Source organism: Hydra vulgaris, chromosome 08, assembly GCF_038396675.1.
Source record: "Hydra vulgaris chromosome 08, alternate assembly HydraT2T_AEP".
Lineage (NCBI taxonomy): Eukaryota > Metazoa > Cnidaria > Hydrozoa > Anthoathecata > Hydridae > Hydra > Hydra vulgaris.
The window spans coordinates 22,765,001-22,824,274 of NC_088927.1; the positions used below are offsets into that span (position 1 = coordinate 22,765,001).

Sequence of the window (59,274 nt, forward strand, 5' to 3'; positions counted from 1 at the left end):
GAAGCAAAATCATTATGGAATATCGGATTTACTTGGGGCAATGATCAGCATACACGCTGTCTAACTACTATTTTCACTACTGATACTATAGCCCGTCCAATTTTTACAAATACTAAACAATTCAACGGATATCATGGATGTGACTTTTGCTATGCTAAAGGTGAGCATCACGATGGAGCACATGTATATAGACATATCAATTTTCAGCATCGTTCAAAAGATTTACATATGATAGATTGTATAAATGCTGTTGCAGTAGGTTATCCTATTAATGGGGTAAAAGGTACTTCAATTCTTATAGATATTCCATGCTTTGATATAATCAATAATACTATTCCTGACTACATGCACAGTGTCTTTTTAGGAGTCACTAAACATTTTGTGTCATTGTGGATTGATAATCGTGGTGCTGATTATTCTCTTTCAGTTCAAAATATATGTGATATCAGTAACAGTTGAAAAAATATCAATCTACCAAATAATTGTGGTCGTGACACTCGTTCTTTAACTGAAAAGAAGAAATGGAAAGCTTCCGAATGGCAGAACTTTCTGTTTTTTGGTTGGCCTTTAGAAAAAAATAGAATACCTGCACCATATTTTTCTCATTGGATAAAACTTGTCACAGCTATAATGCTTCTTGTATCTGATTCAATTCATCAAGGAATGGTGGATGATGCCAACACTTTGTTGAATGAATTTTCATCAGATGTGGAATTGTTATATGGAAAAAATCATTGTCTCTTCAATATACACCTACTTCGTCACTTAGCTTTAAGTGTAAAAAATTGGGGGCCTTTATGGGCAACTTCATGTTTCACTTTTGAAAATTACCTTGGAGCAATGAAAAAAATGCACAATGGTACAGTGTTTGCTGCAGAACAAATTGCTAAATCAGTCCTTTTGTTAAACAATATATCCTTTATTCTTAAAGATACAACTCGACTGAAGGTTTTCAAGTATTATTTAATGATATATTTAGACAATCTCTGCCAACTTCAGAAAGTCTTGTGCATCTTGATATAAAACCAGCAGTTATTGATTTTCTTACAATGGAAGCATTAAAAACAGCTGGTGTTTCTAATTTTGAAGAAATTTTTTCTTGTTATCGCATGCATGTTTATGGACAACTTATTTCAACACATTCTTTTTGAAGTGGGAAAAAACGGAGCAATTGTTATGTTAAACTGTCATTTGGTTTTGTGTTTCTTATAAAAGCAATATTAAAGATAAGTTTATCCTATTTCATTGTTGGATACAAGTTGCAATCAAAGAAACATTTTCTTTCTTGTAATACTGATTGGTATTATTACAAAGGTGACTTTGATAAACATATTTTTGCTTATGATGCAACAAAGATTATATCTAAAGTAGTTAAAGTTGACGACACTTACATTGTTGTTCCTAATAGATTCACTCATGTCTACTCTTAGCCTGTCGAAAAGTTTTACAGTTGGGGTTAGGATCAGCACTGCATTATATATATATTATATATATATATATATTATATATATATATATATATATATATATATATATATATATATATATATATATATATATATATATATATATATATACATGCAAATTAATGGTGAAAAATGATTGTACAATGGTAGAATCTGCAAGTAACATTTAAAGATTAAAAAACATTACTAAAAAATATTAATTAAAATATAAGATTAAAGAAAAATGTCAGAATTGCTTTCATCTTGTTTTGGATTTTAAAACAATTTTTATTTTATTTATAAAAAACTATAAAAATATGTTAATAATAATTTTTCTATTAAAATATTCATTATTGTCAACAGTATTGTCATTTTCAACAAATATATCAATATATTCAACTGCTATCAATAAGGATCCTTTAAAGTATAAAAGAGTCATAAAAACAAAATCAAAATGTTGAAGTTAGGTGATTTGGGTGGTTGTTAGCTGCAAGAAATAGTTCAAAAAGTTCAAAACTAAATTAATGTAAATATTAATAAACATGATGCATTAAGAGTGAACTAAAGATTTAAAATTGTTTAAAAAAATCATTAAAATAAAGAAACTTTTATTTTCAAAATTAATAATAATAAAAATAAAATATCATTAATTACTAATAGTAAAAATATTTCTTATTACTAATCATGTGCTTTATTGCAGCACTTTATTTCTATTTTGTTTCTTTTTTGGCTTGTATAAACAGAAACTTCATTTCAATTTTCCCATTAGTCTGTGGGAAAATTTATATTATCAGTATTTTAATATTTTTGTTATTACAACAGAAAGTCAATGTGTCTGACTTCCTTGTTTTTGACTGGTATAAATTGAATGACTTCCTTACTTTGGCTTGTATAAATTAAACATAAGAAATTTAAAAAAGAGCAACTACAGAGGACAATAATAATTAGAGGATTATTATAAAAAGAAGATTATTTTATTTTATTTTTTAAATTTGTGAATATCATTTATTGCTTTTTAGTTTTTTTGACTTTTTGAAATAGCAAAGAAAAGACTTAAATTAAAATGAATTTTGAATATTCTATTTACAATTTTGTTGTTCATAATTCTATTGAATTCTATTTTAATTTTAATTTTTCTTTTTTGATAAAATGGAAAAGTTTGATAGAGTAAAGGTATAAAATCTCTTTAAAAATAAATATTTATTATTAGTTAACTAATTTCATATAGGTTGGTCGAACTGACTGGATTAAAGGTCCTGTTACATATGGAGAAAATGTTGTTGTAGAGTGGCCATCAAGTCATTTCAATGCACTGTTGCAGAACCAGACGTTAAAGTCTGGTTCTCCTACTTGGAAAAATTATGAGGCAAAGGTCTTGAAATCGGGGGGTAAGTAGAATTTAGGATATATATACATTTATATGCAGGTGGAAAAATATTTACAATATTTTATATTTTAAATAATTAAGATGATTTGGAGGAGCTAAACAATCAAGCAAATGCCCTTGTAAAAGTTGTGCCACCATTACCAAATCAGGTAACTTTAAGTGTGTAGTTAAGATGAACATTTTTAAGAACTTTTTATAAATGTTAAATGCTATTTAAAAATATTTCATTCTCGTTTATCAGCTTAATTTAGAAATATGATGGTAAAAGTTGTGTAAAAGCTAAACGATTGCGTGTTGAAGAAGACATTGAAGTTATTAAAAACATTGTACGTTTATTGTATATTATAAATACTTCTAATTTTAACTATGGGTTTGCGGTAAATTCTTTTTAATTTAATAGTAAACTTTGTTCAATTCAGTATTCCTTTATGTTCTTATTTTAGAATGCAGATAAAGTTGCTTTCGAAATTAAACTTGATGAACTGAAAGAAGAGAATAAAGTTTTAAGAGAACAACTGCAAGAAAGAGCGACAGGTGTCTTTAAATTTATACATATCTACATTTTTATATGTATGTATGCATGTATGTATGTATGTATGTATGTATGTATGTATGTATGTATGTATGTATGTATGTATGTATGTATGTATGTATGTATGTATGTATGTATGTACACACAGGGTTCCACACTTTTGTGGTTTGGAGGGGTCTCCATGATGTCATTTTATTTTTAATGAAGTTAATATAGCTGTATTGTATTTAAGGTGATCTTAAAGGAAAGGAATGCAATGAAAATAGTAAGTAAAGCTTTGAAATGCATTTAAAAATAATTTATGCATCGTTAAAAAATTTTAAATGATTATATAATTAGGATTTGCTCAACTTCTCACTACAATGGAGACATCAATGAAAAAGCATTCTGAATATGAAAAAAGTGAATGTTATTTTGTTTTCTATTTGGCTTTATTGTTTCTGAAATGCATTGCATTTTATAATATTAACTTTATTATTTTAACTTGTTTGCTTTAATGACTTTTTTAGGGATTATTTGTGTGTTAAGTTCATTAGAGAAATCAACCCAGGACTTATCCAATGCAGTTTTGCAGTTAAACAAGCCCCGTGATCTATCTTCTTTAACACATCATATACCAAAATTGACAAAAAGTCTTACTTCTAACTCAAATCAATATTCAGATTTATTAAATGATTCTGTTGAATTAGAAAATACATGTGACTTCAATGTAACTCAAAGTTTTCATTCATCTTTTCAGAAGTGGAAGGCACCCAGCACTTCATATGGGTCTAGTGGAGCAACCTCCCACACTCTCAACTTAAGTTGATCAGACATATCTTCTGATATGTCTGATCAACTTAATCATTCATTTAGCATAACAAATAGTAATGCGTTTAATGACAGTCTTGTTTCTAAATCAAATCTTACTGAAACTCCTGTTTGTATATCCATTCCAATCTGGAAAGAACCTAACTACCCAGACGGATCTAGTAGAGTAAGAATTTTCATGTTGCAAAATTTATCTATTTTTTTTATTTATATATTTAATTATATGAATTATATTCATAAAACTTCTACTTTGTAATTTAGAAACAATTAGTGCCAGGTCACAAAATATACATTGACCATGTAAAATTCAGCAAATGTAACAAATCGCATGGTACAAATAGATTTGTAAACGATCTTTTGGTGTCATTGGTGGGAAGCACAGACTATCTGAGAAGTGTCAGTTTTTCTGGCAAGCAAAGTAATGCTCACTCTGACAAAGTAGCAAAACCCAAAATTTGTCAAGACCTCGTTGATGGTGTTGTTGGTAAATAGTTATAGCATTTGAATTTCTTTATTAAACGAAAGAAATAATTAATTGAACTCTTTTGTATTTTTAGCTTGTGCCTGTCAGATACTGGGAGTGTCGTCAAAGGATGTGCGAACAGCAATCAAAATAAAATTAAATATTGCGTCGAAAGTTAAGAAGCGTTAAAATATGAAAGATGTTATAAGAATGTACATAGTGTATTTCTGTCTTTTTTGATTATTTAATATATAGTCATTTGTTTTAAAAGTTTATAAATGCTCTTTTTCTTATTTTTTCTCCCAATAGCAAATATTCCTCATATGTAATATACAGATGGTTTATAGAATATCATAAAAAGTCTATGAAATTGCTATAGCTAGCAATTTTATTATCTATAATATATGTAGTATATTATATATGTAATATATAATATATGTAATATATAATATATGTAATATATAATATATGTACTATATATAATATAGTCTATAATCGATGGAATATATTCCATCGATTCTATAGACCATCTAAATGATAATAGAAAATATTTTCTATTCACTCTAGAAAAATACGATCTATTGAAACTTCTATAGACTTTCTGTAGTTAAATTTCTATAGACCATGTTTCAAAAGCCTATAGAAAATAGTATTGATCTTTTTTATAGAAACTTCTATAGACTTTCAATTGCATATTCTATAGACTTTTAGCAGTTGAAATTCTATAGGCAATATGTTCCAAAAGCCTATAGAAAAAAGGTTTGATTTTTTGTATAGAAACTTCTATAGACTTTCAATTGCATATTCTATAGACTTTTAGTAGTTGAATTTCTATAGAAAATATGTTCCAAAAGCCTATAGAAAAAAGGATTGATTTTTTGTATAGAAAATCTATACAAATTTTGTCCTGGGATGTTATATTTTTGAAAAATTATTATAAACAACTATTTAAACTAATATATATTATACATATTTTTAATTTGTGTTATTTATTGGCTGCAACATTTATTACCGACGGATTAACATCTGGTACCACTTTTAAAGTCATAAGTATCTTTTCACTGTAAGTATATGATCCATATGTTTTGATGAGGTTGTCTACCTGTTTTCTTTTTTCTTTTTTTCTTTTATTTATGAGTGATATCAATGGCAATTGTGATATCAGTAGCAATGGTAAAGTTATATCTTTTCGAAATATTTGTAAATAACCAATAAAATATTTATGATTTTATGTTATACCCTATTTTATGATGTGTTTTTTCAATGATAATCTTACAAATGATGTCTTTTAAAATCATTATAAATGACATTTTGAAGATGTTTTTTTTTTCTTGCTATCTTTTGTATTTTGCAGTCTTTAATGGCATTGGCATCTGTTAGCAATGATAAGGTTGTATCTTTTCAAAATGATTATAAATGACTTCGTAAAAGATGCTTTTTTAAATTATTGTTCATTTTATTTTGTAACCTTTAGTGGCAACAGCATTTTGTAGCATTTAAAGGTACATGTATCTTTTCAATACGAGTTTATGTTCAATAAATTTTTAAGGTGTTATTTGCTTATTATTCTTTTAATTTTATATCTTTAGTGGCATCGACACTTAGAAGCTATAGTAATGCTATATCTTTGAAAAGTTATTATAAACACCTGTTTAAATTAATATATATTATACCTTTTTAATATTAATTTTACCTTTATTTTGTGGCATCAAAATCAAGTAACAATGGTAAGGTTATATCTTTTTAAAATACTTATAAATGATCAATTAAATGAAAATATATTATAAAACACACATGATATAAATTGGTTATCTTTTTTCGTTTTGTAATTTTGAGTGGTGTCAACATCTTGTACCCAATTTTAAGGATATATATATATATATATTTTTTAAATGCTTATAAATTGTATATGAAAACTTTAGACACTGTTGCAATTATTTTTTAATTTATTTTATTAATCTTATTACATTTCTATATGTTCATAACCAATACATATAATAATAATTTAACTGAACATACAATGATAATTTAACTGATCATAGTCAATTAAATTATTTATATAGTGATTACTATCTTAAAACGTTTTTGTTTTTGTTTTTTAATGTGCTCGTAAAAATAGTATCAGTATAATAAATATAACGCCAAATATAACGCTTTTGCCGTTAGGTCATCTTCTCTTCAATATAACGCCAATATAACGCCAGAGTTGAGCAAATATAGCGGATAAAACTAACGCCAAAATAACACCAATATAATGGCAATATAACGCTAATATAACGGATAACTGGCGTTATATTTGCTCAACTCTGGCATTATATTTTTTTTGTTATTTTGGCGTTAGTTTTTTTAGAGTTTTTTCAATATCTTTAACTATAGTTAAAGATATTGAAAACAAATTAGGGGCAAGTTTTTATTTGTAGACGGAAAATTATAAATGTATGAAAAATTTCTGATGATTTGTATAGCGTGGTATTTGATCCTTAATCAATATGCAAAAGATAATTGTCAACAAAATTTATTGAAAATAGCAGAACTGTGCAAAAATATTAGTGCAAAAAGCCGAAATTGAAAGTACAAAATACCGTATAAGTAGAATAAAAACTCTTACTTTGATGACATCAGATAAAATATCTCACACTAAGAGGTTTAATATACTAAACTATATTAATATACTTAACTATATATTAATAAAAAATTTTAACTTGATGACTGCAGATACAATATTTCACACATTAAGTGCTTTAACAGACATAACTAATATTTTACTTAAAAAAAGTTGAGATCATCAATTTATTATGCTTGGTGATTTTTTAACTGATCATTTAGAGAAAGCCTTTGGTAAATTAAAGCAGGGTACTGGTGGTACATTTATTTTCTGTTCCACAAGGTGCTGCAAAATGTATATTCACGCTTATGTATATACTAAATTACTACTATAATTTGATACAGACTTTTCAGACTGCTCAGAACATCATTTTTATGATAGATGTATTTAACAACTAACTGAAAAGAAGAGTTAGATTTTTACATACTAGATGACTTGGACAATTAAACAAGACAGTAAAATTGAGTGTGCTTGTATTGTTGAACACATGGTTCACAAAAGCAAAATTGACAATGATTTTATATGCTTTAAGATTAACTTTTATTCATTTTAAAATGTATGGTAGTTATTTAAAAGATCTAATTAGGGGAGGTTTAAAACTTCCTGGTGGCACATAGTGTAAGTGGATGTTTTCGTTCACATTTTATTAAAAATCATTTGTAGCAGAACCTGTTATACTCACAACCATATGACATTGAGCTATAAACAATTGAAATTTGATTAATTTTTAATGAAACAATAGATACTGGTGTTATTTATATCATTTAATCACACATTTATATTAAGAAAATATCAAAGGACGCTTTTTATCCCTGGTACAATTTGAATATTTATATACAATGATTTGAATGATGCAAAAAAGCTGAACTCGGACATCAACCATTAAAGCTAAATTCACAACAAATAGTTCTTAAATTATTTGTTTGCAGTGCTAGTTAAGAAATAATTTAAATGTAATAAAAATATTCCTTTAGTGATTTTTTAGTGTGGAAAATAGGCTAAATTATGTATAGTAATATATATTTATTTTAATAAACTATTTTCCGGCAGCGTTAAAAAAAAGGCCTTTAATTAATTGGCTGCTTGCCCAAACTAACCCTCAGCTGATGTATGTACACTCTCTACGTGTCTATCCCTATCGAAATTAGTCGGTTTATGTGCATCTCACTTTTCTCATCCTATTTTAGTTAATCTTTGTATGTAGACTCTGCTGCATCTATTCTGAAATCAGTCAAAATATGCATACTTTTCCCGCGGCTATATTAGTTGATGCATGTACACTTTAAGATTTTAAACTTAAATTTAATAAATGAAAGCTAATATTAAAAAAAAGTTAATAAAAATAAATAAATAATAATTAATAAACACTGATGATGGGTTATACTAACAAAAATTAGTACTGTTTAAAATAAAACATAAAATTTTACACAAAAATAATGCTCCAAAGATTGAAACTTGGAATATCGCATTTACTATCGTTTGACGTATCCACTGAGGCATGTTAACATTTACCTGGATATAAGCTTATATTTTAAAATTTCTAGCCGGCAATTAACCTCACAATTATTTGCCGGCACTGCCAGCACATACCTTGTGCGGTTTATTTACCTCTCGCATAACATTGCGTAAACAATAACCAATGTCTTTTTTTTAATTTCATTTAACTTATTAACTTTTTTCCGTATAAAAACTTTCTTGAGTTTTAATTTCCCTTTGTTGAGCTTTTGTATTTCTCAGTTTCTCAAGGTAGAAAAACGTATCTATTGTAAATAGAAAAAAAATAAGCTAGGGTTTGAAGAATAATTATTTTACAACGCCCCTTCTAACAGTGCAAAAAGAATACATTAAAAATAAGAGTCTTGTAGTAGGAACGTCTAGGGAACGTCGAGGAAATTAAGAAAAAAACGTTCCTAACGTCAAATTTCTTAACACACCTTTTTAATGGAAATAACTTTTTTTCAAAAATTTATTTTTCAACTGCCAGTTATATACCCTACGGGAATTTTTTTTTCAAAGTTACGTTCTAAAATGTCTTTTGAACGTTTTTTAAACGTTCTTTACGTAAGAATGTTTAAAAGACATTTAAAATACATTTACAACGTAACTTTTAAAAACAAATGCCCGCTGAGTATATTCTATTACATATATTATTGTTCCCCCGCCAATATATTTTTATCCATTTTAAATATATAAATTTATAACTCAAATATATTTTCTTTATGTTATAAGCTTTTTTAAAAAGTTATATAAAAAATATATTACCTATTTAAAAAACCATTGAAATTGATTATCAATTGTGGATGATAAAGCAATGCGAATTCAGGTATCGCATCTATAAAAAACATTTTTCCTACTTAATGATAATTTTATTTATTTAAACATTTATATTAAAAAAAATTTATTTTCTCTACTTTTAGTTTTAATTCCTTTAAATTCCATTTTGACCTTTTTAAACTTTTCAATTTATTTCTTTTAAAAATTAATAAATGTATGAGGTTTAAAAATAGACGTAATTATGTGAAATAAAATAGTTTCAATTAAAAAATAAATAACACGTTTTAACCAAAGCCCTAAAACATGGTTAAAAAAAACATGGTTAAAAAAAAGTATTATAGTTATATTGTTGCAAGTGGGTTAAAGGTCCCGCCCTTTCTCGCCCTAAAACTTGCATTAGGGCCCGAAGTCTTATTAAAACTTTATAATTAGGTATATAAAAAAAACTCATCAAACTTGGAAAAAAGTCCCTAATTTTTCTGTTAATTTTATTGTTTTTTTTTAATTTATTTTATCGCGATTGCATAGAATAACTTCGTTTACAATCAGTGCCGTTTTTACTCACGATTATCACGGGTAAATGCTTGGAGGCCACCGCAAGCGTTGAGGTCATAATAAAATCACCGACTTTTTTTTTAAAAGTTATTTAAGCATTCAAGACCTTTATATTTTGTGAAAGTTATCTTGAGACAAAAATGTTATGTAATTATCATTTAATTACAAAAAACACCTATTTAAATTTGAGTGTCTTATTTAGATTGATTGTTTTTAACAAAAAGAGCACGATTTAGAGGAGAGTGGTCTAAAACAGGCCCCTGAGGTGAGACGAGCCCCAAATCTCTTGCTTAGACAATAAATATAAATTTAACTGTAGAATATTGTGCAGCAGACCAAAAATATTTAAGAAAACGATCCGAAAAGTAGTTTTTTTTATTGTTATTTTTTGGCAAAAAGATTATTTTTGAAAGAACTACTTTTGAAATTTTATTAGGCTAAATATTTTTTATGGTAATCGTAAATAAACACTTAAGTTTATTGTGTTTTTTGATATTTTTGAAAGCTTTAATATTTTATCTCAACACAAAGTTTAAGAATAGTTTAACAACTTATGTTTTTCACTAAAATATTTGCTAACACACTCCAAAACAGTTAAACTGGGTCCCGGGCTGTTGGAAAGATTTAACAGCAAAATATTTTCGCAAAGTATTGAAAAAAAAAAACATTAAACTGACAATATTATTTTAAAGGTTTTTATTGTTATTTTTATGCAAAAAAATGTGTTTATACCCAGCCAGCACAAACACGTGTTTTTAGAATCTAAAATGTTAACACCAATAGACGTCTAAATTCAGAAAACTATAAGACATCTAATTGTAATTATCTTGATATGACGAAAAATAGCTGTCTCAAGACGTCTAAAAGATGACTACTAATAGATGTCTTATATTTATCTGAATATAGACATCAAAAAGTGTTAACATTTTAGATACGAAAAAAAATGTCTAAAAGACGTATTTGTGCCAGCTGGGTAGCGACTTTCTTTTCTATTTTTATCGTAATATAAAGCAACTACTGTGTATTTCTATTTTTTAAATTTATAAACTTATAGTCGTGACATTTTTTTACATGTATATTTGAATAATGATTATAACTTATACATTTTTATAAAAATATGCAAAACGTTAATTATAGCTTTTGCAATATTTTTTTCAATCGTTATTAAGTACAATATATACATAATATTTAAATATATAATATTGAAATATATAACAAATGTTATTTCATAATCTGCGTATTTTAAATTATATTTTTAGAGAGTTATTTAATATATAATTACAAAAAAAATTTTGTGTCGAATGTAGATCTTTTGATGTTTTATTTATAAAATTGATTGAATTGAACTGAATTTATAAATTTTTTTCCGATCAATTTTTTTTGTTTTAAATAAAGGGAATTTTTTTAGAAAAATAGAAAGACAGTGTTGGAGTGAGAGGTCTATGTCATCAGTTATTTTTTTAATTTAACATTATATTTTGCCGTTTAATAAATATAACAGTTTCCATAAATTTACAATTAAGTTAATGGCCGGAGCAAGAAGAAGGCATTGATTTGCCTTATCGCCGAGCACTGTGTTACAATTTATAATTTTTACTAAGTTGTTTCAAGGATATATAGTATAAAAGAAAAATTGAATGAATGTTTACAAAAAATATATAAAAAATAAAGAAAGATATCGTTTAATACATAATATGATAAATAGATTGGGTAAAAGTTAGAGCGAATATATAAAACTTTATGTAAGTTTGCTGGTGTTGATTGGTTTCGTGGATTGTTGACTCGAACCCCACAATTATCTGTAAAAACATCAGATCCAATTTCTGCAGCTAAGAGCACAGGGCTTTAATTAACTAAGTGTCGGAAAGTTTTTTATTTATTGCAAGCATCGCAGGAAAAGCGTTATTTTTTTTCAGATCGATTTTGTAATGTCGATGAAACAGGTATCACTACTGTACCAAATAAGCCATAAAAATTAGTTGCTATTTGTTGAAAGGAGCAGGTTGAATTTGTGACTTCTGTTGAGCATGAACAGTTAGTTAAAATGGAAATCTGCATGAGTGAGTCAGGCAATTTTGTGCCACCCTTTTTATTTTTCCGAAAGTTCTCATGAAGTCTGAACTAATGGATACTGCGCCACTCAGTTCATTTGGCTATTTGTCACCCATTGGATTGAATGCAAAGTGATATAATCCTGGACAAATTGTAACAATTTATCAAACAGTCGAATTGTTTAAAAATAGCTACTTTCGGGTAGCATCTGCTATCGCTGCTGTTAATGGCTTTATTAGGACTGGATTTTCCAGCTCAATCGAAATGTTTTTGCAAACAACTATTTTGCTTCAGCACTTTCGACTAATATTCCTTTTCTCAATAAAAAAAAACAACACTAGAAGATATTCCTGGACAAACATTAATCTTGCCGCAGCAGATTATAGACATTGCTCAAAATGAGGATCTGCTTATTGAGATTCAGGCCTCAGAAATTGTAACGCAAGTTATTTATCAAGTTCTGACACAAAATTTTAACTTTTCAGAGCTAGTTGTGCCACCAACAATGTCAAATAAAAACCAATATTTTCCCTTGACATAAGTTTTCCTATTCCAAAAATTATTACTCCGCGAAAAAAAGTCATCAGCATATGGGTTTAATCTTGTTTTGACAAGCAATTCATACAAGTATGATTTAGAAAAAAAAGCAAAAGACAAAGATAATAAAAAGGTTATTAAAAGGAAAACGAGGTTATTTCTGTAAACCATTAAATTGAAGAATTCTTTAATCATGTATATACATAGAATGGTGAGCCTGACAGCCTTTTTATAAAATTATTTATAAAATCTTTTATAAAATTATTTATAAAAAAATAGAGTCTAATACTTCTAAATATTATTATTATTATTTTTTTAATTTTAAGATGATGGGAGATCTCCTGATATTCGTGTCCCTTCTCCTTGAACTTCTCAATCATCTACTCATGACGGATTGCATGATGCTTCAAAGTTGCCAGAGATTTGAAAAAGAAATTGTGGTATGTTTCCCAGCTTTATCTGAAAAAATTCAGAATTGGAGAGAGTTAGCGACAAGAATAAAACTACTGGTCCTACCATCTATTTTTATGAGCCTTCTATTGAAAGGTAATGACTTGATTAAGTACTTTGTTCAAAATCTACTAAAGTTGAAACTAGAATAACTAGATTCATCTAGCTCATGGTATTGCCTTAGTGATGGAAGTAATTGACGAGGTTATGTGGAGCTCTTCTATTGAAATCTATTGAACTCAAATTGTTAAATAAAATAAAATACGTGACTGGCTGACGTTTTCCAAACTAAAAGATAGTATATATTTCTGGCCATTTTTTTTTTTTTTGAAATACCAAGAGCACTTTGGCAGTCGAAGATGGTTTTCGGAATTAGAAACACGCTGACTTTGCTCTCTCTAATCGTGAACAGTCAACAGAACATAACCGAAGGATTGCAAAGCATTGCTTGTCAGTCTAAGTGACACTATGACCAGAGTCGATTGTATCTGCTAGCTAGTAATTTGACCACAATCAAATTTCTTGCTAGCAGGTTCTTCATTACATTATGCTTCTGACTCATTAAAAAAAATGCCTTTGAAAAAATAATTCTTTGAATTTACAGGAGTCAGCCGATCGATAGCAAAAAATAAGCTGATTGGTTCAAAACACAATGGAAATTATTTTGATGTGCTTTAATTTAAAATATGACCCATTTCTGGCAGAACATCCTAAGATCTGTGAAAACAAAGAAAAAGGTAGCATTTTTTAAGGTTTCTAAAAAACCACATTTATAAAAAATCGCGGTTTTGGTTTTAATTAAAAAAAAACCACGGTTAAGGTGGTTTTCGGTTTTTCTGGTTAAATAATAAAACTTATATATGTTTATCTTGCATTATATATTAAAAAAATTATTTAAACAAAGTGTTCTAACACTATGTTAATATAATCTATGTTATAACAATCGAAATAAAACTTACAATTACTTATTTTTATTGTAAATTTTTTTTTAGAAAACTAACGATTTTAACGATTTATCAGATAATCGACCTGATTTTTATGCAGAAACTAGTGCAGCTCTAAAAAAAGTCTTCAATATGAAATATTGAAGGCTTAATATGAAATATTGAAAATACTTCTGTTGAGGTGGACTTTATAGAGAAATTGATCAGTAGATTTAGACAAGTGTGTGATGTTCTCTTTATTGAGAGGTGCTTTAATTCATCCTTAAGAGTAACAGGTGAACTTTCCGATATTTTACATGGTGCTTCAGCTGGTTGGTTCTTCATCATTAGAAGTAAATTCAAAAAGCCTAAACACAAGTTTTCAGCAAAATTTAAAATATTTTTTAAAGGAGCAACTGAAAGATCTTTTAGGCACCTTAACAACTGCATGACTGCTTTTTTAAATTTGAAAGCAATAAAGATGCGATTTTTGTATTCCTAGCAAATAATTTTGCAAGCATGAATTCAAGACAGACGTCTTGAATTCATGCTTGCAAAATTATTTGCTATCTATTTTTAAAAAATTCAATCTATTTTTTTGTTTTTAACAAAGGCGCAGTCATTGAAAAAACTTAATTCTAACAATGACGAATATCGAGATGCATATCAACCTCTTTACCGAATTCCTTAGTAACTTTCTTCTGAAAAATTTGATTACAACCTGATGACATTTTTATAAAATTTACTACTTTTTGTACAATTTCATGGCAGTCAACATTAATCTCATTGTTTACTAATTCAAAACTAAAATTATGATTTTAAATTTCATGTTTACCCTCTTCTGAATCACCTTTTTCCTTGAAAAAATAGTATGTTTGTGTCTTTATTTTTTTTTTGTATAACGTGTCGAATACACCAAGATGAGATGCTTGATTAAGGCAAAACTGATCAAAAATGTCCGTTAATTGCATGAGCTTCTTGTTGCTACTAGATCTCTTTCCATACAGACACCAAATGAATTCAAATGATCCTTAATATTTTGTGTTAAGGTGGTAGTCTACCTTTAAACCTAAATCCTAGAATTTTGTATAAAAAAACCCAATTTTCGGCTGCAATATAAAAAACCTTACAAAACTAAGGAATTTAAATTTAAATTTTCAAATTTGGCTTTGGAACACTGTTTTTTGGTCCGCGGGACCATTTACGCTGCAATAAATAACTCAAGAACGATTAAAGATACAGTTCTGGATTTTTTTGTACATCATCTAATAAGGAAGTTGAATTATTTATTTTTGAAAAACAAACTGTTTCAAATCATTATTGGCTTTAGAAACGTTTTTTTAAAACTTCAAAGTTTAAAAACCACTTTAAAAACAAGAAAATAATAAAAATACATAAAGCAATAAATAAGTAAATTGTAAATTAGTAAAACGCTATATATAATAATGTAGAAAAAATTGTATAATAACGTAAAAAAAATTGTATAATAACGTAGAAAAAAATAATTTAAAAAAGACCAGTCTCATATACTATTCCTTCCATTTCTTCATTGGCATCTGCAAATCCTTTACCCTGAGCTCTTTTTTTTCTTCCGTTTAAGCTTTACTTTCGGAGTAGACTTAAGATTCATATTAGCGACTCTTACAAAATCTTTGTTTGTGCAAAACTCTTGCGTAAATTTTCCATTATACATATTTAGCATAGCAAATACATTCAAAACTCCATTTATTCCCTCATTAAAATTTATGATTGCAGATGAGACACCAATTTCTAATGTGTCTCTAGCAACAAAAATATCCTTCGGACATCTTTTTCAAATAAATCCATTTAACGATTCATTGTTGTTTTGTGTTTGCCCATGCAAACACTTACTTAGTAAATCATCATCACTTAAACTAAGAAAATTTGGTTTTATTATGTCTCTTACAACAATGGGTAGTCCTGGTTTTCCTTTATACAGAGATGCACCATTTATTTTATCAGACTGGTATTTACACCAACTTTCAGGGGTTCTCGGACACATTTGGGGGCGACTATCTAATGTAAGTGCATCTGAGCGATAGTGAAGTACTGCACCAATTGCTTTTTTTAACTGGTAAACTGTTCCACCATTACATTGATGTACTGCAATTCCAAAATAATTTTGAAGTTTATTAATTTCTTTTTCGGGAAGACGATTTTTTCCACCAAGTGGTTTCCCATCAGAAAATTTTAGTTTATAAGTGGCTTTAAATTTACGAAGTCTGCTACCAACTCTTTTTTGTATTTGTCCAACACATTCTAACTTTTGGACAATAAGATTTTTGTATGGATTACATTTAGCAACTTCTAGATAAGATTTTGTGTCACCAACACAATAAGCATAACGTAAATTTCTGTCTGACTCTGACGATGTAAAACATTCAACAATTCCAGCTGCCTCCATTGCGCCTGATGAGCCCTTATGGTTAATGCTACATTCATGTGTACTAAGAAACTCATCATATTCATCAGTGCCTTTTTTTGTTTCGCATTTATCACATTGATGGCATACTTTAGATTTAATGCGGTAGTCAATGCATTTTCCAGTATCGCTTGAAATTATAGTTACAACACCATTTAAAGAAGAGAATCATCACGTGAAACTGTAATATCTGTCTTGTTTTAACCAAGACCTTGCTTAATCTCAACAGCTGCTTTATTCATAAAGTTTAGAGCAACTTGCTTATAAGCCACTAATATATTCCTTTGAATATCATGAAATGTTTTTTTATGCATTGGTGGAGGTAAATTTATAAAACCACAAAAGGTTGTTAAAGCAGCATGCCCTTTTCCTATTTCCCTCATAGCAATAATGGATCTCATATTTACATCCGATTGATATTGCCCACGAGATTCATCATCAATTTCTTGGCTAGTGTAAACCCTTTTACTCCATGAGCAGACTGAGGCTGTACATGTAAACTCTAATAAAACAGACAGTCCTTTCTTTCTTGAAAAATCTGTGGAAAGTTCAATACTCCTCGATTGACATTCAGGGCACATAGCAATTTCATCTATGATACTTTTTAAAACAAAGCAATCCAACATGATGTAACAGTGTGGAAAATTCGATTTGTTATTAGGTAATGAAGTTCGTTTTGTTGATACTGTTGTTGCTTTATGATTTAATAATGTAAGTTTCTTTGATGAAGTTGAAGCATTTAAATTACTTGTTGAAGGTATGTTATTAACAAGACTATTTTCCGAGTCAATGTTGGGTTCAGGAGCTTTAAAAAAACTTTGGCCATGAAAACGTCGTTTTTTGAAAATTCTTGATCCTCCTGCCTTTCGTCTTTTTTCAGCATCAAGTTTTTTATTTTCCATACTTATTATTTTTTTCTAAATTTGAACAATAATCATAATCATCTAACTGAATACACAAGTAGGACTTCTAGCACGAATCAAATAATTTATAGTAAATTAAGAACTATAATAATACAGAAATACAAAATATATCTGCCAGCAGCAAAAGCATGCTTCTATTAAATCTTTTCGAATATATTTCGAGTTATACTTTACGTTATACTTTAAAACTACATGTGTATATCCTGGATTACTTTTAGATGCTTACCAATGATTAAAACAAGTTCAGGTAGGCTTCGTTTTTTAAATTTTTTTAAAGATCCGATTTTAATTTTTTTTTTTTTTGAAATCGCAAAATTTATGCGATTTTTATAAAAAAAAATTATACCACCTATATCTAATGATAAAATCATATAAGTTGTAAATATTTTTTTAAAAAACAAATATCACCATCATTTTCTACGTATATGATATTGGGTAAAACAGTACAATTTGAAATTTTGAAAATTTTCATATTTTAAGGTAGACTACCACCTTAGATTTTTCAGCTGGACAGTCACTTTCATGCAGATTAACGCCTTCTGTGCCTCAAAGATGTTTATTCATCATGCATTAAATGAATTTATATTTAAATTTTTTCAATAAATTAAATTGTTTCATTGCTTCTTTTTATCAGATTTTGAATTTGAATTTTTTGAAAATGAAAGGACGTGTTAGGCTTTTCAGCAAAATAAAATCTAATTTATAACATAAAAATTTCATTTTTAACAAGTTTGATTTTTTTATACCTTTCTATAATAAATAAACATTCAAAAGACATTATGCAAAAAAGACATTATACAAAAAAACCCGCCAAAACCGTTTTTGAAAACCGATGGTTTTTATTTATATCGGTTTTGACCAAAAACGCATTTTTTGGTTATCGGTTAAACCCGATTGGAGACCCTAAGTATTTTTACAAACCAATATTTGTAAGAATTTTATTAAGACTATTGCTAATGAAGTCGTAAAGACCATTGGTTAGTTTAAATATCTCTTTAAGAACCATCCAGTCATAAAAATAGTTTATAAAATGGGAACAATTTTTATAAATATTCTTATTTTATTTTAGTATAGGAACTCAAGGAATCAAAATACTTTTCGATCGTTTTTTGCTCAACTTTTAATATCACCTATACGGACCAAATTGTTTCATGATTCGATACGTTCTCCCATCTAGCACTCCAGTTGAGCGTTTCTTGTCATTCATTCCAATGACACGCGATATTGCTACCTTAATGCTAAATATTGTGATTAGTAGCTTGTGGAGCATGGGGCAGATATTCATGCTAGTAGCAATCATTCTTGAAACAGCGCCAGCAACATGTCCGGCATCTACAATAGTTTGTAAGTGAGTATAAAGCAGTTGAATTCTTTGGTAGATTACTCCTCATGTTTGCCTACTTGTTAAATCTTGTTGGTGTGCATGCTACAGGTTCCAACGCTGTATTAGATTTTTTTTCGGTTTTCTTTAGGCTCTCTACAAATTCATTTCTGCATTCACTCATTGTTGGTCAGTTTCAATTTCCACATTACGCTCCAACAAAAACCATATATCAATAAAGCTTAAAATCAAAAATACCAAAAAATCTCTCGCAAGCTAGATGGTGAGCTATACCTTTGATTTTAAAATTTTAAAATAATAAATCAGTTTTATTTGAAAACCTATTTTAGATATTTTTTTATTTTTTTCCCAAAAGCATTAGAATTGTTGGAACAATATGCAGCCGTAGCTAAAAGGCTTACCAAGAAGGTGGAACTTATGGAGATTGCGGTTATAATCAATATCTGGAATTTTATTACAAGGAGATTTAATAAAGTGGCAGAATACTTTAAGCCGTTAATATTAAACTTATAGTTGTTGAAGTGCTTTATGGATCCTTTTTCACCTTTTTTTCAAAATATGAGGTCCAATAATGATCATTATGGGCAAGAAGCAAAAGCCTACGTCAATGCGGAAAAGTATTTTATGGATATCAGGCACCTTTGGGATTGCAATGGGGGCCAAGATGAAATTACTAAAACTAAAAACACCACCTTCATTGGAAAATTTAAAATGGTGTCATCAGCATCATGATCTGCTCATAACAAGTTGGAAAAAAGGAAACTAGCCTATTTCTTTTTAAAAGCTACATGAACTAGATCCCAACTCCAATTTTAGCCGAGTACCCAGACTTGTTAACCTATATCCTAATGACATGGATTTATTTATTAGAAAAAATTGAATCTTTTCCAGAAGCTTGTTTCAACAGAAATTTTGTTTGGCAATTTTTTAGAAATGTTGGAAGCCGGCTGAAGCTAAAGGTTATTGTTTACAATAAATGTAAAATTCACAACAAATACTATAATATAATCTCGTTTACAAGAAATATAAGTTATAAACTCATTTACAATAAATTGCATAAAATGGGTACAGGTGTCATAGCATATAATGATAAAACAGTGAGTCGTCACTTTTACAAGAACAAGAGAATTTTACAGAAAATGGTATCATCATCAAGAATCGAATTTCACAAACAATTATACATAATATATCAGTAGTTTAGATTCAAGATGAAATACCGCACAACAAGAAAAAAATTTATTATTTTGTATAAAACATTAAATTGATGTCCTTTAGGGCATTCAAATGTTTCAGTAATAGTTCAGCCTGGGTAAATTATTTATTGGCTATAAATTAATTTTGATCCATTTTGATTCATCCAACTGGATATTCATAAGAACATTATATTGCGCATTCCAACTGTGTATACATAGCAACTATAAAAAGGTTCGAATGAATCTATTTATATGGAGAAAGTTCAAACACTAATGCATTCGATTTATACATTAGGCCCAGCCTCCAGTATTGGAGGTTACATACATAGTGTCCATCAGAGTTTCTAAAAAATTGTTAAAGTAGACAGCATTTATTTAAAAATAGGTTTTTTTTGGACAGAATAACTTACCGGAATGAGTAATGGAGTCTAGATCAGTTATGTTTTCAAATCTAACCTTAAACTGATTGATTTACACAGTGACGGATCCAGAGGGGGATTCCTTCCCCCCTCCCCTTCAAGCATCTGAAAGACCTAAAACATGTTAGACATAGAAGACTTTTTTTTTTTTTTAGGAGATACAAATGTGATGCAAAATACAAAAATATTTCAACATCTACAAAATGCTTTTATCAATAAGTATCTCAAGAAATTTAGTTGCTTTATTTATTTCAATTAAGCTGTTTTCAATTGTAATGATGCATTTTGAATTGATTTATTGGAATAATCTATTTAATTTATTGATTAATTTATTGGAATAATTAAACAGTTTTTAGTGATGGATGTTGGAAATTACATTTTTTTTTTTTTTTGCTGAATAAAAATAAAAGGTAAGTTATTTTTCTGTGTTTGATTACTTGTGATACTCACACACAGTTATAAGTTTTTCAAGTTTAATGTTTGTTTCTAACTCAAATGTTGTTTCAAAAAGTACTGTATTTGATAGATTTATCAAAGTTAACTATAAATTAGCATTATCGGCAATTATGACAACAATATTTTTTATACTTTTGGGAAAATTATTATTATACAATAAAAAAAAAATAGGACCCTGAATAAAATTTTGGATTACAAACGCATTTTGTTTTAAGTATTTTAAAACACATATTATTTTAAGTTATTTACATCAGTATACTTTAAAAACTCTTTTTTGTTAATTGTAAAAACTTTTTAAATGAACTATGAACTTTTTAAATGAACAATGAACTTTTTAATAAAAAGTTCATAGTTTACAAGGTGTACCATAGCATAGTTGTCCAAGAATATCGTTTATGAGGCAAAAATCATATTTTTTTTATTTTCAAATTTAAAACTTTAAAATTTATGGTGATGATTTATTGTATTTACATTTATATAAACACAACAAATAATATAAAGTGATATTTGTTGTATATATAGAATTTTCAATATACAAAATATATTACTTAATATAATTTATATATTTAAGACTCCATAATGTTTTGTTGAGATTTTTTTGATATTTTGATTATGTTTGAGACCATTTTTGAGTATTTCAGTTAAATATTTGCACCCTGGCTTACTATAATTATTACTGCAATGTCCTTCATCATAACTTTGATGAACACACAAATCACACTAGAGCACAGACAAATGACATAATAGAAAAAATATAAGTGACATAAATTTTATACTTAATCTTAATGGATTATAATAGTCACAAGCATGTATGATTTATTTTTTCCAATCTGATAAACAATGCTGATGTTCAGAACACCAAGAACACATCGAATAATAATACTTATTTTTAAATTACGTATTTTGGAAGACCTTCAAACTTATGATAATCTTAAGGAAATTTATGACGTAGTGGTAAATGGAAATTTATGACGTAGTGATAAATGCAAAAAGATGTAAAAAACCACAGCAAGAACAATACCAAGAACACAAAGAATAAAGTTCAACACATATTTAACATCAATTTTTTAAAGGTAGTTTCATAAATTAAGGAATTTAGCATGTATCAGGGGCGGATCCAGGTTGTAATTGAAAGCCGGCCTGGCCCAAAAACCTAAAACCCGACCAGGATAAAAACAGTTTTTTTTTATTAAATAAAAAAACAAACTAATGTAATTCTTATACCAAGTTTAAAAGTAATAAAAATATTAGTTATTTGAAATTCTTTTTTACAAAAATAAACAAAGTTTTAAACAACATAAACCAGTAACAGCATTTATTGTTCAAATGCATTAGCTACATGAAAGTGTCGTGTGACTGACACGCTGCGCGAGCATTATGACACTAACAAATGCTCTGATTGCATTTTGAGCATTTTAAACAAGCACCACAGGTTTTAACTCAAAATGTGATGTCACATATATCAACGTTATCAACGTTAGCGCACATGCATTATACATGTATAGCATGAGTGTATCAACGGCATAATGATACAGCTGCCGGATGTACAATACATGTACAATGTTCACGTTTTTGGTAACAGCTTCTGCAAATGTTAGTGTAAAAGCTTCTCCACAATTTATATCGAGTTGTTGAGGTGCATTAAATGTAATGTGAAGTGGCAAACAAATCCAATGGTACTTGCATAAATATAGTATTTTTTATGTCATATTTGATTTAAAAAAAAGGTAGGACATAAATTAGGTTGCGCTTTTTAGCCTTGTTTAAGTCCATTAGCTGATTGAGGTAAGCATGGATTACAGCATCATTTATTGAGACAATCTCTTTTTTTGCATTGTTGTCATTGTCTCTCTCGGCATCAACCGCGTTGACATCCAGCCTCAAACTTATGGTTGTTATTTCCTAGCCGTTGTTTGACAACACACGAAGTTGCTCCGTTAAAAATTTATAGCTTATTATGGCTTATTAATTAGTATTATTATTGCGTTATGGTTTAGTGTGAACGGTATGCTCCATTTGGTCTCTCTTGTACTCTAAACAATTTTTGAACGGTATGCTCCATTTAGTCTCTCTTGTACTCTAAACAATTTTTGAACGGTATGCTCCATTTGGTCTCTCTTGTACTCAAAACAATTTTTTTTTTACTGATTTCAGTACTTCCTGGGTAATACAATTAAAATGGTTTTGCAAGTTTTACATAAAACCCACCCACCAACCTACATATTGGTATTAGTAATTATTTTGCTTCCTAGATAATGCAAAAAAAACGTACAATTTTATAATAAAGACATCATTGTATTAAAGACACATTCAAAGGTCATTAAAAAATTTTATAAACATGCTGAAAGCTCACCTAACTGCAACTTAAGGCTACTATGTATGGAACAAAAGATAAATTTTATTGATTTAAATCTCAACATAGTAATTGATGAACAAGTCAGGAAAAGAAGAAAAATATTAAAACCAATAGTTCTGTCAACTATTACGCGTGGCAATTAAAACATACCTCTCCGAGGTCACCGAGATGTGTGAAATTTGTGAATTTTTTTTGGCTTTATTCCATGTGATCCAGGCTTGTCTGGAGAAGCTATGGCAAACCAAAATTTGAACACTGTTAAACAGTTAGAAATAAAATTTTGTGCTGGTCAAGGTTATGAAGGTGCTGGTAATATGGCGGGAAATATTCTGGTGCTGCAATAAGAATAAAAACTATTTGTCCAAATAGTTTTTTATACAATACGCACATTTGATGACAAATGTGCGTATTGTATCTCAACTTTAGTCTAAAGTGTTTTGATATTTAAAAAAAAATAAAAGAAATATTTCCAGAAGGTTGTCATTCTCGCCTCATAGATGTATGCCGTACAAGATGGATTGCCAGAATTGATGGTCTAGATGTGTTTTATGGAGGTACGTCCTCCTATTCTCAAATGCTTGGAGATTAAGATAAATAATCAAAAAAAATCTTGAAATCATTTCTTTGTAACTAGTTCTTTTCATGCTATTGTTACTTTAGTAGATGTGTCTTGCTCTTTAGAGATACCATTTGTCATTTCAGATTCAGTTACATTTCTCTAATAGAAAAACTGCTGTTTATAATGGATTATTCGCAATGCCCACTAACGTTTAAAATGTTTTTGAACAGAGAAAAAAAATTATCATTTAAAAAAAATTTTTTTCAAATGAGTACGTGGACGATCTTCCTGAACCACGCAATACTATGGCTGAATTAAATATGTGGGAACACTACTGCCGTAATTTTAAAAATTCTCTTCCAAAGACTCTAATGAAACTTCTTCCTCTCATTGATAAACTTACCTTTTCTAATATATTTACTTAATTCAAATTTTTGCAACTATTCCAGTAACAACATGCACTCACGAAAAGATCAACTTTGGTTAATCGTCGTTTAATAACTTGTTACAGAATAGATTTAATGGTCTCGCTCTTATGCTCGTTCATCAAGATATTAGTGTTGTTATAAATAAAGTGATTGATTATTTTTTCCAGGAAAAATTCTCGTAAGGATGCAGCTTGTAGATATTTTGAATTCAGATCCAGTTTAATTTTGATCATATGTTGCGTCATTGGTAAGGTAGGAATAAATTTCCAAGTTACATGTTCATCCGCGGTGATCTGCAATAAACTCCTTCAGACTTCTTTGGGTACATATGACAAACAATATTAAAAAAGTGAGCATAAATCCAGAGGCAGCGCAAAAAAATCCCCCCCAAAAATAATTTTTTTGTTCATTTATTCAGTCAATGTGACCTTTTAGGTATGTCAGTCAGCAAATAAATACCTTTTCGACCAGTCAGTTGGCAAATAAAAAGCGAACCTTTTTTTTTTTTTTAGTCAGCGAAATTTTAATGGCACCCTTCACCAACCTCCATACCCCCTCTCCCCACAAACATTAACACACACGTGACACATACTCGCGCTAGCCTTTTTTTTAATATTGGTTACAGGTGTATGGGCTTACGATGCCCCTCCCCTTTTTTCAGCACCCCTCAAAAAATATTTTGGATCCGCCTCTGTGTAAATATATATATATATATATATATATATATATATATATATGTATATATATATATATATATATATATATATATATATATATATATATATATATATATATATATATAAAATAAATAATAGCACACCAAGGAAACATGGATTAACTTGTGATATTGTTTTCTTAAATATTTCTGCATTTAAAACATATTTCTAAACTGAGGTTTTGAAAAAGTAATCAGTCGAAGTGTTTAAAAATTGTTATAAAACACGTGTTACATCAAGAGATGTGACAAGGTTTTAACTCGCATTTGCCAAAATAAAGAAAGTTATATAAGTTGTTCCATACAAAGTTTTAGGCCTTGTGACTAACAATGCTGTGAGCATGTATGAAAAATGCATGAGTTTGTCTAAAATGCTGTTACCCCTACCTTCATTGCTACAGCTGCATTACAGATGGTCTGAATTTGTTGTTGAAATAATTTCTTAAATTGAAAATTTTTAAGTGCTTTGATGTCTCAGCAACCCAGTAAACATTTTTAGTTGAATTCCGTTGGACCTACATAGGTATTTTGAGCGGTCTACTGTAGTTTTGCTCATTGGTTACTTAGTGGAACATTAGTGGCAGTTGCCAAAAGTAGCTAGCCGATAGCTAACCATTAATAAATTGTCATTAAGATATCGGTTGGGCATTTATAATGGCTGCCACTAATGGTCCACTAAGTAACCGATGATTGAAACTCTAACAAACCGCTAAAAATGCCTAAACAGATCCACTGCGAGTTCATTATACTCCATAGTTCAAAGTCTGTAACTTTTAAATAATAGAAACAAAATAAAACTAATACATATCATGATTTAAGCATTCTTTTAAATTTTCTTTGCAACACATAGAAGGAATTTGTTTGAAAAACTTGTTTTTCATTTTTATGTTATGCAAACTATAAGATATATCAACAATTTTAGTACATTTTTACAGTTTTTTATATTATATTTAAAAAGAAAAGTTCTACCTCTAGTTACTTGAGTGATAGTAATACTGCGTATAGTTCCAATTAAAGCCATATACCAATTATCACATGCATAAACAATCACGTTTGAAAAATTGCGTGCATCGCTATTAAACGTGGTGTAAAACACACTGCTGTTCAAATTAATTTTATAAACGTAACTTTCTCCAAATAACAACTGTGATATTACAACTTTGGTCCATGTATTTAACGGTATTGTAATTAATTCCGTTGTAACAGTGGACCCATTGATTGCTGACATAACAAACAAAATTCCTTTAGTATCAAGAAAAATAGCTGGATTTCTTTCAGCGTACCCGATATCATCGCCAGTAGTAAAATGAAGTATGTTTTGCCAATCTAAGTCTGTATATGAAGTTGGTTTCATTTCAAATGAAATAATATATTCTTTTGGATAGCTTAGCAATGTTGTTAATACATGATTTTTAATAACCGCTATTTCTTCAACCAAAGAAAATAATGCTAAATAAAGCAAAAATAAAAATTAGAAATTAGAAGTAAAAATATTATTAATTTTATTTATTTAGGGAAAAAAATAGTGTTAAGCTTTTGACTTAAACTATTCTCTACGATGTTCAATCATTTTAAATTCTCTTTAAATGTTACTTAATATATAAGTTTTACGCTAAAATTACAAAAATTGTTCTTCAAGTTCCTGAATGACTGTAATAAACTTTTAGTCAGTTCTTACTTTAGTCTCAGTCTTTACCTCAGTTTTTAGTCATTCTTAAGCAACCTTAAGCAAAATTTAGTTGTACTTAAAGATTTGTTTTGTTTTTAATTGGAAATATTTTTCAAGCAGATATTGCTATTCAAGCAGATATAGCTATTCATAAAGGAATAAAATGAATGTGTTTTTGATGTAAAGTTACAATAAATGAAACAACAGCATTTAATGTTACAAAAAATGTTGCAAATAAATCAATATCTAAACAGAAGCTAAAATTGTCTTTAAAATAAAAGACGATTGTGCATTTTTTTTACTGCACCCGAATGCAACTTTACCATTAGAAGTTAATTATTTGTATCTCCAATAAATATGATTAATCAATGTCCTTGTTTCTAGGTTTGATTTAAACAAAAGGGTAATTACAACTTTTTTTGAGAATGGGGGCATATTCAAACAACTGCAACATATTTTCAGCAATGTTGAAAACTTGTTGCAGTTGTTTGAATATGCCCCCACTGATGGCTTAAACAACGTTTGGCAATTTGAAAATTAATTTGCAAAAATATTATGGCAGAGCTATCATGCAAATTACTTACAATATATATGCTATGATAAAACCAAAAGCTGCAGTTTTACACAACCAAAAGCTGCAGTTTTACACTTAAGTAAGCAAGATGTATATTTCAGAGCAACAAAACAACATGTAAGTACACTTAAGTACACAACCATGTAAGTACACTTAAGTACACAACATGTAAGTACACTTAAGTACACAAACATGTAAGTACACTTAAGTACACAACCAAAAGCTGCAGTTTTACACTTAAGTAAGCAAGATGTATATTTCAGAGCAACAAAACAACATGTAAAACAGCCTATAAAGATAATGCCAGTACAGAGACAGCAGTCGCTGATTTAATTAATACAATAATTTAATTTAATTTAAAGATCTTGGTTGTGGTGAACTTTTAAAAGAAATGCCAGCATGTTGAAACTCAAAACGTTAACGAATCTTTTAATAATCTAATTTAAACTAAGTACTCGAAACGAATTTATGTCGGGAATAGTATTTTGAAAATGATAATAACTTTTGCTGATTATTTTGATGATGATGCTATGGGAATAGTTATGGGTTATAAAAATAAATCTTAAAAATAGGCTCAAACACAAATCATCCTTATTTTTGACCAATATCACTACTATTTAATATCAATAAACTGCTGGAAAAATTTATGTATAAGAAATTAGAAAGTTTTTTAACCCGGCACAATTATCTATATATGCTTCAGTTTGAATTTCGCAAAAAACATTGTACTAACCAAGCACTCACAGACATAACCGAAACTATACGCGAAGCTTTAGACAATAACACATATATTTATGGGGTTTTTATTGACTTACAGAACGCATTTGACACTGTGGATCATGGAATTCTGTTATAAAAGTTACATCATATTGGTATCAGAGGAGTTGCTCACTTATGGTTTAAGTTATACCTCTTGAATCGTTCTTAATTTGTTACAATTTCTGATATCTCTTTTAATACCAAATCAATATCTGTAGGTGTTCCCCAAGGTTCCATTTTTGGCCCTCTCCTTTTTCTCCTTTGATGACACTAATGTCATAATAAATGAAAAATCACTTAAAAATTACCTTAATTACGACTTGGCCTGTTTGGTTCAATGGTTAAGATCAAACAAAATATCTTTAAATGCTAAAAAAACTGAAATAATTCTTTTTAAACCGCACTCATAAAAAATTAAATTTCAGAATCAGCGGCCAAAAGTTAAATCTTGTTAATCAAATAAAGTATTTAGGAATAATGTTAGATGAAAATCTTTCCTTCACACACTAACTGAAGCAGACTGCCCTTAAACTCATCCGTGCAAATGGAGTGTTGGCAAAGATTTTTTTAGCTACGAGACTCTCATAAATATATAGTATGCTATATTTAACTCGCATATACTTTATGGTTGTCAGATATGGGGGCAAAATCAGTCAAAGTATACAAAGATCATAGAAAGCCTTCAAAACAAATCACTTAAAATATTTGATTTCCAATCTAATAGATTTAACTCTAAAATTCTTTATAATCTCTCAAAAATTATGAATCTAAAAGATCTAATATTCCCACTGAATTGCGCACTTGTATAAGACAGTTTGCATAGTAACTTACCAATAAGCTTCAATAGTTATTATAAGTTTGTTAATAAAAATCATTGCCATAATCTTAGATCAGCATCATGTAACAATCTTGTAATACCTTTAAAGCAAGCACTTAAGTATGGTATTAATTCCATTAAATATAAATCTATTAAATCATGGAATCATCTTCCCTCTCAAATCTAGTCAACGTATCTAAAAAAAAGAAGTTGAGCTCTCTTCATCAACAAAGGAATTTATCAAAGATAAAAACAATAAGTGAAGCTTCTGCTGTGATATTTATCTCAATAACTGTTTTTCATGTCGTTTTGACTTTATCCTTTGTACCTGTAAAATTGAAATTGTTTTTGCTTCTTTTCTTTAATAACATGCTATTGCTGATGTTTTTGTTACAGTATTATTATCGTTCTATATAAAAGTCTGTTATTTATTACTTTTAGCTTCTTTTTTTTAGTGCTTTTTTTTTAAAATTATTTTTAGTGTTTTTTTTGTTTGTTTTTGTTTTTTATTATAATATTATCATTATTATTATTCAGGGCCGGTTTAACCTCTAGGCGAACTAGGCGGCCGCCTAGGGCGGCACTAAAATTAGCTACATAAAAAATAAGCATAATAAAAACATTGCTAAAATCTTTTTCAAATCTCTTTGAATTAAATTTCGGAGATTTGAAAAGGCACTTTTTTAAATCGCGTCAAATAAAACAAAAGAATCAACTTTAATACTTTTGTTTCATTTGACGCAATTTCCTTTTTCTTTTTATACTTTTTATGCAGAATGAAATTTTGTAGCAATTAATACAATGCAAAGTTTTCATTACTCATTTATAGAAAATTTTAGCTCGTTTAACTTTATTGAGAAAATTGTTTTTGCTGGCGTGTTAATTCAGAAATGGTAAGAAACTAATTTTAATTAAATATTCTATGATAGCAATTACGAAGTAGTATAGTAACAAATTAACTGATTTATATTACTGATTTATATTGTGTTTTTATAACTAATAGAGTGTTATTAATTATATTTATGGAGCTTTTTAATATGTATCTTTAAAACTTTTATAAAGAAGTTAAAATAATATTTTAATTTAAAGATATTAAAGATGCACGAGGTGATCATTTTTATCATTTTTAGCAGTTTCCTTTGTTATTTCAATCCACGATGGCAGAAAGAAAAACATTGTCTGGTGCGCAATATCGTAAACGACGGGCTGCAAATGAAGGGTTTATAACAAAACAGGCTGTTTCTTTGTTAAAGTATCTATGTTCACCGCAGAGAAATGAAAATGGTGCAGATGAGTTAAAAAATCAAGTTAAAGCAGACAGGGAAGCCGATGAGATGACAGAATCAGAAGAGTTTGAATTACATAATGTAATACACGTAGCACTCAAAGAATCAGGAGTGCATAAAATTGATAAATTCTCTGGTCTATATGCTAACTATAGCGATCCGGCTACTTGGGTCGTATTTGATGATGAAATGCGACAACTTTTATAGAAAAAATGGAACATGGACCAAAACAAGTCAATCAGTTTGACTTTCCTAAGGACAGTATGCAAAAAAAATTTTCAAAAAACTATTACAACTGCCGGCCGGTCGATGGAGATGAAGTTCGCAGACATTGGCGGCAGTATTCTGTAAATAATGACTCTGTGTATTGCTTCTGCTGCAAACTGTTTACCAGTAGCACAACAGCTGCGTCATCTCTTGGTTCACATGATTAGAAAAAACTTGTCCGCAATTCTGTCAGGATGTGAGAAAAGCAGTGAATATCTAGCGAATTTTTAGACAAGGAAAAAGTTTGAGCCGCAACTGCGAAACAATAAAATAATTGATGCCGAACATTTGCGTCTTGTTAAAAAAGAAGAACAGTATTGGCAGCAAATATTGAAACGGCTGATACCTTTAGTTAGAGTTCTTGGAATGCAAAATCTTGCTTTTCGTGGAACACATGAGAAACTGAACACTGCTGATAACGGAAAATTTCTGAAATTTGTGGACTTTTTAGCTTTGTTTGACCCACTTATGGATAAGCATCTTCGAAAGATTAAAATTAAAGACAATGAAACACATGTACATTACCTAGGCAAAGACATACAAAATGAATTGATTCATCTTTTATCAGATGCAATCAAACAAAAAACTCTAATATCTGCTTGTGATGCTAAGTACTTTTCAATAATTATAGATTACACACATGGTGCTGGTCATGTTGAACAAATGACTATGATCATTTGCTTTTTGGATGATTTCAAATCCAGAAAATAGCAATGCAGCAACAGCATCTATAAAGGAACATTTCTTAGATTTTGTGCCCCTAAAAAAAACAACTGGTGCTGGAATGGCTGAAACTATCATTAAGCAGTTAGGCAAGATGTCTTTATCTATTGAAAACTTACGCGGTCAAGGATATGACAATGGCAGAAATATGATGGGGAAAAATAAGGGTGTCCAACGAAAAATTTTAGATGTCAATCCCTGAGCATTGTTTATTCCTTGCTGTGCACATACATTGAATTTGGCTGTTAATGATGCTGTTAAATGTTGCTTAGAAGCAACAGCCTTCTTTGATCTGGTGCAACGTGTATGTGTATTCTTTTCTGCATCAACTCGTCACAGTTAAAATTGCAGTCAGTTTAAAGATACCTGCACTTTTTGAACCCGAATCAACCCGTATCAGAAGAAACAATAAACAATTTACATATGAAGGAGATGACGAATCTATTCAAGATCCAAAAGAAAAATTTAAAATAAACTTTTACTTTGCTATTCTTGACACAGCAATACAATCGGTTGAAGAAAGATTTACTCTTATACAAACAATAAGTTCGTTGTTTGATTTTCTCTATAATGTTCACAGTTAACAGAGTGTAACTAGCAAAGAAGTTATGGAACATTGCTTGAATCTTTGAAAGCTTTGCAACATGGAGACTCCAAAGATATCAATGGAGTTGATCTATGTAGTGAACTGAAATCAATTTCAAGACGTGTTGCAAAGTGTACATTGCCACTAGATTTACTAAATTTTATATTAAAAAATAATCTAACAGATTGTGTCCCCGACACTGTTATAGCTTAAAGAATCCTCTTGACACTTCCAGTTTCCGTGGTAAGCGGTGAGCCACGCTTCTCAAAACTTAAACTGATAAAAACATTTTTAAGAACGTCTTTGCAGCAAGAAAGACTTGCTGGATTAGCTACTCTGTCAATTGAACATGATATTGCTGGAAACATTAACCTGACGGAACTCGTTTCTACATTAGCAAAAATAAAAGCGCGAAGTTTTTTAAATTATTTATTAATATATAATAAAGTTACACAAATATACGCTTCTTAATGATTATGTGTGTATGTATTCTTCCGAATGTAAATACAAAATGTAATAACATAACTTAAGCATTCCTTTGTGAAAGTAAGTTGGGGAGGGGGTAGGAGCGCAGTGTGTCAGATTCGCCCAGGGTGCCAAATACTCTGGCGCCGGCCCTCTTATTATTGCTATTATTATTATTGTTATTATTGTTATTATTAATATTATTATTATTGTTATTGTTGTTATTATTATTGTTATTATTATTATTATTATTATTATTATTATTATTACTATATTACCTGATATTGTTCATTTACTTGAAATATGTTTTACATTTTTTCAAATTTATAATGAATATTTGTAGGTCGTCACGTTTTTTTGTCAGTTAAATATCAGTTTATGACTGATCCTAACTTTGTATTTAGTTTATAAAGTTAAGTAAATGATTGATTGAATAATTTTTGTGTTAAACAAATAGGTATCAGTTGTGGTTTTTTATACGGCAGAGGTAAATAAAAACACGGATATTTAGACTTTATATCAGCACACTATGTTAAAAAAATAACATAAAAAAATTCTTCTTGAAAAAAGGTATAAAAATAAGTTTGAAGTGGAAGAGAAATATGGTTATGACTAGTTTTTGTTATCATATAATAATTTTTTATATAATTTTGTTATCATAGTATAATTTTTTACTGGTTTTTTAAGAAAAGATAACTTTTGATAATAGAAAATAGATTTCATAGAATAACATATTTGTAACAGTTTCATATTCACTATTCTTTAAACATATCAGAGAATTCATGTTCAAATTTTTAAATAGTTCAAACAATCTTTGAGTTAGTTATATTATAAAAAAAAGTTTTAAACAGTTTTTAAACTCTCTATACGGCTCGTTAATGACGTTATCACTAAAAGTTTTGAATTTGGTTGTTTATTTTTTATTTATTTGTTCATTAATAAAAACAAGCTATCCGGATCCGTAAAATACTTTTGAAAGTCTTTTTTAATCTAAACTATACCTATTTCTTATTTACTTCAATACATTTTACTAAACGAAAGGAAAGTAACTAATTTAAAAGTTGCTTATAGAGCAAAAAGAAGTTAATATGTGCATAATACAATATACCGCATTCTGAGAGCTAATTAGAACCCTCACCCCGTTTATTTATTTTGATAGAAAAAGTCTGATTTTAAGACCTTCAAACTTTATATAAGAATTATCTTTTAAGTGCGTTAGATGCGCAGATATATATTGATTACTTAAACACATAAAAACAGTATCTCTAACATAGATGACAGTATTGCGTGATATATATATATATATTTTTTAATTTTTTTTTTTAGGTGTCCCATAAAGACGTTCTTAACATAGAGCTTATATGTGTGTGTGTGTGTGTGTGTGTGTGTGTGTGTGTGTGTGTGTGTGTGTGTGTGTGTGTGTGTGTGTGTGTGCGTGCATGTGTGTGTTTTCATAAAATTCTTGGTAACAAACTTCCATAGCTCTAATGTCTTGATGAAGGCGCTCCCCTTTCTCGTGACTAACTGCACCAAGGTTTTCGAGAATAAAACGTTAATGGGAATACAGGAAGTGCATTTTCAAAGACATTAGACAATCCATTTTTTTATAGGTATTTTTTTATAGAGTTTTGGAACTCCATCCTTAAATGCACGAGACTTTTAATCCCACAAAAAGTTTGTGCATGTCCATATGGCAGCCATCCAAGCTTTTATTTCCAGTGAACTGAGGTCTTTTCAAGTTTAGTATCCAATAAAAGCTCCATTTGTGGCCCAACAAAAACTCCCGCCTTCAATTTTGCTGCACTAACTTTTCGAAAAGGTAGCGTAATACTTGTATAATAAATTTACCCAAGTTAGCTTTAACAAAGTTATTTAAGTAGCTGTGACGCAGTTGCTAGAGTTTTGAAACAATAGGTCCATGGTTTGATACCGAGTGAGACCAGATAAGCGATATTGGTAAAGAAAGAGGCGTGAACTTCCTAGCTATTTTATCTTCCTGATGAAACTTTTTTGTTGACCTGTGTACAAGAGTATAAAGTTTTAGTATACTAGAGTACTAATCTTTGTATACTGAAGTATGAACTTTTACAAAAAGATAATACCTGAGCCTGAAAATTAAAAAATTAAAGTTGAACCTAATTACAGTAAAATCAAAGTACTTTGAGCCGAGAATAGATATAGAAGCCAAGAACAAATATAAAATTAAAAATATAAAACTTTTTTCTTGTGTTTAGAAGTAATGAACTTTTAAAAGACACACTTTATTTAAATGATTCTAAATGAGAGATTGTATATCAGTTAGTTTTCTTGTATTAAACGTAAGGTTAAATTACTCAATTCAACTTTGTGTTTAACGTAAGAAAACGCTTTTTTACTTAATACAATACACGTAATAATTTGTCAAACAAACTTACGAATTTTCACAAAAATTTCAGGGGGTGAGATTTGTGTTAAATAAGTCCCAGTTAAGTTCTAATCTTCAAACTTTTATATTATCATACTTTTGTTATATAAGAACGTTTTGCCCAAATTTGCGCTGATACCTTCAGACGTGCATTCAATAATCAGGGGGTTACTAGAATATAAAACGAGTCTCGTCAACGAATTTTTTTTTGAGTTATTGAGCTTGAGAATACAAAGTACCCTAAAAATTAATTAAATTTTACACCCTTCTAAAAGTTTAGAGGGGTGTAAAGTTTATATTTCTATAATATAAACTTTAATATAATAATCTTTTTTAATTAAATTTTAAATCCTGGTGATCATATATATATTATACTATGAAATGTCAGAATATTCTTTGATATATTCTTATGGTTTGTAATTTAAGTGGGTTTATAATTATTGGTAATGTTTGTTTGATTTAAGTATAAATGTTAATATGTTTAATGATTATTTTTGAGGTTTGTAAATTAAAATAAATTGCCATCAGTGACGGATCCCGGAATTTTCGGTTGGGGAGGTAGAGGGATGTTGAAATATTTTTGTATTTTGTATCACAATTGCGTCTCCTAAAAAAAAAAAGTCCTCTATTCTTAAGATATTTGAGGACTTTCAGATTCTGGTAGAGGGGGTGCGAAAATGCAAACCCCTCTTCTCTCCCGCCCCTCCCTCCCACCACCTGGACCCGTCTCTGATTGCCATTAGAATTTATAAGAGACAGATTATCATTGAATAAAGAAAAGAAAACAGCTTAATGTTGTCTTTATGTAAGAAAACTATAATCCTTAAATGAATTTCCATCAAGTCATAGCATTTTAGATAGTATTTTGACAAACCTTTTTTTCCATTTTATGGTGGGTGATGCCTAATTTTTTAGGGTATTTTTGTTCCCAGGTTCCCGGAGGCGTGACATCAGTATGAGCATACAAAAGTTTGGAGTTTAAAAGTTATCTGGAAGTAACTAAACTCAAATACCAAAAAATCCTGAACCTGGATTTATATTAAATAAAAATCCACAAATACCCCTCACAACTATCATTAAATATGCGAAAAGTTACAAAGTCAAAAAAAAAAAGCATTTTTACTGTCGAGGAAATGCTTACCTGTCTAGTTCCATGTGGAGTTAAAAATATAAAATGTTAATGGATTTTTTATGGGTAATTGAGCTATCTAAATCTGAATCTTTATTATGAGTCATCAAGAAAAACTTTATATATTAATTTACCATAAAGATACCCATAAAAAGATGAATGCATATAATAGTAATAAATAAAATTATATATATGAAAAATTCTATATATATAAATTTTTTATAAAATGTTATTATGCACTTCACTGTTTTGGCATTTTTATAAGTTCAAAAGCATTAACTAATTATCAATGCTTTTGAACTTATAAAAATGCCAAAACAGTTTATATTGACTACTATATACATTATGGTAATATAATATTTTATACTTAATTCGAAGTAAAAGGCTAAAAAACTGTTTAATCATGTCTATATAAAACAATTGCCAAAAATAAATAACAATGACTTGATTTTTTGATTTTATAAAAAACAGCATAAAGTTCAATGAATAATTTATTTTCTAAAACGTCACACTTTAAGTGCGATAAAGACACGAGTTACGTTGATTACTAAGCAAATGTTAGCATATCTTCAGACTGGCATAAAATAATTAGGGTTTCTAGAATTTTTTGAAGTTAATTCTAAAAATATAATATTGTTAATGGATTATTACCTATATTTATCAATTATCTACAACTTTAATATATAATTATCTATAATGATAAAAGTTAAAAGCTCTCTGTTTTAACAATTAGTAAAATTCCCCAAAAAATTAAACAATATTCTTTAAGTAATAAACCATTACTATAAATTTTTTAAAGAACAAAACAATCGAAAACAGTGTGTAGTTTAAAAGCAGTGTTATTTAAGCAACATCTCTTATAGTTGAAATGAACAAAAGATCATTTATCCGTTTTAAATATAATTTAAGACGTATCATAGACGTATCCATATCATTTAGCATACGCCAAGTATCGATTAATGTTTTATAAATAAACGCACACTTGTACAACGCTTGATAAATATGCAAATTTTTTTTGGAGTAAGTTTTATACTTTTAATTTAGATTTATCTGTAATATGTCAAATTGTTTAAGAGTTTGAATTAAAAAGCAAAACAAACGGACTTACTAATATCAGCATTGCATATGGAAAAACTTCTAACCAAAAAGACTAAAACCTGAACAAAACATTAAATTTATATATATATATATATATATATATATATATATATATATATATATATATATATATATATATATATATTAAATTAATGTTATAAATAAAACGTTTTGATAGTAGGATATAAAAACATATGAAAAAATTAAAAGAATTATAAAATTACAAAATTTGAAAAGCTGTTATATTTTAGTAACAAAAATAAAATAGTACAGTAATAATATAAATGAATGATGTTTAAATTCGATTGTGACAATGAATGAAAAATAGCATTGTCACTCACCCTTAAAACGCAATTCAATCACTATTATATATGTCTATCTAAAATTTTGATTGGTTAAATGCTCCTAACTAATCATAATAATATTTTGTAACCATTCAAGAATGTTGATGCATTAGCTATTCTAAATGATAAGAAATTTTAAAAATAACCAATAAAAATAATCACATGAAGTGATCAACTTGATAATTTTTTTTTCTTCCTTTTTTTTTTTTTTAGTATTATATTGTTCGTCGATACAATTTTATTATTACATGGTTATGGAAAGAAGATAAATTGAACATTCCATTGGAATAGGTGGCCATAACTTTATTCGTTGATTTATGTGGATATCAAGCCTCAAATGAAAAAAATAGAAACTTTTTCTTCATACGAGGAAAATGTTTTGTTATATTTTGTTCCCAGGTAATAATCCCCTTGATTTTTAATAATTTTTTTATTATAAATTTTTACTTTTAAACATTCTATTTTACACTTAGCATAATTAGCCTATAGAATTAAAGACTCTGTAACAAATGATTTTTCATAAAATCGTATTTAGATCTAAATATGTATATAGAGGTATATATTCTAGCTAATAGATCCAAGATCATGTTCTGGCTAATAGATCTAAACCTTGAAAAATATTTCAATTGAATTTTTTAAAAGTTGATGGTATTTTGATTTGCTTGAGGCTCTATCTGTACCTTAACTACTGTCCATACCTTAACTACTGTTCATACCTTAAATACTGTCCGTACCTTAACTACTGTCCGTAACTTAACTACTTACAAGTACATTAGAACATTCAGTCTTTTGCAACATAGTTTGCTGAGTGTCGAGGAAAAATGATTCGTGACACCTCATTGTAACGACACTCGTAATTTGACTAAAATATTATTTACAAAATGTTGTTTCCTATGATTGTTAAAATTAACATTTATAAAATTTTTTTTTTTGTGCAACTAGCAATATTTTTCAAACGCATTCCGTTTTTTATTTAAATAGCATATTTTTTATCAGTTGCTATAATCTATCTACTCATAATGTAACCTTTTTTCTACTTATATTATAATAAAGATTCAAATTCAACTCAAATAAACTATATATATTTTCAAAAGTAGTTTTTAAAACCTGAAAATATCGCACAAATTGTCTTAAATTGATAACCATATTTTTACAGCATATTTTTCAAAGTAAAAAGTATTCTTTAATAACTTTAAGAAATTCTTGTGATTTTTCAATCAGTGGGACAATTGAATATTGAAGCCATAAAAACTAAATATATATACACATGTACACTAACACACACCCACACACACACACACACACACACACACACACACACACACACACACACCCACACCCACACACACACACACACACACACACACACACACGCACACACACACACACACATACAAACAGGCATATGGATATATATAATATATATACATATATATATATATATATATATATATATATATATATATATATATATATATATATATATATATATATATATATACATATGTATATATATATATATATATATATATATATATATATATATATATATATATATATATATATATATATATATAAATATATATATACATTTAGGTGCTATATTTGATTATTTTTAGGTGTCGTCGAGAAATTGGATTTCAATTAAAATCTAAATAAAGTTCCCAGGGCACAAAGCAATAAAAAAAGGAATTATTTTGTAAATGTAGTTACTGAAAATTTTTTTTAACATTTGTCATGTATTGTTTCCAAACAAGTCCGTTTTTTATCAAAGCCAGGCTTGTGTAGTTGTTCTACCCCGAGCCCGGTTGGGATTTAAAACTTAAGGTTAAGAATTCACGCAGAGTAAGAAGTTGGTCGATTGTTTCAATTTGGTCTCAAAGCGATCTTATAAGATTGTGCAATGCCAAAAACCTAAGAAACAATTTCGTTTAGAAGGTAAAGAGGTCAATGAAGATGGGGTAGAAAACATAATTAAGAATCCGGTAAATTAATAACATAATTGAAAATCTAGGTAAAATACATTTTCTTATCAAATAAGTAAAATGTTAGCTTTCAAAATTTCTTTATTATTTAAAAAACATTTTACGACCCAGACGTAATACTTGTTATGAAAATTAATCAGTGAAAGTAGTTAAACTTTAATTTTTGCTATATTGCAGGGGGTTAACACAACTTCTTTTTTTCCTAACGACATACATAATCTGATTGTTTTGGTGTGTTAGAAACAGTTAACTTCCAGATACCTCCAAATGTTTATATGTTCATGCTAATACCAAATAACGGTGCTTCACAAAAAACTGCAATGACCAAAGTTTGGGAACAAAAAACCCCATAAACTTTAGTCTCCCTAACCTTTAACGTGGTGGCAACGATGTTAGAAAATACTTACTTTACTATTTTTATTTAAATTATAATTCATCAACAAATTTAAAATTTCATGCAATAATCTCTTAGTGTACGGTTTTTATAATCTTTCAAAGTTTACAGCCCCTCAAACTGAGAGGGGCTGTAAACTTTGTAAGGTTCAAAAAACCTTTTTGTAAATGTTTATTAAAAACACTTGAACGGAAAAAGGTTCAAAAATAAACGTTTACAATAGACGTCTAAAAAACCTTTAATTGTTGATAAGAACTGCCTCATCATCGTTGACTTTAGGCCGTAAATACTCTCATAAAGAGTCTTATGAAACGTTTCCTTTTTTACTCGGTAAACCTCAAGTAACAAATAAAATATTTCAAAAAAACATAATCCAGATTGGTGTGTAAGCATAAAATACAGCACACACCAGTAACATACCTTTATTTATTTTCAACTAAAAATTTCGACGAAGAATTGGGGGAAATCTCTCGGAAAGGTGAGAGTTTAATATTTTAAAAAAATAATGTATTTTACATTGTTACACTTTTACCCAATAAAGCACGATTTAAAAAAATTATTTATAAGCATACATTACCGAAATAAGAATTTCTGTTTTCATAACCTCTTTGATATCAAAATATATTTTTTAATTTTTATTCAGCTGGCTACTTTTTTTTTATTTTTTTTATTCTAATAGATATCTATTCTCTTAAGACGCATATAAAAACTCCTGTTTTTATGAAGTCATCACAGTTTAGAATATAATTGCATTCAAGTTTGCATAGAAACAGTAAATATAAATGTACAAAAAATAAATGAATTTTGTAAAAGAAGACATACCATAAATATTAATTGTGTATTTATTGTAAGACGTATTCACGCTTAGTATTTATTGAATAAGTTTTGCTAATTTTCTTTTTTATTCAATACTAATGTCAAAAAAATCTGTATAAAAAAATAAATTTTGTAAATGCAGTGTGTTTATTCAACATATTTTTTAAGCTTTCAATCTTAATTCCATGACGTGCCTTGCATGAATTGCATATTTTTACCATATTTATATATGCATTATGATTCGTATAAGTTTACGTCAATTTACTTACATGACTAAATAGTTTTATAAAAATATCTAAGTATTTTTTTTTTTTTTAGTCATCAGATTTTACTTTTTTTTCTTTAAAATTAATTTAATCTTTTAAAGTTCTTTAAGATCTTGCGGACACTCGATTGCTCGCTCTGCACAATGATTTGCTCTGGGAACTTCCAGTCTCGATAGTTCCTGATTTTAACACTGAGTTTAACGCTTTTTTTGTGACCGTAGCAAGCTGATTAACGGAAGCTATGTAGCAAGCTGCTACATACCCAGCCAATATTGACACACGGGTACCGTACGGGGCCCATACATGTTGTCAACTGGGTCCCGTATGGGTCCCAGTCAAATCCCGTACTTTAAAACCGAAAGGGGCCCATTTGGGTTTGCAACTGGGACCCATATGGGAAACCCATCGGGAAGCCGCCGGATCTTGGCCGCGGTTTTCTTCTGGGGGCTATATAATTATGCCCGCCGGGTATCCCGTAAGGATCCCACTAGGTTTACCCATTGCAAATCTTGAAAAACTACGTTTAAATGTCTAAACTTTACAAAAAAAGCAAATTTATATATAACTTGATTGGTTTATTTTATAAAAAAATAATTAAAATTACAGTCGAAATTAGGCAAACTTTTAAACGATTCTTTATTCGTTTATCGAATGCTTTCACGGTTGTCTCGCGAAATGGGAGCTTTTCCATTGTTGTTTGAACGACTTCTTTAAAAACCTCTTTTCACAATATATCGTTTCAATATGATCTGTAAAAAAATTAAAGTTAACTGTCTTAAATTTATAAATAACATAAATTATTTTTAATATGCTATAAAACTCTTACAATTTCTTTTAAAACACTTCAGATAAAAATGTACCATCGAAGGTAGAAAAGTATAATCTTTAATTTTATAATCGAAAGTTTTTAAATGTACTTGTAATAAATAAGCACTGCATGTGATTCATATAATAAATTGATAACGCTCCTTTAGTTACTGATAAATAAATTATATAAAACTATTATATAAATATAATTTTATATTTATATTAAATATAATTTAATTTATACTGTTTATAACTTGCCGTGACTACTAGATCCAAGCACCATCCTCCTTCAAAAGGGCCCCAAAATTCTTAAAATTTTTTCCAATAGATAATATTAAATAAAAAAAAAACAACCTTACATTTGTAAAAGGGCCCCTAAATTTGCAAATAAGCCCCCTAGGCACAGCTCTGCTTTTATATATATATATATATATATATATATATATATATATATATATATATATATATATATATATATATATATATATATATATATATATATACTAGCCCTGAGTGTCCCATCAAATGTGGTATTCCCAAATGCTCATAAAATTAAAAAAAAAAAGTCCTTCAGAAAAAAAGTGGTAGTGTTGTCGGCCGTGCATATTAAGTCTTACTGCAAAGTCTATTTCAAGTAATACATGTGCTTTGTTAAATAATTAATACATATTTTTTCAAAATATTGAGAAGCAATTTTTGTATTTAACTTATATTTCAGCAGTGTTTTTTAAAAAAACACTGCTGAAATATAAGTTAAATACAAAAAATGTTTTATGGTTATAACAAACAGGTACTAGAAATTTATTTAACAAAGAAAATAGATTCTTTTACTTTACTGCTCGCTTGTAATAAAAGAAATGCATGCACGTGGATGCCCACCAATGAAAAAGGAATATACATTTATAAGAATACTCTTAAAATGAAAGCGGCAAAGATATATTGGGGTTAAAATAAAATAAAATATATAATTCTTAATAATAATTAATATATACTAATTAAAATAATATAAAAATTTATAATTCTTAATAATCAAAGTTAAATTTGCCTTGTCATTGTGAAGCCAATTTAACTTTGTGTTGATTTCATATTCATCTTAGATAATTGTTACAATATTTTTTATTGGAAGTTGAAAAGGAACGAAGAAAATAAAAAGACCCCACAAACACATTTTAATCTCGGGTGGGGTTGGGAGGTGGAGGATGGAGGTGTGAAATTAGGAAATATTTTGACAAATTTCTAATTTCGTCAGAAGCTAAACTTCGGTTTATATCCTTGTACATGTTTATTTGAGCAACCCTTTGTTCCTTGAACAAGCTTTTTAAATTGATCTGAAAAAAATTTTTATTTGAACGAGGGACATCTATCAAGTACTTAAAATTTAAGTGTATCATTTCTAATATGTTTTAAAGAATGGACATTGTAAACTAGTTGATCCTTATCATAAAGTTCACCAAATAACTGCACAAAATAAGTTAGTAACTGACAAGCAAAATTAACATATTTTTTAATAATTTTAATAATTAAAACATTCTAAAATTAGAACTGTAACTGAGTACTAAAAAGTTTGAATAGATTTTTGGCCAAATCATCCCCTTTAAATAACTGGCCCAGTGGATACTAAAAAAGGCCTAAGTTCAGTTGTTTTTGATTTTTTAATATCTAATTAAGACCTTGGTTTTCTAGAAAATTTTTTTGGAATGTAACGACATATCTGGAACAATCCGCCAGATAAACTATTGACTGTAATCTGAGACAATTTACAACATTTGGGCCATTTAGCCATAAGTTGATGAGTCTTCGCATATCCCTAAGCATACTAGATGCATAAAGTCTAAAGGAAACTTTGTCACCATGTCAAAATTCATTTCCATTTAACACACCACTAAGATGTTCAATAAACAAAGGTAGTATTTACTCCATTACATTTGTCCCCCACAGTTCATACATTTCTTTCATACATAAGTCTTTCACTAATTTAAATAAACAAAAGTTATTACTATTATCTTAATTATATTTACTAACCTGTTATTACTAATATTTATCGAAATTACATTCTGGTTGTTGAAGCCACTTTTACTCATATCAGTATGCAAATATTGTTAACAGTCAGAGTGCACCAAACAGAAATATTCTTTAACACGCTGCAAAATACAAGATTACATAAGATACATATCATATAAGACCTATGACCTGGAACTTAATACTTTTATCCAAAATTTTGAAATTAAGTTATGGGAAACAAAAACAGTGTTCAACTTACTATAACTCAGTTATAATAAATAAGCATATGGTCATGATCTATATAATATAGGTACGTGCGTATCTGGCTTTTTACGGCACCGATTTCAAAGTTAAAAACTGTGACCTTTTTTTTCACAGCGTGCTCGAAGTCGGTGTGGTAAAGATGTATTTATTTGTCTTTTTTTTTAGAATTTTATATCAGCTTAGACTTTATTAGAAAAGTAGAATGTTTTATCTTGAATAAATTATGGTTTTTTTTTACGAGTAATAAATTTTTCAGTTTTTTTATTGCTATTTAAAATTTCGTTTCTGTTCTGGCACTGCATTGATATCGAAGGCATGTTGGTACATATTTGAAATTTTCCAGTCAACTGTATAGATCTATTTTCTATGTGCTTGCCAAATTTCATTAAAAAATATTCATGACCACGTACCGTATTTTTCGACCCAGTGGAGGTACCATTTTCACCTCTTTTAGTGTTACTGTTACTGTTACACTTTATAAAACTGTTTCTGCTGTTGTTACTGTTACTTTTTGTTATAAACTCTGTTTGTTTTTTTACAGTTATCAGTGATTTTCATTCGGTTTTAAAATTTTGTTTCTGTTCCGGAGGTGCATTTATATTGAAGGCATGTTGGTACACATTTAAAATTTTTCAGGCAACTGTATAGATCTATTTTCTATGTGCCTGCCAAATTTCATCAAAAAATATTCATGACCACATACCCTATTGTTCCGCGCAGTGGAGGTATGTATTTCCACTTCCGTTACATTGTGTTAGGGGAGGGGCGGTTTTTGACATTGGAGAATTCAGTATTTTTGATTTTTTTTTCATTATAATGATATATTTTATAAGAACTGTTATACAAACTTTTTTTTTAATAGCCTTTTACTACTAAGGATATTTGGGTTTTCTTTTTTTTAATTTGTTAAATGATGTACACAAAAACTAACAAGTATAATTACGGTGGTTATATATTAATTTTTTTTTTTAATGGCTAACTCTTTTCACACACCAAAATTAGTTTAAAGGCAAAATTCTGCAAAATAAAATTTAAAATGTTAAAATTAAAATTATATAACACTATTTTATGATGGTTCTGCGTAAAATTCATTAAAAACAAAAACAGCATTTTCTCAGCTTTTTCCATACCCATAATTTACCATATAGCCACCTTAAGCTATATATGATATATAAAAATTATACATATATTTAAAACATTTTTTTATAGATTAATTGTAATTTTTAAAATTTTTTAATTATGATTAATAGCTGACCCAATTAAATAGTAGTATTATGATTGTTGAATTTGATTTAGTGCATCATGGGACCTCAGAAGAAAACAAATCTATTTTATGGTAAAGCTAAAACTTATTTAGCTTGTAATTTTCCAATACCAGCTCATTTAAATATTGGCTGTAGAAATGGACATGTACTGCATATATTTGCAACTAACAACGATTCATATAAAGTAACTGTAGAACTAATCGGTAAGTATTTTAACATCAAAATTTGTATAAGTCAGATTCAGCAACTAGTTAGAACATCGAAAGTCTTTGTAAACCATTTTTCACGAAATTCGAAACCATTTGTTGACATCTGCAACATGCTCTTTGCATACCAAATAACAACATCTGCTGTGGCACAAACATCCCAATCAATTGCAACCTCAATTGACTTTCCTACATGTTTTTCATTTTCTTCTCAACAAATCAGTGTTTCATCTGTATCGAATAGTGATCACTTATCTCCTTTATCTCGTCCTACTTTAAAAACCTCTTCTCATGAACCACTATCCAGTTTGAGAGCTGACCAGTTGAGTCCCAGAAAAAAGGTTATGAGAAAGAGATTAACCATTTTGGCAAACGAAATGGCAATTAAGAAGAGAAAGCATAAAGAGGATATTAAAGGTTTAAAAGATAAGGTAAAAGCTAGAGCATACAGATTTAAATATCTAAATCAAGTTATTACTCGTAAGGAAAAGATAATTTCTCAACTTAGAAAAAAATTAAAAGAAAAGTTTTTGAATTTACAGTTGAAAAAACTTCAAAATCAAATTTTTTGTTTGAAACAACAGTTGACATCCACGCAAAGAAAGTTTTCTTATCAAATGGCAATGTTAAGCCAACAACTTGCTGAAAAAAATTCTGCAATTCTTGTACTGCAAAATGAAATTCAGAATTTACAGGAAGAGTTGGAGGAAATTAAGCAAGTAACACAAAACACCAAAAATGAAAAATGCTACTCAGCAGATATTAGGAGACTTATATATGACATGCTTGTGTGCCAAGTTCCTACACAAAGTGTGCCATCTCTGCTCCGTAAAATTGGGGAACATACTGGCTATCGATTTAGTCAAATTCCACATCGTACAACTGTAGAACAAATGATGCGTGAGCTTGGTGTGCTTTCAGACTTACAGGCTGCTGAGATAGCATTTACAACAAAAGATCTGACACTTGGTTTTGATGCAACAATCCAGGAGGGTGTTCATATAAATGCTGTGCACTTGACAACGGAATCAGTATGTATGGTTGTAGCTATTGATCAACTTCCTGGAGGTACAGCTTATGACTATCAGAGTCATATTACAAGTCTATTGATAATCTTGCTAAGTTATATAGTGATTTCTATCAACTCAAATATACTGACGTAAGAAGCACTATTATTGGGAACATAAAAAATACAATGAGTGATAGAGTTGCAACAAACCATGCAACAATCGCAAAGTTAAACCTTGTTTGGCAGAAATCATTAAATGAACTAAACTGTCACCTTCACCCTTTAGACACAATGACTAGCTCTTGTAAATCTTCACTTAAAGCATTAGAGACTTCAAAAGGGAAACTTTTTGGAAGAGACTGCATTGCAGCAAACATTGTTGTACAGCTGAACAAACTTCGCTACAAGGATGCAATAGGTACTCTAACTAATCTAAATCATTCTTTTACTTAAATATATTTATTTTCTCAACAAAATTTTGAGTTAAAATGAATTATTCATTTTAACTCAAAATTTTATTCAGAAACATGCACTAATTATGTTATAATTAGTGCATGTTTTTATTTCACACTCTTCTTACAATTGCCAAAATGAGCTTCTTTATGATATTCATAGGTGATCCAAAAGGTTTTGTAACCTTTTTGGACCAACACGAGTTGCCCAGAGGATTGCTACCACGCTATAGAGGCAACAGACTACATATGCTTTTTCACACATGTGGTATTTTATTCCATCATTATGCCATATTGAAGATATTTCTGTGTTCTGGCTTGGCGTTATGTGGAGGTCTGCGAAATAATTTATTTCAAGACTTTACATCTGAAACAGGTATTTTTTTTCTTTTTTATACCTGTTCAGTTCATTTGATAAAGTGCAATATTATAGGGTATAGAATTAATTACAAATATAGTTACAAATACAAATTACAAATAGTAATGGCACTTGCAAGATTAACGGGGAGTAAAGACTATTATAAACAAAGATTATTCTTTGTTACTAATTCACTTTTTCACCTTAGGTGTCCGGGAGTTGTGTGTTTTAGCTTTAATTGGAAAACTACTTTCTGGTCCTTGGATGACAAAATTTTATATTGCAACAGGTACGGGACTTGACTACATATCTGGCATTCAGGTAGTTAAAGATGTTCGGAACACTCTTATTGAGAGCAGCAAGAATCCTTTATCTCTACTTAAACGAAAAACTGATTTCTTTGGTAATGATATTGAAGATGTAGTTTTTGATTCAATAATCAGCTTTTGCCCAGTAACTGATGAAATGAGTAAAGCATTAGCTGACTGCCTTAATGCAGTTATTAGCGTCATTGACAGGCAGTACAAGCGGCAATTTGAAATGAGTTCTAATGATCACCTTAAAGACCAGACTAAGTCAGCTAGGCTTAACAACATTGATTCAGAAGAACTTATGGGTATGTTTAGCGCTGCAAAGCACAAAGCTCCAAATGCCACTCTTTGTTTTCTTTCTTCAAAACTTCGTGCTTGCAAAAATAAAACAACTGCACTGCTATGCAAAAAGCCAAATGATATTCAAAACAAGTTGATATTATGGGCTATCTCTAATGCCAGAAAAAAGCGGTTTACAAATATGCAATGTCATAATGACCTGAAGTTAGAATTGATAAAACGAATAGCAGATAAAATTCAGAAAAAAGAAAACAAAGAACGCAAAAATGTAGAAAAAATATTAAAAAACTGCATGCCTGATCAGGTAAAAGAAATGTTTCCTGACCTAGAAAATAATGAGGCCTCAGATATCGAAGAAATTCTTATTGGAGCTTCTATTGGAAGAAGTATTTGCCACATGTGGTTCGATAATGCCACTTACACCCAGGATGTATATTATGGCAGAATTGTTGGCATTAAAAAAAAAAAAGTGATGTATATATAGTTTCTTATTGGAAACCAAAAGAGAATGAAAATGATGATGGTGTTGAGTATGATGTGAGCAAATATCAACTTTCTGCAGACATAATAAGTGGTGATATGGTGATAACATAATAGAAATGTGTAATAAGGTATATGTTATTTTAAATAATAGTATGTTTTATAAACTTGCATTAATAGATATTATTTACAGATAGTAGGTTAATCTTTATTTTTTATAATAAATTTTACAGTGCCTAATGTATTTCATATTCTCTACCCTCCCCTTTTTTTAAGATAATGAAAAGATTATATAATTATTTAATTTCTTTTTATGTATACATATATGTATATACATATATTTATATAGAAATGTAATTTTAGGTAGTCGGTTAGTTACCGATATCCAACAACCAGGGTTGACCTGGTTGCAACGAGCTATGGGAAACCAAAGCTCATTTACTATTTGACATAAGCAAATTGCCTGGCTCATGACAATTAATGTTAATCATAATGATGGCTATACATTGTTTCTACCCAGAAAGACAGACTTTTGCTTGCATGGATTGAGAGATGTAAGTGTTTAGTTATAATAAATCAGTACACTATATGCAAATGGCATATGCCATTACCAGATAGTTACGCTAACACAATACAACTTTCTTTTCATTATAACTTATAATCAAATCTATTATATTTCAGGTTAAAAAGTATTGAAGGGTCTACTTCTATCGATTTTTCTGTTTGGTAATGGGAAATGTGTTGTGTATCAGGAGTTAAGTGATTTTTAATTCTTTTTTAAGTTCGGAAATCATTCTCATCTTCTCTAATTTGTAATGGGTTTTTCAGTTATTGTGCTAAATATCTAATATAATTTCATTTATCTTTTATTGCAAGGTTTTAACAATGATGGCAGCTTGCTACTGTAGATGTTTATCTTAAAGACCTCAAGATTATATTTATTAATTCAGTAATAACAGTTACATGTTAATTTATTATACATTAGTTAATTGTTAGCCTTAATTTTTTTTTTAATTTTATATATCTGATATATTTTATCTTATGTATCATTGGAAGGTTACGCAACATGATGAAAACCACACGATTGCTTCGATGGATGTTGATCTTTTTCATATCAAGATTAAACCGGTTCATATTTTGTTAGAGATTGATTATGTTTATTAATGCAATAATAACAGTTATATATTTATTTATTATCCGCGACATAAGGTATCATAAATAGGTATAGCGATATTAATTTAGGGGTTTACTTTATTTTAGATATCATTGGATGTGGTTTCTTTGCGTACTAAAGAATCGACTCTTTCTAGCTATTGATGACACAGTTTTGTTTGCTTCAAAAACTAGGCTTTCTTCAAAGCCACAATTCTGTTAAAAACATTACTAAGCAAAAAAGAAAATCATTATTATAGTCTAAATTTTTTGTTAATGAAGTATGTTTTTAAAAAAATTACTTTTATTTTTTGCGGTTTGTTGGAATTTATATATAGTTAGATAGATATAAGGACTACGGAAGGGAAAATGAAGGAGAGCCGTGGTGGACAACCCCCCCCCCCTCCATTGTTTAGATGGATATATTTTTGTTGAACTATTTGGTGTTTTATGATTATTTTTTTGTACCCCGGCCCCCACTGAAATATCACGCCTTTTCCGATGTTATATATGTATATATATATATCTTTTTTGTATATATATCTTTCATTGAAATTCATTAGTAACGATAAAAATAAAGCGAAAACGCAAAGGCTTTTAATGTATTTAAAGATCACCTAAATGCATTTAAAGATACACTATAGAAATCCTAGCCTTGGTGAATATTTAATAAAGTAAATATATATACCCTTAACCATATATATATATATATATATATATATATATATATATATATATATATATATATATATATATATATATATATATATATATATATATATATATATATATATATATATATATATATATATTTATATATATATATATATATATATATATATATATATATATATATATATATATATATATATATACATATATATATATATATATATATATATATATATATATATATATATATATATATATATATATATATACATATATATATATATATATATATATATATATATATAATAGTTGTTAATATTGCTTAATTAAAGTTTTGTTATAAATTTTACTATTACGTTTTAACCATTAAAAATATTTTGTTACTTAAATTCGAAACTTTTTTAATTACGTTTTTTAATCGTTTTGCACATTTCACTATGCAAAATCAAGCACAAATTAACAATGATTCTATTACAAAGCTGCCGTTAGCCGAACGCGAGTTTTATACGTAAGTTGCATTTTTCTTAAGCAATCCTTCATAAAAAATAATGTTACTTAAATAAGCATAACTTTTTTTGTAATGATTCTTTTTTCATAATGTTTTCACCATTTTATTGCAAATTTGAAGCTCTTTCGAACCATATATAAAACTTGAATAAATAAATGGTTTGAAATTTTTACACACATACCTATATAATATCTTTTTTTAGTTATCGTTATTTATGTTAAAGTTATCAAATTAAATGAAAGTTTTATAATTAAAGTTTGAATGCAAAAGATCATATCAATAAAAATTTTATAGTATTGTAAACATAAGTTAAGTACAATAAGTATTTACAAGTATAAGTATTCGTTAAAGGTAATTGCTGGTGACGCAAAACAGATTAACTCCCAAAAAGTTAACTCCCGGTTAAAACATTTTAACTCCCCGGTTAATCTATTTCGAAATAAATTAACCCCGGGAGTTAAACTATTTTAAAATATAGCGAAATGGATTAACCGGGGTCTTAAGTATTTCTAACCCCCACTGAAATAAATTAACCCCCTATGTGTGTGTGTGTGTGTGTGTGTGTGTGTGTGTGTGTGTGTGTGTGTGTGTGTGTGTGTGTGTGTGTGTGTGTGTGTGTGTGTGTGTGTCTGTGTGTGTATATATTAATATATACTAGTTATCTATATAAACTCTATTATATATATATATAAGTATATATATATATATAAGTATATATATATATATATATATATATATATATATATATAAGTATATATATACAAGTATATATATATATATATATATATATATATATATATATATATATATATATATATATATATATATATATATATATATATATATATATATATTTATATAGATAGATAGATAGATAGATAGATATATAGATATATATTGTATATTTATATATTGTTATTATATTTTTTCTTTGATAGAGAAAAAATTATTATTTTGTGCATACAGTTATCTAATATGGTTAGAAAATACAAACATCTAACTAATCGACAATCCTGGGAAGAAAATTCAATGAAAGCAGCTATTGAATCAGTAATAAAGAAGGAAATGGGGTATAAGAAGGCATCGTTAACGTTTTGTATCTCAACAACGACACTGTGAGACAGAATAAAAAGACTTCAGCAAGAGAGTTTAGAACTAAGTAGTTGTTCAGTAAAAAAACTTGGGAATTTTAAATCAGTTTTTAACCTTGAACAAGAGTTAGCTAAACACGTAATTTTTCTAGAGAGTCCCTTGTTTCCAGTTACAATGAAAGATTTGCGAGAGTTGGCATTTCAGCTAGTTAAAAAGAACAAAATGTCACATAGCTTTAACAAAAAAACAGGAATAGCAGGCTTTCCAGCGGGCAGAAAGCTTTTTAAAACGCAGCAGGTCGGTTAAATCCCAACGGGATTTAACCGACCTGCTGTGAATAAAATTTTTGAACTATTGACTAAAAGCATAGATGAAAATAACATAACTCCAAATAATATATATAATGTTAACGAGACAGGAATTTCTTCAGTACCAAAAAAAGTGTCAAAAGTAATTGCTAAGATGGGTAAAAAACAAATTGGAACTCTAACTTCAGCTGAACGAGGAAAAATCATAACAATCAAAATGTATATGAGTGCCTCTGGTATATATGTGGCCCCTTGATTATTCTCCCCCATGTTAGAGCTCCCAAGAATGTTAATATTATCGATAAAGCTCCTCCGGGTATTATTGCATCATATCACCCTATTGTTTGGCTGCAAACAGATACATTTTTAAAGTGGTTTGACCATTTTCTGTCCTTTGTAATGCCATCCAAAAAAAAAACCTGTACTGCTATTATTAGATGGTCATGCAACACATACATAAAATATGGAGTTCATAATGAAAGCACTTAAAATTGTGTTACTGTTATTTGCTTTCCACCACATTGTTCACATCATCTGCAGCCACTATATGTCTCCTTCATGGCACCATTTAGTAGCAACTATTCGAACGAAGTTCGTATTTGGCTGTGTACACATTATCCTAGAGTAGTGACCAAATATCAGATTGCAGAACTATTTGGAATAGCTTCTTTGAAATCTGCAAACATGCTGACAGCTGTAAATTGTTTTAGAAAGACTAAAATAAGTCCAATTAATCCTGAAGTTTTTGATGATTGGATGTTTGAACCTTCAGCAACAACCAACAGGTCATTTCCTGAAATGGATTCAGCAACACCAAATCTAACTACCAAAACTCAAACACTTTCAATTCACAAACTATTTCACTGCAAGAATTATCCCTGACATCTTGCTCTGAATCAGAAACTTTGTCTTCGACATCTATGGCTTCTTTCACAATTGCTTCACCTGCAGAAATTGTAAGTATTTGAACGAGATAACTCAGCAAACTCGTAAATGATGCCAAATGGGCAAAACAGCTATACTCACCAGTTCACCATATAAAGCGAAACTAGCAAAAAAGATAGTTATAAAAACTAAAAAAAGAAAAAATGCTCAAACAGTTAACAAGACTGTAGAAACAAAAAATGATACGCCTGCAGGAAATGTACCACAAAAAGTATGCCCCCAGCGATTTTTGTTTAATAATATTTTCAAAAACTGTTGCATTAAAAGCTTTTTTTTGTTGTTGTTGTTTGTTGAAATACACTGATAAAAAAACACAGGTCGTTTTTATTTTTTATTAATCTAAACCTTACGGGGGCTGTTATGACCCCACTTTCCTAAATATATATATATATATATATATATATATATATATATATATATATATATATATATATATATATATATATATATATATATATATATATATATATATATATATATATATATATATATATATATATATATATATATATATATATATATATATATGTATATATATATATATATATATGTATATATATATAACATCAAGTTAAAACTTTTTTTGTAATTCGTATAAGTTGTTCCAAGGGAATTAATATATTATGGGGAGTTGATTTGTTTCGCCGACAGGGGTTAATTTATTTCAAGGGGAGTTAATCTATTTCGAAATAGATTAACTTTCCGGGTAATTTTTTACGAAACGGGAGTTAATTTATTATGGGGGTTAATTTATTTCATGACACCGGCAGTGCCAGCAAATAATTCTGAGATTAATTGCTGGCAGGATAATTGAAAAATATAAATTTAAAAGCTTCACAAATTTAAATGATTGCATAGCTCAATGGATGAGAAATTTTTAAATACCTACGCTGTTCCGAGTTCGAATCTGCCAGTTTATCTATTTTATTTCGTCAAAATGTATGTTTTATTTCAAGCAGTACTAACTTTTTTAGTATTATCCATTAGTGGTAGAAAAAGACCGATTCTGGCTCATTTTTATTTTCGACCATTTATCCAGCCACAATTTCATATATATTGTAAGATATAAAATTGAGATAGTAGCTGCTGATTCAATTGATGATGCTGTAGTACCATTAGAGTTTATTTGAGCTAATAATCCAGATTCTTCATTATTAAATGAAGTAAGATTATTACTATTCCACGATGTAAGATAAAAATCTTCTAATCCAGATGACATGAAAATACATGTACTATTACTGATTATTTGCATCTACATATCCACTAGATAATGAATAATTAGCATAGCTGTATGGAGTCCAAGGCGTTATAGTATTGTTAGCATGATTAGGAGGAGCGCTACCATCATACATTCGTACTCTTGATTTCCACCAATTTCCAGATATACCACTAATATGCATTCTAATATATTTTAAATAAACCCCAATACCCTTTCCTGCAGTATCTATCAATATATATTCACTACCATAAGATGTGTTAGTATATCTAAATACATCAGATCGTAAAGTAAGATCTTAGATTAGAATTAAGGTCAATTTTAGTTCTTAGATTAGTATTAAGGTCAATGTATTGACTTAACCAAGCTCTTTCTTCAAACATGACTCCTCTTTGAATTTTTGTGATCTTTAGACCTAATCTTCCATACAATTTTAGATTTTCATAATGTATAACATAATTTTTCTTATGATTTAAATTTGGAATTAGTTTTTCGACTTTATTTACTTTTACCCTTTCAGGACCAAATGGGTAATCATTATGTTCATCGTGAAGACTTTCTGGATAATCTAAATCTACTTCTAGTATGCATGGAACTGATTTCCAGTTTTCTATTTCATTTTCGTCCATCCATTTAAAACCATGTGTTGGAAGTGGTTTACTCATTGCCCATCCATATAAATTATTAGCGTCTAGATATTAGATGAATGTTGATTCTTTGCTTTTGTCATATGCTTCATCCATGTACTTATTATTAGAAGTTCCTAACCTATTGGATATCATACTGATTCCACCTCTTATTCCTTTTATAACAATTCCTCTTATTCTAATTTATAACAATTCATACAAACATCTCTAAAATTTTCAAAGACGTCAGCTAGTCAAAGCACATCTGAAACGTTGTACAAGTCATGATAATCTCTAAATGTTTTGCAATGAAACTCATTCCATACAGTTTGTGCATGTGAGTAATCTTCATCACTTATATCTTCATCGTTCAATTTTGAAAAGAATAATTATTTTGGTGGTAATTGGGTTTCATTAAATTTATCAACAGAGTCTACCCAATCATAGGGATATACGCCTTTTTTTAGTAATAAATCTAATTGTTTCCTTGAATATAATTTTCCAATATTTTTAAACTTTTCTTTTAATAGATTTTTTGATAAAGCATCTAAACTAAAAGGCATAAATCTATAACTATCTAAGAAACGAAGTTCACGCCTAATTTCAATGTTCTTCCCCTCTTTATTAGTAAACTCTCCAACTTTAATTTCTCTAGAAAAGCTAATATGCTTTTCTTCATTGTTTGGTATGCAACTTAATTTTCCTCCAGATAATTTCTTTATAAATAAGTGACTATCATAACCTGATAAATTGTGAAATAGTAATATGAATGAATTTTGGACTTTTATATTTTAAATTAAAATTTTGATGAGCAGCACCTCTATATATTCCTGTAATGTGACAGTGATCACGTACTTTATCTTTTTCAAGATCTTCTCCACAAATGTGACATTTTATTGCTGCATCAAAATCACGCTTGTTTTCAGGAGTAAATATCATCTCTTTTGGAAATTTAATACTATCACAAATTTTTATGATATCTTCTTGTAATCTGTCAACAAAAATTTGTGCAACATCATCTGCTTCACTACTTGCAGTAAATGTGACTGGACTGCTTTGATAAAAACTTTCATTAAAACATTTAATGTAGTAGCAGAACAAACTAGGTGTATGCTTTTGATACTGTTAAGTATAAGATTCATTCGGATTTGGTGTACAAGTATTAATTGGTTTAATAAAACTTTCAGAGTCTGCATACCCAACAAATGTTACTCTCATCGACCTATTATGATGAATAAATTGCATTGTTGAACCTGGATTAGGAAGTTCAATGCGCACTGAATCATGTGTATTACAATATAATTTGTGTTTAGATAATGATTCTTCAGAATTGAATCCTAATAAACAATTTCTACAATAGTATGTAGTATGTTGCTTACTACATGTTTGTGAAGAAAGTAATCTGCTTAAACTTTTATTAGGCAGTAAAGACTTTTTTCTCCATCTGAAATTAATAATAAATCTATTAAATGTTGACGATCATTATCTTTTGAAATGCGTAAAGGGTAAACTGACTTTTCAAATCCGTACACATACAATGTATTATACTAGAAAAGATTTACAAAATCTATTGAGAGAAAATAATATAACAAAAACATCAGATAATTATGTAATATTATTAATGATAGCTATAGATAACAAGTTGATAGATAAAGATAAAATAATGTCAAAAGTAGTAGAATCAACTGATGAAAAAAGGCCTGTTGGTCGTCCTAGAATTCATGAGATAAAAGAAAAGAAAAAAGAAATAGATCTAAAATATGAAAGATTGAGATCAATTAAGAAGCCAGTCACTATTAAATTAACAAACGTAGATACAGGGGAAGAAATAGTATACAAATCATTATATAGAGCTATGAAAGAAACTAAACATGGATAAGAATATTTTGAATCGCGTGATGGAAAGGTTGGTAATGGATATGAGATTGAAGTATTCAACTCTGAAAAGTTAAAAAAAATGTAAAAAAATTCTACATTGTAAAAATTTTTTTTTTTAAACTAAATAAAAAAAATATTTTATATATAAAAATAATGGCATTTATAACAATTGAATCATTTGATATTAAAAATTTATTTGTAAAAGATATATTCAAAGCTGATAAGCCAGTTCCATATCAAAAATTACAACTTGCATATAAATATCCAACAGGTGCTGGTCCTGTTCTCATTAAAACATTACCTTCTTTTTCCTATGGTGTGTGTGAAAATAGAGATTTTAAAAATGATAAACTTAATGGTTATTCAATGTCATTTGTATGTGATAAAGAAAAATCTGATGAACAAGAAAAGTTTATTAAATCTATTGAAAAATTTTGTAGAGATCAAATTGAAGTATATAAAAATAAGTTAAAAAAATCTTATTTTTATATACTTAAATAAAGTTAATCTTGCTAATTTAAAAATTTTAAGATATAATGCAGGTAAACCTCCAATAATATATGGAAAGTTATTTACAAGTAATAAAGATTTAGAAATAACTAAAGTTTTCCATCGTAGAAAAACTAAAAGTGAAGTAAATCCTTCGGATCCATGCAAAGTAAATCCTTCGGATCAATGCAAAGTAAATCCGAAAGATACTGTAAAATCACTTGTTATAGCTTCACCTTATGGTTATATCAAACAAAGATGTGAAGCTATTGGATGCTTAAAGATTGAAGGTATTTTTATTGGTTCAATGATAGAGTCAATACAAGTTGAACTTCAAGAAGTAGTTATTGTTAAAAAAATTTCTAATTTTACTAGTATAATGAACGATTTAGATTTAGGAAGTGAATCAGATGATAAGTTGTAAAACATTTAATAATCTAAGGATTTAAAAAATATATAAAAATGGGAGATAAAGCTATGGAATTTTATAGAATGTATAAGCCTACGTCATGTAGTTTGTATTGGAAAAGAGAAGAAATAAATAATAATTTAAAAGATTTAAAAAAATCTTGCTATATAAAAATTGGAAAACATAATTCTTATGGATCCGAAAGACCTACTTTGCATGGGTCTGAAAGACCTACTTGACGAACCGATTACATACATATCATCAGAAATATTAACTCCTGAACCTTTTGTATATAGAATAACAACTGTTCAAAGCGAGAGACAACTTGAAAAACTGCGAACAGTAGAATAATACTTTAGAGTTAGAGGATTCGGGTGTGTATAATATTTTATATGAAATTTATGATATGAAATATTTTAACGAGAAAAAAACTTTTGAAAAATGATATAAATAAATTTTTTATAATAAAAAATATCTTTCATATATAAAATGGAAAACGATATGAATAGCAAAAATGTAAAAGAATTTAAAAAAATCGCTAAAGAGCGAAAAATTAAATATTATTATAATATGCAAAAAAACGAATTCATTAATGCATTATCTCAGAGACAAAGACCAGCTCCTATTATTCAAAGACCAGTTCCTGCTCCTCGTCCTATTCAAAGATCAGTTCCTGCTCCTCGTCCTATTCAAAGACCAGTTCCTGCTCCTCGTCCTATTCAATGTATTATTAATACTCCTAATTATGGATTAGTAGATACTAGTTTGCCTTGTACTGTTATAAAAGACACAAAATCTTATTTTGTATTTAATGACACTTTTGATAATAAGCAGGAATTAATAGTTGATGGGTCTAAATATAAAATATTTGCACAGGAAGATATTAAATTAGCATTTATGTCACATAAAGTTATATCTTTGCAAATAGGTGTAAAAATTGATGATCCTAGTTTTGTATTAATTTCTTTAGAAAATAGTTTAAAATTAAAAATGCTAAGTTTAGATAACAATATTGTATCGGAATCAGTTGATGATATTGTTGTGATTATTAAAAACAATAATTCAATTGAAGATATAACAATTAAAAAAGGTGATGTATTATGCTATGTTAATTTTGTAAAATAAATAATTTTATTTTGTTTTATAAAATGGAGTATTTAAATAATTCAAATATGAATAAATTATATCCGACTTTACCAAATGAATATACTGAAATACAGCAGATAGATCCTATTACTTACCGTCTGAAAAAGACCTGGGTAAAGCCAGGTGAACCAGGTCCATCACAACCCAAACGGAATATTCACTGTGCAAAGGTTATGCTGTGTATATGGTGGGATATGAAAGGTGTGGTGTACCATGAGCTTCTGACACCTGGTGAAACTATTAATGGAGAACGTTATCGACGACAATTATTGCATTTGAGGCAAGCTCTGGTCATAAAACGACCAGATTGGGGTAACAGACATGATAAACTCATTTTTCAGCATGATAACGCTCGACCACATGTCGCAAAACCTGTCAAAAACTATTTGGAAAATGTCGGATGGAAAGTGTTACCCCACCCGCCGATTTCTCTGGACATTGCTCCTTCTGACTACTACTTGTTCGATTGCATGAATAACGATTTGATTGGACAGCGCTTCACTTCCTCAGAAAATATCAAAAAATGGGTCTCTGATTTGATCACTTCTAAGGATGAAGCATTTTTTTGACACGCAATTCGGAAAGATAGGTAAAAGTAGTGTCTAGCGATGGACACTATTTTCATTAATGTATTCATCCATTTAGTTTTTGAAATAAACCTTCAATTTTCAATTAAAAAGCGCATGAACTAATTCCTAGACCTAATATATATAAATAACTTATATATAAATAATATATAACTTATACATAATATTATGTATATTATGATATTATTGCTAATATTACAAGCGTACAATTTTAAATCAAAGTCATAAAATATCAATGATTGAAAAATGAGGTAGATGCATAACAATAAAGCCATTTTTTGCATTTATATGTAAACACCTAATATTTATATCTCACGGTGGGTAAACTTTGTTAACATCAGTCAT

The 59,274-nt window shown here is 28.6% G+C and overlaps 4 protein-coding genes and 1 long non-coding RNA gene across 5 annotated transcripts; all 5 read left to right on the forward strand.

Annotated features, from left to right (window-relative positions):
* The first annotated feature begins 2,464 nt into the window (after positions 1–2,464).
* LOC136084232 (uncharacterized) lies at positions 2,465–3,157 on the forward strand. Its single transcript, XR_010640412.1, has 3 exons — positions 2,465–2,832; positions 2,913–2,980; positions 3,073–3,157. It is a non-coding gene; the product is annotated as an uncharacterized LOC136084232 (long non-coding RNA).
* A 40-nt stretch (positions 3,158–3,197) lies between these two features.
* On the forward strand, positions 3,198–4,171 carry LOC136083130 (uncharacterized). The gene is made up of 5 exons (XM_065802540.1): positions 3,198–3,201; positions 3,282–3,365; positions 3,596–3,628; positions 3,703–3,765; positions 3,873–4,171. The coding sequence occupies exons 1-5, from the start codon at positions 3,198–3,200 to the stop codon at positions 4,169–4,171; spliced, it is 483 nt and encodes a 160-aa protein (XP_065658612.1).
* Positions 4,172–4,186: 15 nt separating this feature from the next.
* On the forward strand, positions 4,187–4,915 carry LOC136084233 (uncharacterized). Its single transcript, XM_065804326.1, has 3 exons — positions 4,187–4,339; positions 4,435–4,657; positions 4,731–4,915. Exons 1-3 carry the CDS (start codon positions 4,190–4,192, stop codon positions 4,823–4,825), a joined length of 468 nt encoding a protein of 155 aa, XP_065660398.1. The 5' UTR covers positions 4,187–4,189; the 3' UTR covers positions 4,826–4,915.
* A 38,648-nt stretch (positions 4,916–43,563) lies between these two features.
* LOC136083131 (uncharacterized) lies at positions 43,564–46,154 on the forward strand. The gene is made up of 2 exons (XM_065802541.1): positions 43,564–43,653; positions 44,817–46,154. Exon 2 carries the CDS (start codon positions 44,823–44,825, stop codon positions 46,152–46,154), a length of 1,332 nt encoding a protein of 443 aa, XP_065658613.1. The 5' UTR covers positions 43,564–43,653; positions 44,817–44,822.
* Positions 46,155–46,186: 32 nt separating this feature from the next.
* LOC136083132 (uncharacterized) lies at positions 46,187–49,330 on the forward strand. The gene is made up of 7 exons (XM_065802542.1): positions 46,187–46,418; positions 46,616–46,828; positions 47,019–48,032; positions 48,265–48,455; positions 48,583–48,850; positions 48,958–49,029; positions 49,162–49,330. Exons 1-3 carry the CDS (start codon positions 46,187–46,189, stop codon positions 47,903–47,905), a joined length of 1,332 nt encoding a protein of 443 aa, XP_065658614.1. The 3' UTR covers positions 47,906–48,032; positions 48,265–48,455; positions 48,583–48,850; positions 48,958–49,029; positions 49,162–49,330.
* Positions 49,331–59,274: the final 9,944 nt, after the last annotated feature.

What these genes read in the sequence shown, in the direction of transcription:
- LOC136083130 (XM_065802540.1), top strand. An exon ending in ACTGCAAGAAAGAGCGACAG is followed by an intron (nt 3,366 to 3,595) that starts GTGTCTTTAAAT and finishes ATTGTATTTAAG; the next exon opens with GTGATCTTAAAGGAAAGGAA. An exon ending in AAAGGAATGCAATGAAAATA is followed by an intron (nt 3,629 to 3,702) that starts GTAAGTAAAGCT and finishes TTATATAATTAG; the next exon opens with GATTTGCTCAACTTCTCACT.
- LOC136084233 (XM_065804326.1), top strand. Translation starts at nt 4,190, where the DNA reads ATGTCTGATCAACTTAATCATTCATTTAGCATAACAAATAGTAATGCG. An exon ending in ACCCAGACGGATCTAGTAGA is followed by an intron (nt 4,340 to 4,434) that starts GTAAGAATTTTC and finishes TTTGTAATTTAG; the next exon opens with AAACAATTAGTGCCAGGTCA. An exon ending in CCTCGTTGATGGTGTTGTTG is followed by an intron (nt 4,658 to 4,730) that starts GTAAATAGTTAT and finishes TTGTATTTTTAG; the next exon opens with CTTGTGCCTGTCAGATACTG.
- LOC136083131 (XM_065802541.1), top strand. Translation starts at nt 44,823, where the DNA reads ATGGGACCTCAGAAGAAAACAAATCTATTTTATGGTAAAGCTAAAACT.
- LOC136083132 (XM_065802542.1), top strand. Translation starts at nt 46,187, where the DNA reads ATGAGTGATAGAGTTGCAACAAACCATGCAACAATCGCAAAGTTAAAC. An exon ending in TCGCTACAAGGATGCAATAG is followed by an intron (nt 46,419 to 46,615) that starts GTACTCTAACTA and finishes TGATATTCATAG; the next exon opens with GTGATCCAAAAGGTTTTGTA. An exon ending in AGACTTTACATCTGAAACAG is followed by an intron (nt 46,829 to 47,018) that starts GTATTTTTTTTC and finishes TTTTCACCTTAG; the next exon opens with GTGTCCGGGAGTTGTGTGTT.